This window comes from Papaver somniferum, chromosome 7, assembly GCF_003573695.1.
Source record: "Papaver somniferum cultivar HN1 chromosome 7, ASM357369v1, whole genome shotgun sequence".
NCBI classification, from domain to species: Eukaryota; Viridiplantae; Streptophyta; class Magnoliopsida; order Ranunculales; family Papaveraceae; genus Papaver; species Papaver somniferum.
In genome coordinates this window covers 259,888,201-259,960,289 of record NC_039364.1, presented here as the reverse complement: position 1 = coordinate 259,960,289, position 72,089 = coordinate 259,888,201, and the positions used below count along the sequence as shown (strand labels likewise).

At 36.9% G+C, this 72,089-nt stretch overlaps 3 protein-coding genes, 1 long non-coding RNA gene, 3 other non-coding genes and 1 pseudogene across 7 annotated transcripts; 7 read left to right on the top strand and 1 right to left on the bottom strand.

Annotated features, from left to right (window-relative positions):
- The first annotated feature begins 20,612 nt into the window (after positions 1-20,612).
- LOC113300861 lies at positions 20,613-20,724 on the top strand. Its single transcript, XR_003335969.1, has one exon. It is a non-coding gene; the product is annotated as a small nucleolar RNA Z152/R70/R12 (small nucleolar RNA).
- Positions 20,725-21,628: 904 nt separating this feature from the next.
- LOC113300908 lies at positions 21,629-21,764 on the top strand. The gene has a single exon (XR_003336010.1). It is a non-coding gene; the product is annotated as a small nucleolar RNA snoR134 (small nucleolar RNA).
- A 198-nt stretch (positions 21,765-21,962) lies between these two features.
- LOC113300825 lies at positions 21,963-22,073 on the top strand. The gene has a single exon (XR_003335937.1). It is a non-coding gene; the product is annotated as a small nucleolar RNA Z103 (small nucleolar RNA).
- A 208-nt stretch (positions 22,074-22,281) lies between these two features.
- LOC113300911 lies at positions 22,282-22,392 on the top strand (annotated as a pseudogene).
- LOC113300243 lies at positions 22,284-24,335 on the top strand. Its single transcript, XR_003335637.1, has 2 exons — positions 22,284-23,987; positions 24,127-24,335. It is a non-coding gene; the product is annotated as an uncharacterized LOC113300243 (long non-coding RNA).
- A 13,255-nt stretch (positions 24,336-37,590) lies between these two features.
- LOC113296459 lies at positions 37,591-38,427 on the top strand. Its single transcript, XM_026544768.1, has one exon. It carries the CDS (start codon positions 37,591-37,593, stop codon positions 38,425-38,427), a length of 837 nt encoding a protein of 278 aa, XP_026400553.1.
- A 3,601-nt stretch (positions 38,428-42,028) lies between these two features.
- On the bottom strand, positions 42,029-49,075 carry LOC113296458 (WEB family protein At1g12150-like). Its single transcript, XM_026544767.1, has 3 exons — positions 48,974-49,075; positions 48,681-48,820; positions 42,029-43,433 (listed from the first exon to the last, which is right to left on the bottom strand). The coding sequence occupies exons 1-3, from the start codon at positions 49,073-49,075 to the stop codon at positions 42,029-42,031; spliced, it is 1,647 nt and encodes a 548-aa protein (XP_026400552.1).
- A 14,358-nt stretch (positions 49,076-63,433) lies between these two features.
- On the top strand, positions 63,434-65,473 carry LOC113300242 (pentatricopeptide repeat-containing protein At3g29230-like). The gene has a single exon (XM_026549450.1). It carries the CDS (start codon positions 63,530-63,532, stop codon positions 65,333-65,335), a length of 1,806 nt encoding a protein of 601 aa, XP_026405235.1. The 5' UTR covers positions 63,434-63,529; the 3' UTR covers positions 65,336-65,473.
- Positions 65,474-72,089: the final 6,616 nt, after the last annotated feature.

Genomic DNA, 72,089 nt, shown 5'->3' with positions numbered 1-72,089 from the left:
AAACCGCCCGTGTAGTCAAGAAGGATTGTAGAGAGGTGATTGATTAATCTAGGCTGTTCTTCGGGAATATAAGACCGAATTATCAATTGGTTCCTGTTCACCTTGATTTCATATCTTAAGAGGAACAAAACCTAGGGTTTATCTGTGGGAGACAAATTTATCCTTTGATAGACTTTTCTGTGTGAGACAGATTTGTTTATTATCAAGTCTGCGACTTTGGGTTGCAGCAACTCTTGGTTGTGGGTGAGATCAGCTAAGGGAATCAAGTGCGAAGTATCCTGCTGGGATCAGAGGCGTAGGAGTACAACTATACCTTGGATCGGTGGGAGACTGATTGGGGTTCAACTATAGTCCAGTCCGAAGTTAGCTTGGAGTAGGCTAGTATCTATAGCGGCTTAATACAATGTGTATTCAATCTGGACTAGGTCCCGGGGTTTTTATGCATTTGCAGTTTCCTCGTTAACAAAATTTCTGGTGTCTGTGTTATTTCATTTTCCGCATTATATTGTTTATCTTTATGATTGAAATAATACAGGTTGTGCGTTAAAGTTTAATCGGTTGGAGATCCGACCTTGTGGTTGTCGTCATTGATTAACACTTGGACATTGGTCTTTGGTACCGGCCAAGTATTCCTTGTATTTGATAAAGACTCGCTATTGTTTTTAGCTTGAGTAAAAATCAAATCAAGAGAGATAAATTAACTCCTTGAAATACTTACAGGTTCTGCAGCTTATCTTCTTTCAGACAGTCTAATACTAGACATTTACTATCTATTTGGAGTAAGAAAACTTTTGGTCACATCAATTTAAGAATTAGTGATCTTCAACAAGAGTTAAATCAATTGCAAACAACAAATCTCCAACAAATCAATTGTAACAAGAGTTAAATCAATTGCAAACTTTTGGTCACATCAACTTTTGGTAAAGACGAAGACAAGATCTGATGCTCCCAATTGGAGAAAGACTAACTTGCAAAACAATATTCAATCCAATTCGCTTCCGGAAAATATTGAAGAGAGTAATGGGAAGAAGGTTTCCGTCGTTCCTAAATGCACTCAAAAGTGGATACCAAAGAAAATCAATGATGTTTTGAGTGTGAAAAGGAATGATCTCCCAGAAAGTTCCATGACTATGGAGAAAGCAGTATCCATGATGCTGGAACTTAAAGAGTTCTTTGGGAAGATGGATTTGGATGTGAAAGGTTCTAAAAGCGATTTCCTTCATGATAATCCAAAAGTCACGGTGAACAATACATTGTTCACCTCAACACAACTTGAGTGTGTTGTAAGTGTATCCTCATCAAGGAATTCCCTATTATGTATACGGTGAGGGAAGCACGAAAATTGGGGCGCACAGATTATGTTTGGTAAGGATGTAGAATTCAACTGGATTCATCTAAAAAGGTACGTCTATAAACTTGAGAAAGATTTGTACTTTTATTTGCTTAGAATACTTATAATAATCTTGCTTATCGTTCATTTCTACCTAACTTGATTTGTGTTTAAGGTTCTTAAATATTTAGATTTGAAAATAATTGTTCGGGATGTTTGGAGTACATGGTACACATACCAAGTATGCATAACAGCATTCAAAATCAAAATCCAGGGGTTTAAGTTCGCAAACTCGTATGCATGCTTGACTTCGATATTCGATAAACTTGTTTTGGACGTAACTTCTTCGTTCGAACTCGTATTTACCTCATTCTTTTTTCATTCTCTTCCTTATTGAATTCCCTTCAAAATGGAAATGAGAATTGTTGAATTTGGATGAGTTAATATTGGTCTTTGTCCCGTCTCTTGTTTTTTAGTGTTTGCTCTGTTTCGTTGCACTTTTTCTATTCTCTTGGACTTGGGCATTGGTATTCTTAGAGAAATCCTATTCTAAGCTATTTTGTGGCTGTTACAAGAGTGATGTTGGTGAATCACAAAGAAGGAAGTTCGAGAATGGGTAGTAGTTCACATTTCTATATATTCTTGAGTATTCACAATCATCTCATGTGAACTATGGTGCATGGTCGTCAATGACTTTGTATGTTCTTCTTTGTTAAGGAAATCTTTTTATACGCTTTTGGTAACCACTCTTGGTATAAATCCGTGCGAAAAATATTGATTCTACCTTCTAAGGGCAAAGATTGTTATTGCAGTATTAATCTTTATGATTTTGTGATATTGCAATTGTTTATGAGATATGTATTGTTTGCATCCGTGAACTTGAAGGTCCCATATGTTGTCAAAAGTAAAGTCGTTCATGAATTGAGATTCGTATTGATGAAAGGAAGAATGGACTTTTGACAAATACAAAAGTTATGCCTATGCAGTCATTTACTTGATGGAAAATAGGATAAAATCTTTTGTGTGACAAGGATAAAGTCTATTATGTCATTATGCATATATTGATGGAAAGATAGAATAGATCCTTGTATGTATTCCACGGTATTGATCTTCATTGATCCATTCTTTTTGTATTACCGTGAAGGCTCCATTGTGTGTCTTATGTTGAGCACGATACAACTAAGTCAATTTTTCTTATTGGCTTTGTTGGTTGTTCCATAAGATGCTATGTGTTGAGCATTATGAACTAAATTAATCATCTTGGTTGGTTATTTAGTTATTTGATCCGAAAGTCTTGTTTTGTCGAGCAAAACATTTGACAATTAAATTGATTACTTTCGTGATTAGTTTGGTTGTTTGTATTCCAATTAAATTAATTATGGGTTCTCTTGTAATTAGTCTAGTTAAGCTTTTATATATTCCACAAGTTCTTGTGTTGAGTATAAGAACGGCTATACTAACCATATTCTATTGGTTAATGTAGTCATATATTCCGTAAGGTTTTCCTTATGTTGAGTATGTGAACGATTAAGTTAGTCATCTTTGTATGATTACCTTAGTCGTAGCTCCGTAAGCTTACTTATGTTGAGCACTTTCAATTAAATTGATCACTTTTGTGGTTTAATTTAGTTGTGTATTCCAATTAAATTAATCATGGGTTTTCTTGTGATTAATTTGGTTGAGTTTTGGATATAGAAAATCATTTCTATAGTTTTTGGTGTCCAATTTAAAAATCCTTCTTTTCTTTCGAAATTAAGGTCGCTCTTGTTGTTCTTTCGGGAATGACATCAAATGGGGGAGAGTTCTTTTGAACTTGTGCTTAATGGTAATATCTTGCAGGGTGTGCGGCTGTGGAATTTTATAGGGGTTATCTTGTATCTTAAAACTCCTCGATGAATGCATTTAGCTTCTGTTAAAGCATAGCTCGGTCAACCTCGCATGCATTTCTATATCAAGCATTTTTGTCAATGTTAGTGATCAAAACTATAAAGTCTTGATTTCTAGCCTATTAGCTAAGTCTTGGACTAGGATAGGAAAAGTGTAGTTGAGCTCAAGGTCTTCATGGTGATTCAACGACAATTACGAAGATCTACACCAAGGAACCGTGGAACTTCATCAACAAAAAGGTATGTGAAGACTTGAACCTATATGTCACTCGAAAGTCTATCTATTCTTCTCCTACTTCTTATGAGACAAAAGTCGTATGCTATATAGACTAGATCATATACACTTGATATTTCGAGCTGAGTATTCATTGCTTATCTTTTACTCGAAATCATGTGTTGGTAAAGCGTTTCGCTTTGATCAGGTTTATCTTCACCTAGTGACGAAAGTCATGAAAGTTTCAATCACTTTGGAAATTGCTCTGACGAGAAAGGTCTGTTGTTCTTCACAACTGAATATCGCCTTTTGAGAATTTTTCAATGATTGAAATGAGAGTTTAGATTATATAACCATGTATTCCTTAAACCGAAGTTTTCGAACTTTGTTGATCAAGAGAAATCGATAGGATTGTGGAATTGGCTTTCCAAGTCCGCGAACCCAGTCCGCGAACTGAGGGAAGTTCTCGACCGAGAATTTCTGCTGGGATTTCCAAAACTCGCTTGTGTGCTAAGTCCGCGAACTGGCAGAAGTTCTCGACCCGAAAATTTCTGCTGAGTTTGGAAAACTCAACCGATTAACTTAAGTCCGCGAACTTGTTTGTGAACTTAAGAGGTTATGATCTAAAGATGTGCTCTGAACATGAAATATTAATTATTAAGGAATGTTTTATGCAAACCGTGGCTATAATGTTCATGAGCCGATTCTAATCGAATCGAATCATCTTTGCTTCAATTGTATCTTATGTAGTTACATGAGATCTCATAGCAATTGAACAATCCTTAACTAGTTCATTTGAGTCAATTGAACTAGTTATGGTAAAGAAGAACATGATTAATATGAGATGCTCATATGGTTGACCTTTTGGGTTATCATGTTGAACCAACATATGTGAACTCGTTTGGGAATGGTTTTCTCAAACCCAGTAAACGTGTACTCAAGTGTGTGTGACAAGCTATGTATTTCGATCTAACGGTTGAGAGATATTGGCTCAAATCTAAATCGGATTTTCATCTAACGGTGGATAGAGTTTGCTTTGTACCTAAGGAAAAACCCTGATTTGAAAGGCTATATATTGAAGACATCTAGCTAGAGAAAAACTTAATCCCCACACGTCTGTGTGCTACTAGTGCGCTCGCTAGAGTCTATCTCCATTAACCCTTGAGTTTCTTCTCTAAACTCAAGTTAACGACTTAAAGACTTCATTAGGATTGTGAAGCCAGACCGATACTACTTTTATCGTAGTTGTGTGATCTTATCTTGCATCTTCTATCATACGAGTACAATCGATTGACTTGAGATCGTGAGAGTTCTCCGATAGGCAAGATAAAGAAGTCACAAACATCTTCGTCTTACTGTTTGTGATTCCTCGAAAATCCGCTTGTGTAGTCAGGAAGGATTATAAAGAGGTGATTGATTAATCTAGGTCGTTCTTCGGGAATATAAGTCCGGATTATCAATTGGTTCCTGTTACCTTGATTTTATATCTAAAGACGGAACAAAACCTAGGGTTTATCTGTGGGAGACAGATTTATCCTTTCAATAGACTTTTCTGTGTGAGACAGATTCGTTTATTATCAAGTCTGTGATTTTGGGTTGCAACAACTCTTAGTTGTAGGTGAGATCAGCTAAGGGAATCAAGTACGCAGTGTCCTGCTGGGATCAGAGGCGTAAGAGTACAACTGTACCTTGTATCAGTGGGAGATTGGTAGGGGTTCAACTATAGATCAGTCCGAAATTAGTTTGCAGTAGGCTAGTGTCTGTAGTGGCTTAATACAGTGTGTATTCAATCTGGACTAGGTCCCGGGGTTTTCTGCATTTTCGGTTTCCTCGTTAACAAAACTTCTGGTGTCTGTGTTATTTCTTTTCCGCATTATATTTTATATAATAGAAATAATACAGGTTGTGCGTTCGTGCTCATCAATTGGAAATCCAACCTTTGGTTGTTGATTGATATTGATTGATCCTAGGAAATTGGTCTTTGGTACCGTCCAAGTTATTCCTTGTATTTGATAAAGACTCTCTACTGATTTTAGCTTGAGTAGAAATCAATTCAAGAGAGAGATATTAACTCCTTGAGATACTTTTATCTAGATTGAGTCTGACTGTCTAGTTGATTCTCTAGAAAAGTATTTCGGAGTTAGTACATACATATTGCTAAGAGAAATATTGGGTGGTGATGTTAGACCCCCGCTTTTTCAATTGGTATCAGAGCAGGCAAACATGTTAAAGACCTTATCAGTATGTGTTTGTAGCGATCTGACTCTATGGACAGAGGTGTTATCTCTATTAACGTACCACCAGTCTTCGATGGCTCAAATTACTTATGGTGAAAAATTGTTATGCGAGATTTTCTTCAATCGCGTGATTTTCAATCGTGGGTATATGTAGTAAATGGATATGATGCTCCCGTTGTTGCAGCCGGAAACAGAACTGTTCCCAAGAATATTGGTGAATATAATGTTGCCGAGATTCTTGCTGCAAAGCAGAATTCTGAAGGGCTGAATGCTATCATACATGCCATTGCCCAAAGTCTTCAACACCATGTGTATAATTGCATTAGGTCTAAAGATGCTTGAGATATCTTAGAAACCGTATTTGAAGGAAACTCCAGTGAAAAGGAAGTTAGGCTTCAAAACCTTAATTCCGATTGGGAGAACCTTCGTATGGTAGATGAAGAAACATTTGATGTGTTTAATCACAAAGTGTCTGAAATTGTTAATGCATATTTTGCATTGGGTAAGACTATTCCTGAAAAGGACATTGTGATGAAAATTCTCAGATCGCTGCCATCTAGATACGAGTCTAAGAAGCATGTCATCGTTGAGGGAATAACCTTAATAATCTCTCCAGAAAAACCTTGGTTGGGAAGCTAAAGATCTTTGATCATGAGCATACATCCAAAGTCGGTAAGGATGTTGCCTTTAAAGCACAAAAGAGCACTAAATTACTTGCCAAAGGTAAAAGTGTTCATGTCTCGGAGGATGATCAGTCTGAGAATGATTTTTCAGATGGATACCTTGACAAGTCGGTCTCCTTGATCAGAAGACAGTTTAGAGATCTTCCGTTGAAGAGAAGTAAACGGTTTTCAAGAGACAAACCTAGGTCATCAGACAAACCTCACGGTCGCGTACCTCCTAAAAACAGGGATGCTGACGAGGCTGATGATGAGGACATGCCTCAGTTCTTTAAGTGTAATGGGTGTGGCCATTTTGCAAACGAATGCCCTAATCGCAGAAAATACACTGGGAACAAAGGTCTAGCTGTAACACTTGATGAAATGTCTGAAACCTATGATTCCGATGAAGATAGGAAATCAAGTGTAGGGATTCTTGGTGAAAACATCAATTTTGATACTTGTAGCAATACATATATCAACCTCAATGGGTTCAGGGAAGAAGGAAACCCAATTAAGCTGGAAGATTCGATTGATTTATCCTTTGGAAACTCTGATCGTGATGTTTCGAGATCTACTATGTGTTTAGCTGTTGTCACACCACAGATACCTGAATATTATCCAAGATTGACGTACTCGTTTTGTTCGATGAAGGGTCACGAACTATCAAGATGTTACAAGTACAATGAGGCACGCTAACAAACTTCAACGAAGAGCAGATCGATTAGCAAGAAAGTTGGAACTTGCTCAGAAGACTGCCAAGGTATGTGGGATCTTATCTTCATCAAAGAAGTTGGTTTCCAGGGATAGAATTAGACCATTTGAAAATAAAGTATGGTCAAATCGTTTTGATAGACAGAAGCCTGAAGATTCCTCTGTTGAGGAAAGTGGTGGACAAATTGTTGTTCAAAAGAGCACAAATTAATTGTGTTGTGCAAATCTTGTCTCATGTGCCTGATCGAAATAGACAAGATCGCAAAAGTGCAGGCTTGTAGAAACATTTTTCTTTAAGGTTGTTGTTTTTGTCTATCAAATAAAAGAAAGGGTTATTATTGACAATTCTACTCTTTATAGGGTTTAGAGTTGGACGGCCACGAACCTGTTTATAGGTTTCGAACCCTACATTCCTTTTTCCTTCTTGATATCCTTTTTATCTCTAGACCTGATGAGATTGTGAATTCCATCCACAAAAATCAGTTGGTTATAACTGTTCTCAAAGCATGTCTATGGAGATAAGTGATGTCAACATGATTTTTAAGCCATCAATCAAGGAAAAAGAAAAAACTCCTGTAACTACGTCCCCAAAAAAGAAAAAGGAGGAATACAAGAAAGCCAAAGGCAGTGTCTTCTAACTCTCAGAAGTTTTCTGATGTTCTTGATGAGTAGAAGGAAGTAACAAAGGAGATTCGTGAAATAAAGGCTTTTGTGTCAAAGTCCTTAGAAATTCAGAGAGCCCTGGTACGACATAGTCAGCCAAGACAGTTCGTTGACATAAACTCCTATCTTCGTAAACCGTATGTTCCAATGGTTGTTGACAACAAGGAGTTTGGGAATGATGCTGAATTTCTCAAAGGCATTTTCGCCTAGGATGTCTTCTTTTTGGATTAGTTGGAAGAATAACTAGTGCCTTGAATAGCGATGATTGTGACTACACATAGATATTTTTGTTTCATCTTCTTATGTTTATTTTCTTAGGTTTATTGTATTAAATTCTAAAAATATTTGGAGAATGATGATTATTGCAGTATTTTCTTGGCTTATTATATTGCAATATTTTTATGGGATATGTATTGTTTGCGTCCGTAAACTTGAAGGTCCCATATTGAGGTCAAAAGTAATGTCGTCCATGAATTGGTATTCGTATTGATGAAAGAACGAATGGACTTTTGACAAATACAAAAGTTATGCCTATGCAATCATGTAATTGATGGAAAATAGGAATCTTTTGTGTGACAAGGATAAAGTCTATCATGTTGTTATGCATATAATGATGCAAAAATAGAATAGATCCTTGTATGTTAACCACGATATTGATCTTCATTAATCCATCTTGCTATGTTTTACCGTGAAGGCTCCATTGTGTGTCTTATGTTGAGCACCTTACAACTAAGTCGATTAACATTGGCTTTGTTGGTTGTTCCATAAGATGTTATATGTTGAACATTATGAACTAAATTAATCAACCTTGGTTATTTAGTTTTGTACTCCATAAGTTTTCTTTATTATGTCGAGTACATGTACGGTTAAGGTTGTCATATTCCATGATAATCTTAGTCGGGATTTCATAATCTCTTATGTTGAGCCCAAAATAATTAAATTGATTACTTCGGTGATTAGTTTGGTTGTTTGCTTTTCGATTAGATTAATTATAAGCTCTCTTGTAATTAATCAATTTGTGTTTTCATATATTCCACAAGCTCTTGTGTTGAGTAAATGAACGGCTACACTATCATGTTCCATTGGTTAATGTAACGTATTCCGTAAGGTTTTCCTTATGTTGAGTACTTGAACGGTTAAGTTAGTCACCTCCATATGATTAACTTAGTCGTAACCTGTTGCTCCGTGAGTTTTCTTATGTTGAGCACTTTCAATTAAATTGATCACTTTTGTGGTTTTGATTTAATTGCGTATTCCAATTGAAATATTCATGGGTTTACTTGTGAGTATTTTGGTTGAGTTTTGGATATAAAAAATCATTCACATGGTTTTTAGTGTCCAAATAAAAATCCTTCTTTTCTTTCGAAATTAAGGTCGCTCTTGTTGTTCATTTGGGAATGACATCAAATGGGGGAGAGTTCTTTTGAACTTGTTCTTAATGGTAATATCTTGCGGGGAGTGCGGCTGTGGAATTTTATAGGGGTTATCTTGCGTCTTAAAACTCCTTGATGAATGCTGTTAGCTTCGGCTATAAGATTGCATCTAAATTAAGATGATATGTTGTCTTTCTTTTGGTCATGAAATGTATCTTGTGGAATTTCATTATAAACCCGTTCTTGTATCATTTCCAATTTTATTGACAAAAAGGGGGAGAAATATTGTAGGTCACACTACAAATACATATGGTTTTCGGATCATTGTGTAAGGGGAAGTGGTTTCCATGATCGAAATGGAGTATTGACTAAGGGGGAGTGATACATATCACCATAGTATTATTGTTAAAGTCGTGATGCAATTGGACTTTGATGTTCATAATAATACTGTGACACTGTATAATAATGATCGAGAATCTCGATTTCTCTCATTGTTATAGCTACGAATCTTCAACAACTGTGATACTAAACTTATAACCTTTGGGAACATTGGAGTACTTGGAAGGACGAAGATTTCAAGGAACGTTGAAGATTGGACTATCGAATAGGAGCCACTAAAGTTTATCTTTTTTGTATTCCATATGTATTAATAGTTTTATCACTAAAATTGACAAAGGGGAGATTGTTAGAGCATAGCTCGGTCAACCTCGCATGCATTGCTATATCAAGCATGTTTGTAAATGTTAGTGATAAAAACTATAAAGTCTTGATTTATAGCCTATTAGCTAAGTCTCGTACTAGGATAGGAAAAGTGTAGTTTAGGTCAAGGACTTCATGGTGATTCAACGACAATTACGAAGATCTACACCAAGGAACCGTGGAACTTCATCAACAAAAAGGTATGTGAAGATTTGAACTTATCTATCACTCGAAAGTCTATCTATTCTTCTCATACTTCTTATGAGACATAAGTCGTATGCTATATAGACTAGATCATATACACTTGAATATTTCGAGCTGAGTATTCATTGCTTATCTTTTACTCGAAATCATGTGTTGGTAAAGCGTTTCGCTTTGATCAGGTTTATCTTCACCTAGTGACGAAAGTCATGAAAGTTTCAATCACTTTCGAAATTGCTCTGACGAGAAAGGTCTGTCGTTCTTCACGACTGAATATCGCCCTCTAAGAATGTTTCAATGATTGAAATGAGAGTTTAGATTATATAACCATGTATTCCTTGAACCGAAGTTTTCGAACTTTGTTGATCAAGAGAAATCGGTAGGATTGTGGAATTGGCTTTCCAAGTCCGCGAACCCAGTCCGGGAACTGACTGAATTTCTCGACCGAGAATTTCTGCTGGGATTTCCCAAACTCGTTTGTGTGCTAAGTCCGCGACCTCAGTCCGCGAACTGGCGAAAGTTCTCGACCCGAGAATTTCTGCTGAGTTTGGAAAACTCAATCGATTAACTTAAGTCCGCGAACTTGTTTTTGAACTTAAGAGGTTATGATCTAAAGATGTGCTCTGAACATGAAACATTAATTATTAAGGAATGCTTTATGCAAACCGTGGCTATAATGTTCATGAGTCTATTCTAATCGAATTGAATCATCTTTATTTCAATTGTGTCTTGTGTAGTTACATAAGATCTCATAACAATTGAACAACTCTTAACTAGTTCATTTGAGTCAATTGAACTAGTTATGGTAAAAAAGAACATGATTAATATGAGATGCTCATATGGTTGACCTTTCGGGTTATCATGTTGAACCAACAGACGTGAACTCGTTTGGGAATGGTTTTCTCAAACCCAGTAAACGTTTACTCAAGTGTGTGTGACAAGCTATGTCTTTCGATCTAACGGTTGAGAGATATTGGCTTGAATCTAAATCAGGTTTTCATCTAACGGTGGATAGAGTTTTCTTTGTACCTAAGGCAAAACCCTGATTTGAAAGGCTAGACATCTAGCTAGAGCAAAACTTAATCCCCACACGTCTGTGTGCTACTAGTGCGCTCGCTAGAGGCGATCTCCATTAACTCTTGAGTTTCTTCTCTAAACTCGAGTTAACGACTTAAAGACTTCATTGGGATTGTGAAGCCAGACCGATACTACTTTTATCGTAGTTGTGAGATCTGATCTTGCATCTTCTATCGTACGAGTACAATCGGTGGATTGACTTGAGATCGTGAGAGTTCTCCGATAGGAAAGATAAAGAAGTCACAAACATCTTCGTCTCACTGTTTGTGATTCCTCGACAATCCGCTTGTGTAGTCAGGAAGGATTGTAGAGAGGTGATTGATTAATCTAGGCTGTTCTTCGGGAATATAAGTCCGGATTATCAATTGGTTCCTGTTACTTGATTTTATATCTAAAGACGGAATAAAACCTAGGGTTTATCTGTGGGAGAAAGATTTATCCTTTCAAAAAACTTTTCTGTGTGAGACAGATTCGTTTATTATCAAGTCTGTGAATTTGGGTTGCAGCAACTCTTAGTTGTGGGTGAGATCAGCTAAGGGAATCAAGTACGCAGTGTCCTGCTGGTATCAAAGGCGTAGGAGTACAACTGTACCTTGTATCAGTGGGAGATTGGTAGGGGTTCAACTATAGATCAGTCCGAAGTTAGTTTGGAGTAGTCTAGTGTCTGTAGCGGCTCAATATAGTATGTATTCAATCTGGACTAGGTCCCGGGGTTTTTCTGCATTTGCGGTTTCCTCGTTAACAAAACTTCTGGTGTCTGTGTTATTTCTTTTCCGCATTATATTTTATATGATAGACATAATACAGGTTGTGCGTTCGTGATCATCAATAGGAAATCCAACATTTGGTTGTTCATTGATATTGATTGATCCTTGGACATTGGTCTTTGGTACCGTCCAAGTTATTCCTTGTATTTGATAAAGACTCGCTATTGATTTTAGCTTGAGTAGAAATCAAATCAAGAGAGAGATATTAACTCCTTGAGATACTTTTATCTAGATTGAGTCTGAATGTCTAGTTGATTCTCTAGCAAAGTATTTCGGAGTTAGTCTATACAGATTGCTAAGCGAAATATTGGGTGGTGTTGTTAGACCCCCGCTTTTTCAGCTTCGGCTTTATGATTGCATATAAATTAAGTTGGTATGTATTTTTCTTTTAGTCTATGAAATGTCTCTTGTGGAGATTTCATTATGATCACGTCTTGTACCTTTGCCAATTTTATTGAAAAAAGGGGGAGAAATAATGTAGTTCAAACTATAAATACATATGGTTTTCGGATCACTGTGTAAGGGGGAGTGGTTTCCGTAATCGAAATGGAGTATTGACTAAGGGGGAGTGATACATATCACCGTAGTATTATTGTTAAAGTCGTGATGCAATTGGACTTTGATGTTACATAATAATACTATGTCACTGTATAATGATGATCGAGAATCTTGATTTCTCTCATTGTTATAGCTACGGATCTTCAACAACGGTGATGCTAAACTTACAACCTTTGGGATCATTGGAGTACTTGGAAGGACGAAGATTTCAGGGAACGTTGAAGATTAAACTATGGAATAGGAGACACTAAAGTTTATCTTTTTTGTATTCCATATGTATTAATATTTTTGTCACTAAAATTGACAAAGGGGGATATTTTTAGAGCATTGCTCGGTCGACCTCGCATGCGTTGCTATCTCAAGCATGTTTGTCAATGTTAGTGATCAAAACTATGAGTCTTGATTTCTATCCTACATAGCTAAGTCTCGGACTAGGATAGAAAAGTGTAGTTGAGCTCAAGGACTTCATGGATATTCATCATACAACGACGAAGATCTACTCAACGAACCGTGGAACTTCATCAACAAAAAGGTATGTGGAGACTTGAACTTATCTATCACTCAAAAGTCTATCTCTTCTATCTCCTACTTCTTATGAGACAAAAGTCGTATGCTATATAGATTGGATCATACACATTTGATATTTCGAGCCGAGTATATCTCGCCTATCTATATCTAGAAATCATGTGTTGGTAAAGCGTTTCGCTTTGATCAAGTTTATCTTCACCTAGTGACGAAAGTCATGAAAAGTTTCAATTACTTTGAGAATTGCTCTGACGCGAAACGGTCTGTGAATAACAGCTATATAACGTCCTCTGAGAATGTCTCAATGATTGGAATGAGAGTTTAGATTACATAACCATGTATTCCTTAATCCGAAGTTTTCGAACTTTGTTGATTGAGAGAAACCGGAGGAATTGGCTTTGCCAAGTCCGCGAACTCAGTCCGCGAACTGACGGAAGTTCTCGTACCGAGAATTTCTGCTGGGATTTTCCAAAAACTCGTTTGCGTGTAAGTCCGCGAACTCAGTCCGCGAACTGGCGAAAGTCTCTTTGCCGAGATTTACTGCTGAGTTTGGAAAACTCCACCGGTTGTCTTAAGTCCGCGAACTTGTTTGTGAGCTTAACTGGTTATGATCTAAAGATGTGCTCTGAACATGAAACTTAAATTACTAAGGAATGATTTATGCAAACCGTGGATATAAAGTTAATGAGCCGATTCAATCGAATCGAATCATCTTTGTTTCAATTGTGTCTTGTGTAGTTACATAAGATCTCATAGCAATTGAACAACTCTTTATCTTGAACTAGTTATGGTGAAGAAGAACAAGGTTAATATGAAATGCTCATATGGTTAACCTTTTGGGTTACTATGTTGAACCAACATACACGTACACGTTTGGGCATGGTTTTCGCAAACCTAGTAAACGTCTACCCGAGTGTGTGTGACAAGCTAAGTTTTCGATCTAACGGTTGAGAAATATTAGCTTGAATCTAAATTAGGTTTTCATCTAACGGTGAATATGGATTGCTTTGTAACTAAGGCAAAACCATAATTTGAAGGATATATAAAGGAGACATATAGCATTGTGCAAAACTAATCCCCACACGTCTGTGTGATACTAGTGCGCTCGCTAGAGTCGATTCTCCTTTAATCTTTGGTTTTCTTCTCTAAAACCAGGTTAACGACTTAAAGACTTCATTGGGATTGTGAAGCCAGACCGATATTACTTTTATCGTAGTTGTGTGATTTGATCTTGCATCTTCTATCGTATGAGTACAATCGATTGATTGGCTTGAGATCGTGAGAGTTCTCCGATAGGCAAGATAAAGAAGTCACAAACATCTTCGTTTCACTGTTTGTGATTCCTCGACAAACCGCCTGTGTAGTCAGGAAGGATTGTAGAGAGGTGATTGATTAATCTAGGTTGTTCTTCGGGAATATAAGACCGGATTATCAATTGGTTCATGTTCACCTTGATTTCATATCTTAAGACGGAACAAAACCTAGGGTTTATCTGTGGGAGACAGATTTATCCTTTGATAGACTTTTCTGTGTGAGACAGATTTGTTTATCATCAAGTCTGCGATTTTGGGTTGCAGCAACTCTTGGTTGTGGGTGAGATCCGCTAAGGGAATCAAGTGCGAAGTATCCTGCTGGGATCAGAGGCGTAGGAGTACAACTGTACCTTGGATCGGTGGGAGACTGATTGGGGTTCAACTATAGTCCAGTCCGAAGTTAGCTTGGAGTAGGCTAGTATCTATAGCGGCTTAATACAATGTGTATTCAATCTGGACTAGGTCCCGGGGTTTTTATGCATTTGCAGTTTCCTCGTTAACAAAATTTCTGGTGTCTGTGTTATTTCATTTTCCGCATTATATTGTTTATCTTTATGATTGAAATAATACAGGTTGTGCGTTAAAGTTTAATCGGTTGGAGATCCGACCTTGTGGTTGTCGTCATTGATTAACACTTGGACATTGGTCTTTGGTACCGGCCAAGTATTCCTTGTATTTGATAAAGACTCGCTATTGTTTTTAGCTTGAGTAAAAATCAAATCAAGAGAGATAAATTAACTCCTTGAAATACTTACAGGTTCTGCAGCTTATCTTCTTTCAGACAGTCTAATACTAGACATTTACTATCTATTTGGAGTAAGAAAACTTTTGGTCACATCAATTTAAGAATTAGTGATCTTCAACAAGAGTTAAATCAATTACAAACAACAAATCTCCAACGCAAGTTCTCAAGATTGAAAAAGAGATTGAAGGGATACATCAAATTCAAGCCTATTCCAATAGACAAAAATCTAGGGATTATTTCTACAATGACATGGATAGTAACTCAAAATATTTTCATATACGAGCAAATTAGAGGAGAGTTAGAAACAAAATAGACTCCTTGTTGGCACCTGATGGTTCTTGGTGCCAAGATAGAGACTCCATAGAAGATCTTCTTGTAACTCATTTCAAGAATATTAGCTCAACTCCAAGTCCAGCTGATATCTACCACTTTCTTCACCACAGTCCAACAAGCATCTCTAATAAAGAAAATGAAGAACTGAATGCTTCCCCATCTGATGAAAAAATCTATGCTACTTTAATAACCATGGATCCTTGGACTTCTCCAGGGCCAGATGGTGTCCCACCTGGCTTCTATCAATCTCAATGGCATGTTGTTAAAGAGGATGTTTGCAAAATGATAAAGGCTTTCTTTAATTCTGGTTATCTTCTGAAAAAAATCAACAACACAAGAATTACTTTAATTCCTAAATACACAAGAGCTCATAAACCAGAAGATTATAGGCCCATTGCTTTGTGTAACACAGTTTACAAGATCATATTCAATATAATTGCTCTTAGATTAAAACAACATATGTCTAACATAATTTTTCCTTTGCAGTCAACTTATGTCTCTGGCAGGTTAATTTCTGATAATATCTGCTTAGTTCAAGATCTAGTTAAGGCTATGAAGAAGAAAAAAGGAAGAACATGACATCTTGCTTTAAAGATGGACACGTCAAAAGCATTTGACAGATTAGAGTGGGACTTTCTAATTGAAGTTTTGAAGAAATTTGGCTTATGTGATAAGTCATGTCACCTCATCCATCAATGTATCAATAGTACTCAAGTAGAAATTATGGTTAATGGATCTCTTTCTAAATCGTTCAAGCCTACAAGGGTATTACCCAAGGGGATCCTCTATCCCCTTACCTATATATTCATTCTAGCTATAGAAGCTTTTTCAAGACAACTAAATCATCATGAAGTTACCAATCAACTTATATGCATGAAAATCTCAAGATCAACTCCAAAAATAAACCACTTACTATTTGCAGATGATTGCCTGCTCTTCTGTAAGGCAAACCTTGTTCAAGTAAACAAGCTTCTCCAAGTGATTGAAGAATTTCGTGCATGTTCTGGTCAGCTTATAAATTTCCATAAATCTACTGTTTTCTTCAGTAAAAACATGGCTCCTTCTTACTGTCAAATTATCAGCGGCATTCTTCATGTCAGAGAATTAGATATCAAAGATGAAAAATATTTGGGTTTATACCCTTCTTTGTGGGAAGGAACAAAAATATCCGATTTCAACCACTCATAAAAAAATGGAAACTAGGTTATCAAGATGGAGAAGCATAAATATGTCTGAAGCTGCAAGATTTGTCATGATAAGAAATGTGACAAATGATATCCCAGTGCATCATATGAGTAGTTTTAAGCTTCCTGATTCTACCATCACAAAGTTAAATACTACTCAACAGAAATTTTAGAGAAACAAAAACAGTAACAAGGGAAAGCATTTCATAACATATGGAGGGCTGTAAATAAACCCAAATAAGAAGGTGGACTGGTTTTAAAGATCTTCACTTAATCAACAGAGCGCTTCTAGCTAAATCTGCATGGAAGATGTGTAATGACAACACTTTAATATGTGCTAAATCACTACAAGCTAAGTATTATCTTGATGGGGAAGCCTTTAATTCTCAATATAACAATAACTCAACTTGGTATTGGAGAAGCATAAACATTGAAATACCCTTCATAAAAAGGTACAGTTGTTGGAGTGTTGTCAATGGACAAAAGATCATGATCCGGAAGAACAGATGGATTGAGGATCTAGATGGTCCACCAATTCCTAAAAACTGGTGTTTCAAATCATCTAAACTATACTCATCTTCATCAACTTTTTTCACAAGGTTCAACTAGTTGGAATTATCATCTTATGTTCTCCCTGTTTGAGGCTTCTACTGCAAGATTAATTCTTAATATCACAATTCATCCACATCACGAAGATAGATTGACCTGGACTCTGGAAAGAAGTGGCACTTTCTCAATTAAATCAGCTTACAAGAAAATGTTTGAGGAAAAGAACTCAACTCATCCAGTGGGCCAAAAAATGCAGAAAATATTCAAGAAGTTATGGAAATTACCGGTTCTTCCAAGAATAAATCAGTTCTTATGGAAATGTGTTAAAGACATCCTCCTAACAAGAGACAAACTTACTTACGTTATATAAGATGGAGATGTGAACTGTCCTTTCTGTCTGCAAGTTACTGAAACTGCTTCACATAGCATTTTGGAGTGTACCCTAGCTAAATATGCCTGGTTTGGATATTGGAACTTTTAAATAACAGGATCAAAAAAGAGGAAGTCTGCAAGATAGTGATTTTAGCATGGTGCATTTGGACAGAAAGATGTGACAAGGTCTTTAAAGGAAGCAATTCAACACCTGAGAAAATCATACTGAGGTGTAGAAAAGAGATAGCTGAATTTGGAAACAAGACTCTTCCAAGTCGTAGACAACCTACACCACAGAACAGTGACAGTCTGCATTGGTGTCCTCCTCCAATAGGCACTCAAAAAATAAATTATGATGGCTCTTATCTAAATTCTAATAAAACTGGTGGCATTGGACTAACCATCAGTGATTTTGCAGGTACTCACCGGGTTCAAAATGCGTCTACCTAGCAAATGCAATGGGTCCAGAGCATGCTGAATGTGGGGGGACTATGAGAGGCAACTCATTGGCAAAGGACCAAAATCTGAATAAGTTGGAATTTGAAATGGACTCAAAACTGGTAATGGATGCTGTGAGCGAAGTTTCTTTTAACACATATCGGAGAATCATAAACTTAATTTTAGATATCAAAATATTATTTAATAGTTTTAACTCTTGGCAAAGTTCCTACGTGCCAAAAGAAAAGAATAAAATAACAAATATTCTATCAAAGTCTGCAAGAATAGATATAATGAGTGGAGTCTGGTTATAAGTACCTCCTAGCTGTATCATCGATCAACTTCAAGAGGACAAAAATTATGTAACTCTTCTTCTTAATCAATTAAATCTTCAATTTCAAAAAAAGAAAAGAAAAAAAAAAGACTTTAGTTGAACTAGTCGTTCTCAGCTCTGGATAGGCCGTTCGTCTCAACCTGAGCCGAATCTCAGTTCAGGATCGGCCAGTTAAAGTTCAACCGATCGACTCAACTTTAGACGAGATCGACAAATACTCAAATTCGAGCCGTTGCTTATATAGTTTGAGCATTTGCCGTGTCCACTGTAACGTGGGAATTGACAAATTCACTCGTTTACCCATCCCACTGGATTTGCTCAAACCGGACAAATTTAGGTAAAATCGCATATATCAAATCATCGCCAATTATATTTTTAAACCACCTGGGGTGTTTTGATTAAAAAGAATGATTTAAAACGGGGATTTTATATTACATGGGATGCCCTAGGTTTTGGATCAAAATTTAGGTCATATGATGTACATTTTGGCCGTGTAGCGTATTTTGGATCAAAGGGGCATGAGCAGCAGCACCACACAAATTACCCCGATGAGTCACGAGAGCTCCTACTTTCCTGTTCTTGGGATATGTGCAAGGGTTTAACGGGAATTAGGTTCTTTTCCGACTGCAATTTGCTTATAATGGAGAAAGAATAAGATGTTGGGGACTCGCCATAACCCTAACACCGCCTCCATCACCACCATCGCCACCAAGAGAGGCAAAAGAAAAAAACCGAAGAGATGAAGAATCAGTCCTCAAATCTAAAATGAATAACCCAAATAAAGATGACGATGATGATCTAAATAAGGGGAAACAATCAAGAAGAAGAGGTAATCTTTCAGCGAAAACACCTCACAACACATGGAACATTACGGATATCCTTAGAGAGTCGTGATCATTTGCATGCTTCTCAGTTCCTACATCATAAGTAATTCTTCGAGGAGCATGCAAATTATCACAACTCTCCTAGGATCTTTGATAATTACTACAGGCAACAGGTTTGTTCTTCTTATTCTTACTGTTTCTGTATTTATCCAATTTTTATTGAATCGCAGGACAATGAATCTAGCTTATAATATGAATATATATATATATATATATATATATATATATATATATTGAATTCATGCTATATTGTGGAATGTGTGCTTCTGTTACTTGTTAGATTGTTTTTACTTTGAACATTAGGTAGGAACATGATTTTACAAGCCAAGAAATTGATATGATTTGTTTTTGATGTATGCAATGGGTTAGGATTAGTACAAAATGTTGCAGAAGAATTGTGTTTTTGTGTTTTGCATTAGAAGGACAAATTTAGTGTCTGAACCTGACTTTAGAAGTTTTTAGTTTAATGAATTGATTTGTCTGGAAACCAAATTTCAGTAAAGAGTTATGTTGTTAATGAATTAGCCGTTGATGGAATTCAATCCAATTAGAAATCAATTAACAATTGCAGGCTTCGTAATCTGGTCAGCAGGATTATTTATGGTTCCTTGTTGACTCGTTCCATGAAGCAATATGCCTGTATCAATTTTTCTCTGAAATAAGCTGTACTGGAATAAGAACAATATCCATTCCAGTTTGAAAGAGTTGATTACATTCATCTTCTACTTTTAATTCATCTCCATCCAAACATTTCTACCTAGGATAGGGAAGAGAATAAGGAGGTGTTTAGGAAGTTCTTTTTTTTCCATTGTAGTGCCGTTCCCCTCCCTAAACATCTCTCTCCTTCCATCCCCAAAGCTGTTTAGTTTGTTTTTATAACCATTTGGCTTTAGCTGACCATTGTTTTTCTGTTGCTCTATTTATTCGTTAAACTTTTCTCATGTGGGAAAATTTGGGGCATAAACTTTTAAAATTTGAATTTTTTCTTTGTTATTGTTCCAGAAGACCAAAGAAGATTATCATTATCCTGGACTTTTTGTTTTGTGAGGAATGTCGTGATGGAGGTTATGATCCTTTCCCATCTTTCCATTTTTCTCGTCAAAAGTATTTTTTTTAATCTTGAAAATTTGTTTTTGGCCTCATAAGAAATAGTTGCTAACTTGCTGTTTTTCGTACATTTTAGCACATTGCTTATGATGATAAATCTAAGGAATTTTCTCAAGAACATCCGAAGTTGCTGACGAAGTGCTTTCGCCCTTCGCTGGGCTTGAGAGCTGATGCTGCTATATTCCTTCCTTGGATGTCTGAAACATCTTACGCTTTCCTTTGCAATTTATTTCCTTTTATATTCTTTGCAATTAGTTTTCTTTTTATCCCAATTTGATCTGCAAATGATCTTCAAATCAAGACTTATATTTCTTATGCAAACACACCAGACCAGTACCAATAATCCTGTTTAATAGGGATTGCTGTTCTTGTCTGAATCATGATCTTAGTTCAAGATTATTTTCCCAGGAGTTTTTAGTTGATTGTGAAAAAGGAATCAATCTATATTTTGATGCTATGATGAGTTGAAGCACACAGGAGTGTGTATAGGGCAGTGGGAAAGACCTAAAAATTCTTTGCCGTGAGCCTTTAACAAAAACGACTTCTCCTTCCACTGAGCTTCTAGTATCGTTATGGATTCCTTTCTCTGTTTAACTTATATTTTTTTATCTTTATTGCACAATTATTTAGTTTTAGAATGAACTGAACATCTGAAAGATATTGTTTTAAACACTATAAAGATCTGCAGTGCTTTAGTTTGTCCAGGAAATATAAACTCAATTTATCTAAGATGAGAACAATCCATCTTCACTTAAGGTGAAGATCTTTCTTTAACTTACCACTTTTAAACTTCTTGATCAGCTATTATGAGAGAATAAATACCAAGGAAAGAGAGAAGAAATTAATTTACACTGGAACTATCTGATCAATCTAGTCAATTCCAGTGTTGCAAGGAACTGACACCTTTTACAAAAACACTACATTATTTGGATTTATGTTAAGGTTTGCTTGCTTCCTTATTGATCCTGTTTTGAGTTTTGCCCTTCGCTAGTTTTAATTCAATCCTCGATTGATGTTTAGTATCAGCCCTGTAATTTGACAGTTGTTTTTGTCTAGCTAGTCGTCTTTTGAGTTGTAGTTTTGTCATCTAGGATGGAAAGTAGATTCAAAAGGCTCTGTATCTGAGTCAACAGTCTATATCCGAGTCAACAGCTGGCGGTGTCTTTTAATGCCATTTCTGACTGCCACTAAGAGTCAATACCGGTGTCTTTCAATGTCATTCCTGACTGCTGCTTAGAGTCAATGTTAATTTTACTGTTTGTAATTCACTTATGTTGCGAGCCACATATCTGATATTATCTTTAGATCTCAACTGTGTTTCATTAACCGTGTCGACTTAGTTATGCAATTAGCTGTTGGGTGACCGAGCTGAAGAATGTCTTTAGATCTGGTAGCACATTTGTCCTTTAAAGTGCATAATCCTTTTACACTGTCTTTCTACTTTTGTTTCGTTTTTCCGATGTTAGCTGCATGTTGCACCGTGGGCCTCTCTGAAGTATGCGACGATGGAAAAAAAACCCAATGCTTGTGCTAAGTTTGAGTAGTTTAGTGTTGCTTAGTTTTCTCAACAGCTTATTTATGTCAAAAATAACAGCCACATTTCTCCGGTTTTACTAAATTTTCCGTTTTTGTTTTGACTGAATTTCACCAGAATCATATGATTCATATCCTTGTGTTCTTATATGGCGTAATTTTTTTTTGTTAATTTTAAATTTGTTGAGTTAAATTGCCCTTGGTGATTACATTGGTTTCCCTAGTTGTCCTGTTTTTCTTGCTTTTTTGAGGAGATCTATAGGATGGATGGAGGCGATGATCCTTTCCCCAGCTGATCAACTAAGATTATAAATGCGCGTTTTGTTTAGATCTCCTTTTTCAACATAGGAGGTTTTCTAAGCCAGTACTCTGATCCATCTTTCCTCTCCTCTCTTTATGAAAACCCTTGTTATTTTGTTACATTTGGTTTGTGATTTGATGAAATATTGAATTTGTTTTTCAATATTTATGATGATAAATCCGAGGCTTGTTTATCAAGAACATTTGCAGTTGCCAACTAAGAGCTTTTGCCTTCCACTGAGCCTGAGAACTAATGCTGCTGCCTTTTTTTTTGGAGGTATAGGAAGAAGCCGAGATATGTGTGTATCAGAATTGTGCTTTAAAAAATGCACTTTAATCTGAGAGATTTCTCTGCAAAATTGAGTTTTGTTGTAGGAAGGTTTTCTTTCTTTTCTCTTGATTATATACGGAAGAGATAACTCCAATATTCGCGAATTGGATACCTTCCGCTGATTTGATACCATTTCTCTATCATATTGTTTTGGGGGGATCTTATTCGCGAAGTGTGGGGTTGTTTCGCCCTATATATTCACGTGTCTGCTACCCCTGGTTACATTTCGTTTCTCTATTCACTCTACAGTTTTAACTGCTTTATACTAGGGTCTCTATTCTCTAGATGACTAGACGAAATCCTTATTATATTTTGTTTCGTTTAAAGGATAGGCGGATAAGGCGTCTGCTTTTTTTTCTAGCTCTATCTCATGCTTACTGTTTATCCATTAGAAAAGTCGTTTGTTGTCTCTTCATTTTTACCATCTAGCCTCAATCATATGTTATAAAAACGTTTCTGCTGTTGGAGTAGATTTCAGACAAAAGTAGGCAGAAGTTGCTAATAAGATGCCTTCTGAAATCTACTCTAGAAATGAGAGCACTTATATAAAATATGATCGGGACTAGATTGTAAAAAGGAAAAGAAAAAGCAAACGTCTTTTCGGATAAATTACTAGTAGGTTTGGGGTAGAGAGGGAAAAACATACGTCTTATTTGCCTCTGAAAATCGCATTGGACCTGTACATATTTTTAAATGAAACAAAATCTAATAAATATCTGCTTGGGAGGGTCTCGTTTCGTCTTTGTAGAGAGTATAGACTAGCTAAACTCTAGAGTCTAGAGTGAGTAGAGTAATGAGTTGTATTTCATCTCTTGCATGCGTATCAGTACAATTTAGCGCATTTTTCTTGGCATAAGTAACAGTCTGTGAGTTGGTCAGGAACAATTTTTAATGCTTTGTATGGAGTTCTAAAATCTAAGATAAGATCATGTGGGATCTATCCAGAATGAACTGTTCCATTCCATTCTTGGTACATATGAGGTCCTGAAATGAGCCTCATCTAGTAATTTGTCTTCTGTGATCAAACATTTGCATGTAAAAGATTAGTTTGTTAAAGGGGTACTCAGGTTTTCAAAGTTTTCACTCACTCTTAAGTTCTTAAGTAAATTAATGCTGAGTACCAGTATTGCAAATTTAAATTTGATGAGGTACAGTACTTTGACAGAACGAAGATATCAATTACACTCTCTGCAACTGTAATAGCATAGCAATTACACTCTCTCCAGCTGTAGTATTCCACCTGAGCATCTGAGCTTGGTATACAATGGTAACGGCTTTGTCCTAGAGTAAAACTGAAGATGAACATTAACAAGAGAAAGAAAGGTAGTATTGCAGTAGACAACAAAGGAAGGAAATCTATTTATGTCGTTTGAGAAGGATTGGTAGAATATTTCTCCAAATTCTGTTGTGAAATAGTCTTTCTCATATTATTAATTATTAAGCATATCCTTAAATGGGTTCTGCACATTATACTCGTGCTCGAGTATTGACATGTAACAAAAAGATCAGTATCAGTATTTGAAATTTATTATTTAACTGCTGTAGCAGGTGTGGTGTGTAAGAGGACGAGGAAGCAAGGATGAAAATCTACTCAGTGTCAGTGAGATGCTACTTTGCTTTTGGAGGCCCTGTTTCAGAGGACCCGTCACAGAAGATAACAGGTACTGCCATCGGTGCTTGTTCTTTTATTTGTTCTAAAATTTAGAACTATTTGTTTATGATTGTTTATGTGTTGAAATCTTTTCCAAATCCTATCTTTTGCATGCATTCTGTTTCATATTCTGTTGACAACCTGTGCAGAACTTCCTGGAGTGCGTTGGGTCCTCCCTGATTCTTACATGGATATTAGAAGTAGAAGTCATGGTCATGGAGTCTACATCTATATGTTTCGTCTGCTGCATTTCGTTGTTTGTGTTTCAAATTCTTTGTGAACAAGGATTTCAATTGTTACCTGTGTGCATACAGGTTTGTACTTTGAATTGAATTCTTCAGCAGTCTTGTTTGGTTTATTGCGGTACTCAATAATTTGTGCCACTCATATATTTTTTTACTTTCGTTACTCTCGTACTCTGCATAGTGGTAAACCAATCTCAACAAACATCAAACTTAGTTCTAGGTTAGTTGTCATGGTTTTGTATTTTTGTGGTATAGGTTTTTCGATTGTTCCGTGTTACTCGAAACAAGTAGCGAATAGAGTTGAGAATCAAAGATTTAAAAACTATCAAGTGATCTCCTTAGGGTGTCAGATATATAGAGCTATTGGAACTAGTGTTGCGATATTAAAATGACATATGCTACTTATTCAGCTGTTCAGATTTTGGTTTCTGAAGCCGGTAATGATAGATCACCCAATCCAAGAATTCATACACCTTGTTGAAGAGCTTGGATTTGTTCTGGTGCTAGACTTTCATGTTCATAACCTTACCTAATGGCATTGCCTCATACATAGACTACATCTTGTCTAATTTAGCTGGATTACTTCTTTCTGCACCGATTCATTGCGAAATGAAGCCGATACAACCCTTCTTCTCTGCGTTTGCTCTCTCCATCTTAGCCCTATGTGTAGCCTTTTCTGAGAATTGTTTCAGTTTTTCAACTTCTGCCATTGAGGCTTCCATAACAAAATCACTATGCAAATTCAATGCAACTTGGGTTGGGAAAAGTGCAAGTTGGGAAAATTGTAATTTGATCTCGCTTTCTGAGCCCTTCGGATTAAGGACTCTAGCAATGAAATCATGACGTCGGATCAAACCCGTCTCTTCCCTCTTCTGTGAAGTTAATGAATCGAATGTTCAGGAGTTCCCAGTTTCTTGCCATCAGCTTCTATTGCAAGTTGTTGCCCAGCACGATATAACCCTGCTGGCTCGAATGATAGGTTTAGTGTCCTACCACCGATATAACCCTGTTCATAAAGCCAAATATCCAACAGTAATTTCAACATCAAATTGTTTCCCAGGAGATTTCATTTTCGTGTCAGATGACTAGATGCTGACGTGGAAATTTGCTGACTAGATGCTGACTAGCAATTTCTCTTTGAGTCCAAATCTGTTCACTCTCTCTCTCTCAGGTAGCGCACAACGTTTGCCAGTCCACCTTGCCAGGTAGATTGTTAAAATTTTATCTGTAAATTAACCGAAAGAAGATGGGCAAAAGTGGAAGTATGAGAAAATAGTTGGAACCCCATAAATAAAAGAGTCCTCCTGGTCTTATGTTTTACAAACCCTAATTATCATCCCATCCTTCATTAGTTTAAGTATGAAGCTCCACTGTGCAGATCACCAAAAAGAAGGAGAGATGTGGGAGTTTTTCTTCGAGGGTTTGTTTGTTGCCCCTCTCCTTCAGATCTGCATGATTTTTTCTTCAAAAATCAGAGCTGATGATTCTGAACTCTATGTAAATCAAACAACCCTCCTCTCTCTCTCTTCTATCTATCTATGCTTCAAAAAAAAAAAAAAAAATCGAGGCAGTGATGAATAAAAAAGAAACAACCCTATCCCTATGGGGGTTGTCAGATGAAGAGTTTGAATCAATCTAACTCTCCATGGCGAGGCAACTAGGAAGGTCATTTTTGAATTAGATCTGATCTTTTTCAATTTTGGCAACCAGTCTGCAGCCAAGAGGAGATTGATACATCCTTGCATGTCTGATTGAAGGCGAATCTGAGCCTCTTCCTTATCTCAATTTTTTTTAAACATTTATTTGAGTTTTCAATGCCTTTTTCAGTCTGTTTTTTTTTCCAATTCAGTTTTTAATTTGAAAATGAATGAATCTGAGCCTCCTTTTCTCAATTTATTTGGGTTTTCAATTTTTTTTTTCTAACCTATTTTTCTCAGTTCAGTTATGGTTCCTAAAACAAAATTTGTTTTATTGAAAATGAATGAATAGATATATCTTTACACACCATATGAAATCTGCCATCTTCAGGAATCCATTTTGCTGGTGGCAGCCATCAATTTGGGTTTAGAATGTGCAATGGTTGGATCCATTTGGGCACTCAGACTCCAAAATCTTCCGAAGTTAATTTTGGGTAGATGGTTTTTATCTTTTCTGGTGAAGGCGCAATGGGTTTAGAGTACTTTTTAAATAAAGAAAACCATCCCATCTAACATTTTAGCTTCAGAAGATCCAGATATTGAATCACCCCATTAACATTATTACCAGTATTATGAGAAGAGGGATTGTAAAGATGAGTTGTAACACAAGTAGAAAACAGTAATCAAGAGTGCAACAACCATGTGGTTAAAAAAAAGATGAGGTTTCCATTTGTTATGTAGTGTTTTTCTTTCAAAAAGTGAGGCATACTAAACAAACAAAAAACACCTGATAACACAAGGAAACCTCCTCCTGTTTCAATACACAAATATTATTCAACAGGAACATTACAAAGATCCTTGAGAGTCGTCATACATGCGTAACAGGTTTTTATCTCTTATCATGGTTGTTTCTATTTTTTACAATTATATTGAATCATAGCTTTTAATGTAATTTTAATGTAACATTGTATCAAATTCATGCAATATTATTGAATGTATTAGAATCCAAGGGAAATCAGGTATTAGATTAGTAGGGAAGAGGGATTTGATGCAGCTATAGTAGGCTTACTGTTCATCATTTGTGCTAGTTACTCTGTACTATTATCAGTAGTTGCTGAAGCAAGGATATTATAGTTCCAACAATTTGTTTGTTTCTGTTTCAGTATCAAGGGATTAGTTCCGATGAATTCCATGTCTTTTAATTTCGTTGGTGTTCTAGCCAACAACAGATTCATAGTAATAATTTTTTCCGCTATTAGTTTTAAGGTTTCGGAGATAGTTCTATTGTTCTAGTTGTAACTTGTAAAATATCTCGTAAATCAAAAAGTTCTAATTTTTACTTCTTGTGGTAATGGTAATAAATAATAATGGCCATACCTATGATGTCAAGTTACCTGGGAACATCGTTGGCAACTTTGGTCACACCAGGTGTTTACGCGACTTGACATTGCATGTATTTATGGTTTATGGGATGCGATCTTAAGCAGGACTTGACATTGTCAGTTAATGTGTATTTACATCTGGAGTTTTTACACCCACTTTTGACAGTGAAGTACCGAAATTCGAATTGTCTCTCATGAACACTTTTTGAATACTGAAATTCTAACTACAAAAACACATATAAGCAGGACCAAATATGTTAAATGTTAAAGAGGCATCTTTGCTGAATATATTGACTGAAACGAGATTGCACATGAGGTTATTTGAGGAAGGTATATTGATATTGCTAGTTATATAAATACTCTTGCTAAAATCGTATGCATGTTTTGTTTCTCTGCTGTTGTGATTTAATTGTAGTATCTGCTTATCAAAGTATTTTTAATTTACTGATATGTGTTTATGCGATGTGATTTTAAACATGTGGATGTGTACACCGAAAGATAACTCCAAATATTCACGAATACGATACCTCCTTGTGCCTGATTTGATAGTGTTTTAGGAGGCATCTTATTTGTTAAGTGCGGGGTTGAGTCGCCCTATATATTCACGTGTTTAGGATTTCATCTCTTGAATGCGTTATTAATTCATTTTTCTTGGCCTGAGTAATAGTATATTTGTTGGTCGGTGACAAATTTTAAGTGTTTTTCTGGCGTTTCAAAATCTGAGAAGAGATCATATGGGATCTATGATAGATCATTTATCTAGAATGAACTGTTCCATTCTTGGTGTACCTGAAATGAGTATCATCTAGTTAGTTGTCTTCATTCTTCAGTGATCAAACATGAGCATGTAAAAGATTAATTAATAATTTGTAAAAAGGGTACTCAAGTTTTCCAAGTTTTTCACTCACTTGCAAATTTCATGAAGTACGATAATTTGGCATAATGAAGATAGCAATTTACACTCCCCAACTGTATTGTCCACCGACCAGATAAGCCTTAGCATCCGGGCTTGGTATACAATGAAAACTTACTGCCTGGTCCTCGTCTTAAAACTGAAAATGAACATTAACAAGAGAAAGAAAGATAGTATTGCAGTAGACAGCAAAGGCAGGAAATCTCTCTATGGCGCTTGAGAAGGATTGGTAGAATATTTTCTCCAATTTCTGTTGTGAAATAGGCTTTCTATTTAGCATGCTTACATTTGATATCCTTCAATGGGTTCTGCACATTCTGTTTGTGTCCCGACTTGTAACAAAAGATCAGTTTCAGGATCTGAAAGTTAATTATTTTATTGCTGTAGTAGGTGTACAAGTATTTGTTTAATGGCTATCTTTTCATTGTATAGCGTAAGGAAGCAAGGATGAAAATCTAGTCGGTATCAACTAGATGCTACTTCGCTTTTGGAGCCCTTTTTTCAGACAGAAGACCACAGGTACTGTCACTGGTGTTTGTTATTTTGTTTGTTTCAAAAATTTATAATTATTTGCATCTGTGTTTACATCTTTTCCGAATCCTTCTTTTATATACAATCTGTTTCATTATTTATTGACAACCTGAGCAAAACTGCCTGGAATGTGTTGGGTCCTCCCTGGTTCTTTCTTGGATGTTAGAAATAAAAGTTATGGAGCTGCATGTTTCTTCATCTGTGCATGTTTTCTCTGCTTCATTACGTAGGTTGTGTTTCAAATTCTTTTCGAACAAGGATTTCACAAATGCACGTTTGTATAATATGGTTCTTGAATATTAAATTATCTTTGTTATAACCGACTTGACAGTAAATGAACCATTTCTGGTCAAGGTCCATACCAGTCTGTCGTCCCCTGCTTGAGGTAGTCCCATATGCAAATTTCTATCTGTATCCTCTTGGCAGAAGATGTGCGGGATAACGTTAACTTTCCATGATCTAGTATTGCCATCAACAAGAGTAGAGACAGTATTAAATGCACTTGCTTCTCCATACTGACTGCTGGTGTAGGTGGAGTTGGTTTGCCTCCGATCCAGTTGTCTTGCCACGTGAGAACATGATTTCCATTCCCAACAACCCAGAAAGAATATACCTTGAGAAAATTTAAGCATCCATAGAGACTTAGCCATGCCCATGTTTCTTCTTTGTTTAAAGCTAAGGCCCATGGCTGATCTGCTGCCTGACATAGTCTCCAAGCGCCTGGTTGAAACAGCTGAGATTCCGAAAACCCATACCTCCCGATTCTTTGTTTTTACCAACTCTCGGCTATCAAATATAGTACAGACTCTTTCCATTCTGCTTGTTCCACCAAAAGGTACGCTGAACCTTGTCCATATCTTTAATCGTAGCATCTGGTATCAAAACTCATATTATGAGATTGCATGGGCAGCGTGGTGTTAATTACATGCTTTACCATTATCGTTCTTCCAGCTTGATTTATAAACTTCCCATTCCACTTTGTAAGTCTTGTTTTCATGTTATCAACAAGACTAGAGAAAGAACAGGTCTTTTTTCTATTTAGACATGAGGGTATGCCTAAATAGTCTTGTTCTCTGCCATACTCATCTTTTTCATCTTTCAGAACTTTAAAAACATTCTACAATGCCGAGAGTGAATATGTTTTGAAAAATAGACAGCTGATTTTTGGAAGTTAATCTGTTGGCCTGAGATATTGCTAAAGGAGTTGATCACCTAGAGAAGATTGTTAGCGTTATGGATATCTGCCCTGACGAAAAGAAGACAGTCGTCCGCGAATAACAAGCAAATTACCTGTGGTTTTAATACTTGAATTTTCACATGTGAAAATAGACGGAAGCATTTCCGTAGAGCATTTTAAGTACTCACGACTACTGGGTAGCACTGAAAAAGAAGGAATTTTCAGAGAATTTTTGGATTTAGTGAGCATTTTAGAGAATTTTCAGTTTCTCACATAAGTCCCAAATGCTCTACGGGATTGGCATCTTAGACAAGAAAAATGTGAAAATAATAATTTCTTTTAGGTTTTTAAGCATCACAGGAAGCATGATTTACAGAATACAAAGTGATATATGTTGGCTGCTTTCCTGTGGACAACATCGAAAGAGCGAAATGACCATGTCTTCTGCGGTAAATTCACTATTGGCGTACTATCTCAAAGAGTCAAGTCCTTAATGTTGTCTTGGATTCATGTATTCCGTCCTGATTTGTTTTGCAACTTTAACTATTGGCTGTGTAATTGGGATTCCATCTGTGTTTAGAATCCACCTTGATTTCTCTTGTTTCAGGCTTTAGTTCTTAGAGCTAGTATGAATGATGGTGCTCTATAAAGGTAAGATACCTCGCGAAGGCCACCACCCGACAACCCTGGGTGGTTTTCCACTTTCATCTGACAGTCCCTAATATTCGCATCCCTCAGTTGCCTGCACGAAGCAAATAAGTACTGTAAGTATGATTTTGCACTTATTCACAAAATTGACTAGTGGAGTAGAAAACACTGAAACCATACTCTGGCAAACTGAACTACTTGAAGAATAAAAAGGTCATAGTTGCAAAATGACATGAAGAATAAAGCACAAGCTGCACAATTAAGTTAGCAAGAGGGAAAGACAGCTTTCAGAATAAAATTTATGTATTATGAAAAATCTCACAGAACGTACCAGCATTTATCCATTCGATAAATCTCTGCATATGAGCATCTTGATTGGGATCCATTTTCCCGTATGTATACATAACTGAGAATTTTGAACCCAATTGCAGTCATTTGAGCTTTATGCAATTGGTCCAAATTTCTTTAACTCTTACCTATGACTTCAATAGTTTATCATCTTCTCCCGATGTTAAATTTGGAAAATGTTGGAGAAAATTAAACCCAACCGCTAGTATCATATCAGGGTGCGATTAGTTCAATTTTCTTCAACTCATTTACAGATTCAACATGCTCATATTTTCTCATTTACAGACTGGCATCATCTTCTCTCCGATGTGAAAGTTGGAAATGAGATGTTGGAGGAAATTGAACCCAACTGTATGCACTAGTATTGTGCAATTGGTTCAATTTTCTTCAGCTGTCATTTACGACTCCCGCATTTTTTTTCCCGCCTTCACACTATTCACATTTGTTGTTTTAGTAAATGTTGGATGTGAGATATCGGAGAAAACTAAATTGAAATGCCGAATATTTATTAATTTAGTTGTCTCCATTTCTTACTTCAGACACTAACATGGATCCTTCTTTAGCTTCATACATGTAAATTGTAGATGAGATGTTGGAGGAAACTAAACCCTACTGCCCACATTATCGCAGTGTGCAACTGGTTCAGCTTCCTTCAACTCTCACTTACAATTTCATGAACACTCTTGTTTTCGCTTACCAACATCAATGATATCCTTCTCTCTTCTTCTCATTCATGAAAGTCGGAGGTGAGATGTTGGAGGAAACTGAACCATATTTGAGGCGATTGCCCCTTAATATTGGTTCAGTTCCCTGCAACTCTCATTTACAACTTTGAAAGTATTTGTTTTTGTTGTCTGCATTGAGTGAAACTCATAATGCTAACTATTTATAAGCCCTAAAAAGAAAAACAATCACACATTCTAGAAGGCAAAACTACAAGTTTCTGGAGAGAAGAGAAGACACAGGAAAAGCATGTTAGTATTCTTTTTCGGGAAAATGCTCAAAAAGGACCATTTCTGTTTTACTTTTGGGGCAGTTTGTTTGGAAAAGTAACTTCGAAGCTGTTATGCTCACCTTAGGCTACTAATGTTTTCAACATGGCTGCATTAGTTTTTCAAGTCCGCTGTATGTGTTACTAGTTTTTCTGCTGTATGGATTAATTACCCAATTCCGTGGAAGTCACCAAATTTGCATTGGCTTATCACGTGGAGGCATATGATCCCTGGGCCAGCTGAGGAAGTATGCACATTTCTTGGTCCAATGACTGCTTTTGTATGAAAATGGCTGCCTTTTTTTTTTCGTTGTCAGATATATAGAGGCATTGTAACTGGTGTTGCGGTATTAAAATGACATACACTACTCACTAGAATTTATCACATAGAGAATTTTGATTGGTTTTTAAATCATGAACATATACTAGATTTCATCATGTTGAAGTCTTCACAGACAATACTCACTAGTTAAAAATAAGTAAATCAAGCCTGGATTTGTTCAGCTGGTGCTAGACTTTCATGTTCAGAACCTTACCTAATGGCAGTGCCTCATACATAGATGCAGTCTTGTCTAATCTAGCCGGATTACGTTCTTTCTGCACCGGTTCATTGCGAAACGAAGCCAATGCGACCCTTCTTCTCTGCTTTTGCTCTCTCCATATCCTCAGCTGATCCTCAACCGCCTCCTTTGCTCTCTCGGCCATCTCGGCCCTGTGCACAGCCTTCTCTGAAAATTGTTTCAGTTTTTCTATTTCTGCCATTGAAGCTTCCAACTCTTTCTTTAACATGGCAAAGTCACTATTGCTATCATTCAATGCGACTTGGGTTGGGAAAATTGCAGCTTGATCTGCTTTCTCATCCGGATCAAGGACTCGTGCTTTAGCATAACTATGAATTGAAAAATGCAAGGCACTGCATTAACTAAGAGACGAAATCTATCCAAACTAGGATAACCCAATCGGCCGTGCCAAACGTCTGTTTGCAACTAACAACAGAAAGAGAAGTGGAAATTCCACCAAAAATATAGAGGTTATATCCATTGCTGCCCTGAATGCCAAACAAATCTGCAACTATAGCAACGATTGCTGTTTTGGATTATTTTGCTGTCCATTGGTTGTCCCGCATTGTTTACCATGTCATGAAGCTGGAGAACCTTGTGGATACTTTGACGAACGTTGCCATGGGTCACAGTACATGAATCCGGGTGATTTCTAACGGCGAGATCTCTCCTTTTAACTATAGGCATCAGAGTAAAAATTGGGAAACCTGTTTTTGTTTATTTTATGCGCCTTGTGCATCGTTTTACTTCACTAACAAAATTATGGCTCAGAGGTTATATGTATTGATTAGCCACAACTGTGGTCAAGTGAGACCATATTTGTCTGGTTTAGTGGATCAATTATATGCCTTGGTGTTTGATTATTTTATCATGCACACCTCTCATGCTTACACATTATATTTAGTTGTAATCAAAAGAAGTAAACGCTGGATGGAGGGAATATAATTTTAAAAGGGCATGCTCATTTAAATCCATGTAAACACCGCGTGTAATAAGGCTCTGAAGCAAAAAAATCTTTGATCCCCAAGCTCTATATATAGATACACTTGTATCTTAGGAAACACCACAAAAACTTTAGACAACATCATCATTTTAGTATCAACAAGATGGTGAGTAAGAATGCAAAGAGTTTTCTGTTGGTGGTGGTTATGATTTTCTCGGTTTTGTTTTATTCTGTTCATTCACAAAATCTACCAATATGTAAGGCAGAGAATGACTCGTGCATTTTTGGGAAACTCCAGTGCTGTGGTGAACTTGATTGCAATATGAATGCTGGAGGTTTTTACAGATGTATGCCACCACGAAAATGCAAGCAAGCGGGTGAGTTGTGTAGCCTCCTGGGACCACCACCCTTCTGCTGTGGGACTTGCGATATAGTAGTACTAGGTGTTGACGCAGGTTTGTTCAAGTGTTCGGCCGTTTAAAGTTACAGGGGTAAGGATGATGATGTGAGTTGCCTGTTGAAGTTCAAAGTTATTGATGATTATATGGACTTTGGTTGTGTTTGTTTTACGTACTTTTTTAATTCTTTTCGTTTACTACTTGGTGGTTGGATCAATATGCAGCTCGATCGCGATTATCATCATTTCATTTTCTTTCACGTCTCTGTGCGCTTTGCTTTGTAATTTGTATGCTTTTCAGTTATTAATGATAAAAATCATTGTTATATGGAGATTGTATTCGCTTAATTACTTTTAATTCTTTGTTTTTAAAAGCCTGTATCCAGTTCTACCGTTTCTTCTTCTATTACTTGCTGCTCGCTCATTCTTTCAAAAACCTACTGTGGAAAGCCAAAAATAATAAATGAGATTGCACACGCATTTTTCTCTACCTTGAATGCCTTTCCGAAACCTGGAAGATCAAATTTGTGGAACATGTCTATCTACAGGTTGTCGAATCTTTTTCGTCAACGATACCTGATTTTAATGCATATGTGCTTTCTCCTTTGTTTGATTATTTTATCATGCACATCTCTAACACTTACAATATTGTATTTCCTCCGTCCCTAATTAGATGACCTACTTGGTTTTAAGTTTTGTCCCACAGATAGATGACCTATTTTTGTTACCATAAGAAATATGTATAATTTGATAGTTATGTTTATATTCGTTACGTAGGTGTTTTAAAATGCTTTTCAATAGTATAAAGTTTACGAAAAACCGTGATATAGTTTAAAAGGTAAATTATTTCTAAGTTTTACTAACATCATTGTCTTAGAAATTGTACAAACTACAACTAGGTCATCTAATTAGGGACGTAGGGAGTATTATTTAATTTTGCTTATCATAAGCACTTTTAATCAAAGTAAACGCGCGGTACGTAGAGAGTATTATTTAGTTTTGCTTATCATAACCACTTTTAATCAAAGTAAACGCTGTAACATGGAGGGAATATAACGGGCATTTCCATTCCACAACCGTGTTTGAAATCGGGAGAAGTTTGTGGATCGGGCGAGTGTTGTAAGGGATTTAAGTGCGGTTGTCTAAATGGTCGTACTGATTGTAAAGAGATTACCTGTGTTGATGCGTAAGGATGGTGTTGAGGGTTTATTTATAATTTTATTTACTTGTTGTGTATTATTTCTTTACCAGTAACATCATTTAGAGGTGTTATCCATATTGATTAGCCAAATACATGTCGTCAAGTGAGATCATATATGAGTACTTGGAAGATCATCGATATATATGCAGCTCGATCATGATCATCATTTTCTTTCAAGTCTATCTTGACTTATTATCTATATATTCAAGTCCATACGGTAATCTCCTTGGTTATACTATTAATTTCTTTTCATCAGCTTCGTAGCGTATATTAGCACTAATAATGTCATCGTGCATGATATAACTGAAGTGGTGCAGGATAAGCCTTGTAGCAGTGTAGGATAACACTCTAACGTTCTCACATGTTACTCACATGATCAGCCAGAGATTTTCTCTATTCAGTCTACACGTGTAACTTAGGAATAAGTCAATTGTGGAATTCAATCTAAGTTTATTTATTGGCTGTAATGAACTCTCTTTTTGTAATGAAGCTCAAGCTTATCTGAGACAATTTGATAATGGAGATTACCATTGATGCTATGTTAATATGGTATAAGATAGGTTAGAGTTGGTTTCAACTCTATACCGATCCAAGCTTCCGATCTGTTTGTCACTCGACTCTCCTTTATACATCCTTTCATTTCAGAGAAGCAACTTTGATCAGTTGATTCATTCGATCAATCTGGGCCTTCTTTTCTGCTAAATTCTTCTCAATCTATTACCCTTACTGTCTTCTTCATTGAAATCTGTTTTCAACTTCTTCAACACCCTGTTCATCTATCCGCAATTTCAGATCTGAAATTTTTCTTTCTCATCAACAATGGAGAATCCTACCTCCAATTCCTTTTCCAACATTCCCCTCAATCAGTTAAACAACTTTGTCCATCTTAAACTCAAGGAGGACAACTTCATCACCTGGAGGCATTGATGTATTTTCAAATGTTGTTGTAGATAGTGGTAAAAACTGGGTTCTTTTCGAACTTGTGAAGGTAACTCTTTTTTTTTTTTTTTAGATTTAAACAAATAAATAAATGAAGGAAATTAATAGCAATGTCAAGATTTAGAAGGATTAAGGCTCAGGATTCACTACCACTCCAAGTTGATTGGTTATAAATAATATTTCATAAATTATTATTAAGCTCTTTTTCTTATTAAATCACTTTTTAATTTAAAAGGTGTCCAAATATTAAGTTGTAATCCTTAAGCATGATTTATCAAAGAATTATTCTAAGCATAAAACATCAAACTGATTCACAACTAATTAAGAAAACCATTTTATCCTCTTTTTTATATTTATCCAAGTGAATTAAATAAAGTAAATAATTAAAGAAATTATAAATAAAAATATTACCAATCAAACATGAGTGAATAGATCCTCCATTGCCTCAATCACCAAGAATTTAGCCGCTCATCATGTTGGAAAAACTCTCAAAATATTTCATTGATGCTCAAAAGTGTTTTACAATGAGAGAAAGACAAGAAAATGATGTAAAACAGGATTCTGCGACCCAAAAGAAAGCGTCCAGAATCAACGACAGAGCTAAAGTGTTGTTGTCGCTGAAGAACTACGACCCACAGATGACAGTCGATGTTACTGTTGATAAACGACTGTCCTTTAGACTCTGTTCTTCACGTTCTTCGTCCTCGCAGCAGCAGCAGCAGCAGCAGAACCAGACTCTCTGTAACTTGGATTTTCTTGCTCTGTAGTGCTCTAAACCTCTCCCAATTCTTCCTAAACTTGACTAGCCCCTTCTTCTCGACACTAGGGACCTATTTATACACAACAGGTCACTCCAATCCTTGTAATAACTCCAAGAATATCCGGCCATAAAAGAATATTTTCCGATATTTTTTTTTCTTTATTTCTCTGATTCGTTACGGATTGTTTCCTGGTTTATCTCTTTCACGCATCATCTCTGAGTTTTAGGAGAAGTTTCCAGCCAATAGAGTTAACCCATGCACGTCTCTTCCATCCAACAATTCCAAAAATAGGATATCTTCCCTATTTGAAAATATCTTCCCTGTTTTGATTCCCACCGATTATCTAACCAAATTGGACCGAATCCAACACCCATACCAGCTTTGTCTAGGCCCTAGTAACAAACCCATTTAATTTGGGCCATTGAATCTCACTGGAACACCTTCGAATCATCAACCCTAGTCACGGCAGTTCAAGACAATTTTTTCCCGCCAAAACGGTTCTTGATGTTTTCATCACCTGGTGATTATCCAGCCAAATCCGATCGAATTCGATGCCCAAAATGTGTTTCTTAAGCTATATCACATCTTCCTACCAAGTTTGATCCATTGAATCGCACCACAACACCTTCATTTCTTCGATCGAAAATTCTCCTGTGTGTGAACATTTTTCCCGCCAATTTTGAGAATTTGAATTGTTGAAGAAGGTGCCCCTTATCCTGGACTGGGGTGCGAATAGCATATGCCTTGGGGGTGACCTGGGGGTGCCAAAATCAACTTTTCGAGCCGAATTTTCCAAAAATGTTTATTTCCTAAAAATACATAAAAACACAATATTAGTACAAAAATAGAGTTCCAACAATACTGACATTGAGGACAAATTAGACACAAAAATGTGTCTATCAGGCATCTTATGCACCCTGTGATTCATAAATACAAACTTATGAAATACCTTGATGGTTCCTACCCTTGTCTTCCAAAATACACAAATGCAAGGAGTCAGCTGAATGGGATTGAAAATTCACTATACACAGACTGGATTGATGAAGATTCTTCCATTATGATGTGGCTTCACTCCACCATCTCGGACTCTGTCATTCCCTACTTTTCAAGAGCAACAACTTCTCATGAGCTTTGGGTCAGCATTGAAGAGCGATTTGCAAGAGCTTCTTCCACTCACAACATTCAATTGCGTACAAAACTGCTCTCTATCACTCAAGGTAACAAACCTATATCTACCTTAATCAATGAAATCAAATCACTCTCTGATCAATTAGCTGCTGCTGGTGAGGTCATTTCTGACAAGGAATTAGTAGTGATTACACTAATAGCTTTGAATGCTGATTACATACCCTTTGATACTTCTATGAGACATCTAAATCCTCCTATTACTAGTATTGAATTGCACAACAATCTGCTCAGTGAAGAAGCTGTTGTCAATGAAAGAGAAGCTACACTTAAACTTGAGACTGATACAAAAGCTTTCATGGCAAATAGTGGCAGACCTGCATATAGAGGTTCTTATAATAACTCTAGAGGTAACTTTAGAGGCAGAGGTTATAGTGGTGGTCGTTATCCAAATCCTGCAATCTTTCACAGGCCAAATCCTGGTAGAGGATACACTCCACCTGTAAAACAAGCTTGTCAACTCTGTCTTGGAGAAAATCATCTGGCACCAAATTGCACACAACGACTCAATTTCTCCTGCAAGGGAAGACCACCCCCATCCAACTTAAGTGCAATGTTAGATGCTGCTGACATCTTTGACACAGAAGAATGAATTGCAGATAGTGGAGCAAACAACCACATTACTTCAAATGCTTCTAACTTGCAAGAGACCACTTCCTATGATGGCAGTGAAAAAATTCAAATTGCTAATGGTGAAGGTATGCCTATAACTCATAAGGGACACACTAGTAAGCACATTCATGATCATTCATTTCATCTCCATAATGTCCTTGTTGTCCGCAATGCCTCTCAAAACTTACTGTTCATTCATAAAATTTACTTCTGACAATAACTGCTCCCTAACTCTTGATTCTCATGGCTTCTCTATGAAGGATCTGAGCTCTGGGAAGACTATTTTCCAAGGACCACATAGAAATGGCCTCTACCTCATATCCTTCAGCAAGTCCAATTTTTCTCTCTCCTCCACCACCAGTGAAAGTGTTCTCCTCCATAGAAGATTTGGTCATCCCAGTTTTCAAACTCTTCAGAAACTTTGTAATTTTCTGCATTTATCAAATGTTTCTAATAAGTCTTTTTCTTTCTTAGATTGCAAACTCTTCAGAAGTCAAAAACTTCCTTTTCAAATTTCAACTACTACTGCAACTAAACCACTTGAGTTATTACACATGGATCTTTGGGGTCCTTGTCAAGTAGCTTCAACTTTTGGCAATTTATATTATGCTAATATTGTTGATGAATTTACTAAGTATTGCTGGGTTATTCCCTTACATGCCAAATCTGATTTTAAACAACTTTTCTCTTCATTTGTGCATAGAATGGAAAATCTTATTTCTCACTCAATAAAAACTATAATAACTTACAATAGAGGAGAATTCCTCATTAAGTTCTTAGCTATCTTTTGTGATCATAAGGGTATCACCCATGAACTTTCTTGTCCACATACACCTGAGCAGAATAGTGTGGCAGAAATTAAACACAAACATCTGCTAGGTATCACTAGGACTTTGTTGTCTCAATCTGGTCTTCCTCATGAGTTTTGGGTTGATGCATTATATACTGCAAACTACTTAATCAATAGACTTCCCACTAGGTCTATTCAATACTCATTTCCCTTTCAACTCCTCTTTGACAAAAATCCAGACTATAATTTCTTAAAAGTGTTTGGATGTGCTTGCTACCCTTGGCTTAAACCCTATACTACAAATAAACTGGAACCTAGAAGCAAAGAATGCATCTTCCTGGGCTACAGTCTCCAACAGAAAGGCTACAGATGCCTAGACCCTATCTCAGGAACTGTTTATGTCTCTAGGCATGTGTCATTTAATGAGGATTCATTCCCTTACAAGGTCTTTCACTCTACCACTGCTCCCTCTTCATCTCCTACTCTTGACATTCATACAGATGTGCATGCTCCCTCTTTATCTCCTACTACTGCACCTCCAACCTCATCCACACATATCACTGTCAATGATCATGCAATGACTACTAGAGGCAAACATGGCATTCGAGTAAGAAAATCTTATTTTGCCACATTGTATCCTATGGATGTTGCTCTACTTAGCAAGGCTCAGTCTATTCCAACTTGCATAAGCATTGCTCACAAGGAGGAAGTTTGGAGAGGAGCATCAACAAGAGAGTACAAGGCCTTAAATGATGCTGGTACATGGTCCCTGGTGGATCCAACTGGAATTGAAAATGTAGTGGGTTGCAAGTGGGTTTTCAGGATCAAATACAAGGAAGATGGCACCATTGACACACACACAGCTAGACTAGTTGCAAAAGGGTATCACCAGAAACCAGGCATTGAATTTGAGGAAACATTTAGTCCAGTGGCTAAACCAACCACCATAAGGGTTATTCTGTCCATGGCAGTGCAGTACAATTGGAAAATACACCAGCTAGATGTCAGCAATGCTTTCTTACATGGAGATCTAAAGGAAGTGGTGTACATGACTCAACCCCCAGGTTTTGTTGATGAAACTAAGCCTCATCATGTCCGTCTCCTTCACAAGGCTATTTATGGACTCAAACAGGCACCTAGAGCCTAGTATGCCAAATTGAGTGCTGCACTTCTATCTCTCTAATTTGTCAATTCTGTCTCTGATTCAAGTCTCTTTGTTCACCAAGATGGTCCTCACATCTCAGTAGCATTGGTTTATGTAGACGAAATCATTCTCACAGGAAGTTCTCCTGCATTTTTACAAAAAGTGATTACTCAACTACAACTTCAATTTCCCATAAAAGACTTAGGGGACTTGAAGTGAAGAGAAATGCCACCTCATTATTTCTTTCTCAGACTAAGTATGCAGTGGACCTTCTAACCAAGCATCACATGGAAGGCTGCAAACCCTATCAAACTCCATTTGCAACTTCAGAGAAACTCAGCAAGGATGATGGTGATCTACTTTCAAATCCAACAGAGTATAGATCCTTGGTGGGAGCTCTTCATTACCTGACTTGGACACGGCCTGAGATCTCGTATGCAGTCAATGTAGTATGCCAACACATGCAAACCCCAGACAACCTCATCTACTGGATGCAAAGAGAATTCTACGCTACATAAAAGGCACCATAAGTCATGGTCTTCACTTCACTCAAGGTGCAAACTTCTTATTAGGGTTCTCAGATGCAGACTGGGCAGGCTGCAAGGATGACAGACGCTCAACCGGTGGGTACTGTATATTTCTAGGACCTAATATCATCTCCTGGTCTTCCAAAAAGCAAGCAACTGTGGCACGGTCCAGCACTGAAGCTGAATACAGAACTCTGGCCAACAGTGCTGCTGAGGTGGTTTGGTTATGTTTTCTTCTCCAAGACTTGCACTATCCAATTTCAGGTATCCCTAAACTAGGATGTGACAACATCAACTCCTTCAGTATTGCCTCTAATCCTGTCATGCACTCTCGCATGAAACATGTTCACTTAGACTTCCACTTTGTCAGAGAGCTAGTACAGTCCAAGGCGTTGGACATATTTTATGTTCATACCCTTGATCAGTTAGCAGACATCTTCACAAAAGCTTTGCATGGACCCAGATTTCAGATGCTCTGTAACAAGCTCAGTGTGATAGCTCCACCCATGAGCTTGAGGGGGGTATTAGCACTAATAATGTCATCGTGCAGGATATAACTGAAGTGGTGCACGATAAGCCTTGTAGCAGTGTAGGATAACACTCTAAAGTTCTCACATGTTACTCACATGATCAACCAGAGATTTTCTCTATTCAGTCTACACGTGTAACTTAGGAATAAGTCAATTGTGGAATTCAATCTAAATTTATTTATTGGCTGTAATGAACTCTCTCTTTGTAATGAAGCTCAAGCTTCTACGAGACAATTTGATAATGGAGATTACCATTGATGCTATGTTAATAGCGTACTAAATTGCAATTAGTTGCACACATAAAAATACATTTTTCTATACCTTGAATGCCTTTTCGAGACCTGGAAGATCACATTTGTGGAACACCAAGTCTATTTACAGGTTCTTGAATCTTTTTTGTCAACGATACCTGATTTTAATGAATATGTGCTTTCCTTTTGTACATCTTTTTTTCACTTTTTTGATAAAGTTTTAACCTTATTAGTAAAAAATAAATAAAAATAGGAACAGCCGGATGTATCAGTCTTTTTTGTCATCTTTTTTTAAGTCTTCACAACAGAATTTATCACTTGAAACTCGAGCGGGTGGTGCTAGATTTTCATGTTCAGAACTTTACCTAATGGCATTGCCTCATACATAGATGTAATCTTGTCTAATCTAGCTGGATTACTTTCTTTCTGCATCCGTTCATTGCGGAATGAAGCCAATGCAACTCTTCTTCTCTGCTTTTGCTCTCTCCATTTCCTCAGCTGGTCCTCAACCCCCTCCTTTGCTCTCTCGGCCATCTCAGCCCTCTGTACAGCTTTTTCTGAAAACTGTTTCAGTTTATCTATTTCTGCCATTGAAGCTTCTAACACTTTCTTTAACATGACATAATCACTATCGCTATCATATGCAATCAAATTCAATGCGACTTGGGTTGGGAAAATTGCAGTTTGATCTGCTTTCTCAGCCTTCCGGATCAACGACTCGTACTCTAGCATTGAAATCATAATCTGGGGATCAAACCCATCTCTCCCTTCTTCCGTGAAACTCACTAACTTCGTAAGTCGGGGGGTTGTTACTTGTAGATCTTGAGAGGAGTCATCAAACTGGGAATGGAAAGCAAAAGAGTTCCCTTGTTGTAGTCTCCGAGTTTCCTTCTTGGCTGCATCAGCTTCTATTGCAAGTTGTAGGGCAGCACGATATATCCCTGCTTGAACGCTGTTTGCTTTTGCTTCACCTGCTACAGCCTCTAAAATTTTTGATCTCCCACTATGAGTCTCTGATTTCAGCATTGCAATTTCAACCTGTGTTGCTGATTCTTTTTCTCGAATGTCATGCATTTCTCTTTTTAGATGATTCATCTCATCTGTAAGCATTTCAACTACACCGCTCAAACGGATAACCTCTTCATTTGCATTTTCTAGTTCTGACTTGAACTGGTTCAGTTCTGTTTCCATTTCTTTGTCAATGTTGACTCCCTTTGAGAGTTCCATTTCCAATCTCAGTTTGTGTATTTCATTAACAGCATCAGATGCAGCTTGCAAAGATGCACTGTGAGACTCTTTCACTTCGTCAAGTTCCGAATTTAATGAAGCAATCAACAAGGCCTTGGCCGCAATCTGATTCTCCAATTCATATATAATTCCCACTTGTTTTCTCATGTCTTCCAGATCATCCAAATCTGTCAACATCATAAATTTCTCTCTTTCTGCTTCCCCTGCAGCCTCATTCAGAAGAACAACAGCTTCATTGAGTTCCTTGATACGTTCTGCAAGCTCCTTGTTCTTTTCTTTCTCCGCGCTAGCTGCAAATTCCATTTGTTCAGCATGTATTGTCACAGCTAGTTTCAATTCTTTAATGGCCTTAAGTTCTTGTTGTGCAGCTGCAAGCTCCTCTTCAGTGGCTTTCGATTTTTCAAGTGCATATAGAAGTTGTTCTTTGGCCTTTTCGGATTCCTCCAACTGCTCGGTTAGATCCTTGATCTTGGACTCGAGGTTATTAGCATAGCTTCTAGTTGTTGGAAAATTATTAATAAAAAAATATTTTTTTAAAGTTTTAATAAAAAATTATAATTTATTGTTTTATTTTGTGAATGAAACTTTTTAGTCCCACATCGTGGAGTTTCCAATTTTTAGTAGTTTTAAGAAACTATATAAACCTTTTAGTCCCACATCCGGGAGTTTTTCTTCTTAAGTTGTATTTGTCAATTATATAAAGAAATTCACTACTTTTGTAAAATCTATGGGGAAAGGGTTGTTCTATATTTTAGAGGGACCTTTAAGGGAATATATTTTATTGCGTTTCTTAAGAGTTCGCGATTTTCCTTAACGGTTTTTTCGGAGTTGCCAAGCTCAAGTTGAGCATCTACTACATATGCTAGTAGTAGGTGTAGTAGGGTGTTTTATCCTGGAGATATCCGTCCTGTGAGGGCTATCGCATCACTCTTGAGTATAGCCGGGCAACGTGTTGAACACGTGACTCACTCTGTTTTTTCAAAGTTTTGCCTTGGTGCTGTTGTGGAGATATGAGAAGTTCGTTCGTTTCGTCAATCGATCAATTCCATTATAAAGGAGATAAGTATCAATAACTTTTGCTTATTTGATTTTTTTTTTATTTTAATTATTGCACCCAACAATCTTAAGACATTAATATGTGTAATAATAAAAAAATGGTTGGTTGGTTTGTGAATCATGGATGTTAGTTGTGGAGTGAAAAACAAAAACAAATTTTTTGGTCAGCTGTAGAGTTTCGAGATTATATCTTAACCTAGAAGGAATTTCGATGAACCCTTTCTACACAACGTAGTAGACATCCTGCTAATTACCCACGTAAAATTTCAGAATTTTTGGAGTTGTAAAAGTATTTTTTTGATATTTTACAAAACATACAAATGTTCCTGAAAAATTCTGACGGGCAAACTTTTGTTGTTAACTAAAGTATTTTTTATGGGGTAATCATGAGTTTTTTGATATGGTGGTTCAAACGAAGTTTGTAAATCCAGATATTATCTTCAAAACTCATATTTTATCTTCCGTTTCGGAACTAAGATTTGTGAGATGTGGTGTATTAGGTGATTGGGAAATTACCGTGTCCGTGGTCAGAGTATAAACAAAGATTGTGACATGAAATTGAAAAGGAACATGGCTACCAGGCGCATGCGGATGAACATAAGTCTTCCAAAGTTGACAAAGGTGGGAATATCAAACACAACTCTAACCGTAGTCTTCATAAGAAAGGTATGTTTCGTAAAACTGAATCCGACGTTACTTTAATTAAGGGTGATTGTTCTGTTTGTAAAATTCCGGGCCATACGGTAGTAAAGTGTAGACAACATAAAACCTTAATAAGTAGAAATTTAATGCTAATTTAGTTGAAACAAATTAGAAGGAGTTTATTGACATGATGTCAGAAGTTATTTTAACAACCAATGTGAGAGACCAGAAGGTGGACTCTGGAGCCACCAAGAATGTTTGTTGAAACAGAGACCTGTTCACCTCCTATCAGAGGATAGGGGATGTCGAGAAACTCTTTTTGAGTAACTCATCTGCAATAGAGGTTGCATAAAAGGAAAAGGTCGAGCAGAAGCTCATATCTGTAATACTCTCACATTGAATGAAGTTTTCATGTTCCAAGCATATGCAAGAATCTTGTATCTTGTTCTATTGTAGATGGAAAAAGATTTAAGATCTTAATTTTTTCTGGAAAACTTGTTGTAACAAGGCAGTTATTTTTTAAGCAAGAGTTATAGAACTTTGGGTCTATATAAGCTTAACGGAAAAAACTGATGATGTGAACATAGTTGATTCTTGTGCTTTCTTTATGTGATTGATTGTTTTATGTGGTAAGCTTGTAACCGTAAACTTATAAGTCAATGCTTAACTGGATAGCATAGGCTGCGTACCCAAATTTAGTTTGGACTTTGAACACAAAAATGGTGATTGTGTCCTCATATAAGGTATGCTGAGTATACTTCTACATATAGATTTTTGGTTATGTGATCTGATTTTTCATACTTTTGGTGTGATTTTTCTGACTTTGTTGTGAATACTATTACATAATCTAGGGATGCTGAGTTCTTTGAACATGTTTATTCTTAAACCTGTACCTCATTAGAGATGTGTTGTTGATCTCCTAGATTTATTTTCAAATAGTCAGAACTTATCTTAAAGGAAGATGAAGTTACGGTTGAGCCTAACAGAAGTAAAAAAAAAAAAAATTAGACTTGAGACTTCTTATGAAGCCGACTTCATAACATGCCTAGCTTAGTCTAAGCCCCGTACTTGTAAAGAATCCTTGATATCTACTGAAACCCCATTCTGGTAAGAAGATTCATTTAGTGAAATGGACTCAGTCCGTCGGAACCTGACTTGGGAGGTTTATAGTTTACCTCCAGAGAGTAAGACCATGAGATGTAAATGAGTCTTTAAGAGGAAACATTAGGTATATGGAAATGTAGAAAAATATTAGGCTAAGTTGGTAGCTAAAGGCTATAAACTAAAAGAGGGTGTATATTTACTTGATTCTTATTCACATGTGACGAGATTTACTTACGTTGAGATGCTAATTGTTATTGCTGTCATAAACAAATTAGAGATACATCAGATGGATGTTAAGACAACTTTTCTAAAATCGTGAATTAGATAAAGAAATTTACATAGACCAACCTGAGGACTTTGTAGTGAAAGGTTATGATTACAAAGTTTGTAAGTTGAACAAAATTTTGTATGGTTTATAAAATAAGCACGTAAACAGTGACATGAAAAATTTTATCATGTGATAATGTGTAGTGGATTTAAGTTAATGAATCTGACAAGTATATTTACAAGTAACTTGTTAAGGATGCCTGTGTGATTGTATGCTTGTATGTTGATGATATGCTTATACTTGATACAAACATAGATGTGATTAATTCCACTAAAAACATGCGCTAAATGAGAACGTTGACTTGAAAGACTTAGACCCTGTTGATGTAATCTTAGGGATGCGGATTAGAAAATAATCTAACATATGTAGTTTTAGTCATTCTCATTATTTTGAATTTGTGCTTAAGAGATACAATCAGTGTGATTGTAAGCCTTCTTGTACTCCGTACGATTATTCTTGTAGACTCAAGAAAAAAGGATAATGGAGTATCTTAACTTGAATACTCAAGAGTTATAGGATGTCTGATGAATTTAATGAACTGTAAGAGTCCAGACATTGCCTATATTGTGAGTAAGTTAAGTAGATATAATTATAGTCCAGAGCAATAGCATTCAGATGCACTGAGTAGAGTTTTATGGTACCTAAAATACTCTATTACCTTTTATTTGATTTATCAAAGGTATCTTGCTGTCCTTGTGGGACTTTGTGATGTAAACTGGATAGTTGACTCAGAGGAGTCTAAGTCTACGAGTGGATATGTTTCACTCTAGCATCAGGGTTTGTTTTTGGAAGATTTACAAACAAACATATATTGCTCAATTCATTATGGAATCTGAGAGTATTGAGTTAGATAAAGCACGAGAGGGGGCCGAGTGCCTAAGATGTTTTTAGAAGACATTCCTCTCTGGCATAGGCCTGTGCCAGCTATATCTATATACTGTGTTAGCCAAGCTATGATAGCTAAAACTAAAAATAACTAATCTCAATTGGCGTTATTTCCATTGATTGGATAAAGTCCAAGGAGAATATCACACAACCTTTGACGAAAGGTTCATCCAAAGAGATTGTTAGAAACACATCGAAGGGGATGGGGCTTAAGCTCATAAATTAAACTTGCCATGAAGGATACTCAACCTTGCTGACTGGAGATCCCAAGATCAAGGTTTCGAATGAGAAAACTAATTTGTGGTGGGTAAAGGTATATACTATCAGAGAATTTTATTCTCTGTCCCTTCCCTATGGTGTAGACGTGATAGTGTGACTGCATGTGAAGGATGACTTTTAAGAAGTCTTAATGAGTTCTATAGTTTCAATTTAAGATTGAAGTGGTGTGTAACAGTAACACTCTTTATGGAGACTTACCTATCTGAATGAGGAAGTGGGACGCTTCCTATGAGAATATGATCTTTGATTCTCTAGAGCATTCTGAGAAACAGGATATGTCCAGGGCCAAATTGGACAAAACGACACGAGCTTGGCAGCAATCTTGGAGATATCACCCGTGGTTGTTATCACGAATTACATCAAATGCTAGCAGTTCAAGACATAGTTCACTGTCTCTAGAAAGTAATTCCGGTAATATCTCACTAAGCAAAGGTTCAAGACCTCATGGACACCTCTGCCTAAAATGATATTTCCTGCGTTTTTTATGTGATTTTCGTTTTGATGGTTTTGGTATTACTGGAACTTAGGACCTAAAGGTCACTAAGGGTTCACTAGTTCATGCTTTTTCACTTTAGTGAAAGATACCTATAGTCTCACCATGTGAGAATTAAAGATGAAAGCTCTTAATACTATTATGATTTATGCAATCCATAGTATGACCCTGGGGTCAACACACTTTTGTGTGAGGGAGAGGACGTAGAAATGACTAGTATGATTTCAACACTTGCACGATCAGTCTGTTTGGATCGTGAGGTTGGGATGTTGATTTACCAAGATCTATCTGTGTTTTCATGTTTTATTGAGTTTTCATTCATGTGGGGGATTGTTGGAAAACGATTAATAAAAAATAATTTTTTAAAGTTTTAATAAAAAATTATAATTTATTGTTTTATTTTGTGAATGAAACTTTTTAGTCCCATATCGTGGAGTTTCCAATTTTTAGTAGTTTTAAGAAACTATATAAACCTTTTAGTCCCACATCGGGGAGTTTTTCTTCTTAAGTTGTATTTGTCAATTATATAAAGAAATTCACTACTTTTGTAAAATCTATTGGGAAAGGGGTTGTTCTATATTTTAGAGGGACCCCTAAGGGAAAATATTTTCGTTTCTTAAGAGTTCGCGATTTTCCTTAACGGTTTTTTTGGAGTTGCCAAGTTCAAGTTGAGCATCTACTACATATGCTAGTAGTAGGTGTAGTAGGGTGTTTTATCCTGGAGATATCCGTCCTGTGAGGGTTATAGCATCATTTTTGAGTGTAGCCGGGCGCTAATGTCTTAAGGGCAACGTATTGAACACGTGACTCACTCTGTTTTTCCAAAGTTTTGCCTTGGTGCTGTTGTGGAGATATGAGAAGCTCGTTCGTTTCGTCAATCGATCAATTCCATTATAAAGGAGATAAGTATCAACAACTTTTGCTTATTTGATTTTTTTTTATTTTAATTATTGCACCCAACACTAGTTTCTGCACATTCTTCATAGGATTTCTCTCTTGTAGCCTCGGAATTCTTGAGCTTGGTAGAGATTTCGTCGACGACTTGTTGGTATATATCTAGCTTGAGAAGAGCTTGCTTGTAAGCTGAGTCTTTCACCTGTACTTAGAAGTTTGTAGTTGGCCAAATCCTTGAGCAAGAGGTCAAGATCTTTCTCCTCTGAATCCATTTTTCCCTGAAATAGCAGAAGACAAACTCAAAATACATATTTCAGCATCCTTAAACTCAATAGTCGTTGCAGATCCTACGTACCTCGGTGCTGGTCGATCGATGTTTTCTTTGATCGGATTTCTCCTCAAACAAGGAAAGAGCAGCCTGGACTGATTCGAATGGTTTTGTATCAACTTCGCCCATACCTTGCTCTCACGAGGCCGGCACTGGTGATGTTCCTCACTGCACCCTACAAATTAAAGCACTTTACCATACGAACACACAGAATCATTAATCGCAAAAATGAAATGAAAATCACAGATAGAAAATTTTGCAAACCTTAGTACACGAAAAACGAGCAATGTTGAGAAATGTAGGGGTGTAAATTCGGGCAGGCCGGGCCGCCCGACCCAAAAACTAAGACAGGCCGGGCAGGCCAGGCTTAATATTTGTGAGCCCGTAAACAAATTCAGGCCGGACAGGCCGGGCACAAGTAGATAATTTGCTACCCAAAGACCGCCCAAAGCCCGCTTTTTATACGGGCAGGCCAGATCGGGCCGGACAGGCCACTATTTTGATTTTTTTTTTTTAAGTTTAAATTTTCAAATGAACGGTATTAAATACAATATCCTTTCCTTTCCAACATCGCATATCGTAAGTGATAGTATTATTTTATATTTAACTTACACTGACAAATTTTAAATTTTAGCCTATAATAAATAATTAATTAGAGTACAATAAACTTTCTAATAAGAAAATACATTACCATTAATGTTTTGAAAAGGTTAATTATAAGTAAAAAAACAATTATATATTTTATTTTTCTTGACACAAAATTGACAATTATAAAATTGTAACTTTTAAGTCTTTTTAAGAGGATATTAAATGATTAATGGCACATAGAAGGCTTTCAGGCCGGACACCAGGCCGGGTATCAGGTCGGGCATCATAATTAATCGCAAAGCCCGAGATCGCCCAATAAATTAATCCAGGCCAGGCCGGATGGTCCATGACGGGCCATAACAGGCTTTGGGCTACTTCGGGTACAGGCGGGCTCGGACGGATACAGGCAGACCGAGTATTTTCGGGTATTATTTACACCCATAGAGAAATGTAACTTGCTTATTTTCCTTCTCTTCTTCTTGTTGAGTGACTTAGATGGAACGAGGTTCATAGAAGTAATCATCACGGTTAAGAAATGTTTTGCAAGAATTTCGTCGCAATTGAAGACGTTAACGCAATAGAATCATCGATGGCAGGCAGAGCTTTGAATTCACGGATAGTACTGCTGTCCTCCTTTGTTTTTGTCGAAGTGGTTTGATTTTTCTTTTTTGTTGCGATTATCAAGTGTCCATTTGGCTGCATGATAAAATGTCAATGTGGGCTTATCTAGCAACTGGCCCAAACTGCTGAATTTGAAACAAGACAGGTCTCCATGTCTATTTGGATCTGACTCAGTTTCTGACTTGACCCGAGTCAGATTATTTGCTTTCCATTTTTCAATAAATGACTCGTTTTATACTTGTGGGTATTTGAGGCACATTAATTTTTACATGTCTCGTTGAGTACATATTCAACTGGATTCAAAAGTCTTGTATAACCATATCATTTACTCGTTGGCCATGTAGTCGACTTGTTGGAATAATAACTTCGAGTCAGATGCAGTAAGTGTATAATTAGACATATTCAAATTAGTCAGTTGAGTTGAAAAAGAAAAAAAACATCTTGATTTTTAGATTCCGAAACAGAATAATCAAGCTACCTGGGATAATAACATGTGATTTGTATTTTACAGACTCGGCGTCTGGATCAGACTTAGCCCCTAACTCACACGAATCGAATGTCAGATCGTTTATTTTTTAATAATTGAGTCAGCTCTGACTCCCGACCTGACTCATATAATCATACTTAATCTTTGACTCTGATTCGTTTGAGTCGGTGGGAACAAAATGCGCATGACACATGTAACTAAGCCACTGACTCACATATTTATGAGTCGGTTGAGTTAGATTTGACTCAAAAAAACAAATGCATTGAGTCAGATCCAGATAATTGAGATGACTTCAATCAAATCCACACGAATCAGATTCAAATGAGTCAGATAGAAAAAAAATGAAAAACATCATATAATCTGAGTGTCCTCCACAAGATCAAACACAGTGGATTAAACGCTCTGTGGACCATGTCCCTATAATTCTTAATACTCATAATACGTGGAATGATGGGGCTTCCCCATTTAAGTATTTTGGAGACTGGATGAGACGTGATGAATGTAAGCCTTTAATACAGGCTTGTTTGGAAAATGAAATTAGAGGTTCGCATGCTCATACGATGAATAAGAAACTTACTTCAGTTAAACATATCCTTAGGGATTGGAACAAATACTATTTTGGCAACATAAGAACAAACATAGAAAAAACTAAGGCTGACCTTAAGAAAATCAATAGTAGAAACAGTTATCCTAATAAAAACAGGGACATTGCAATACTTAGAAGAAATCTTTCTGAATGGTACGATATACAAGAAAAATTCTAGAAGGATAAAAGTAGGGATCAAAATATTCTATTAGGAGATAGAAACACTAAATATTTCTATATTAGAGCTAAACAAAGGTTTAGAAGAAACATGATAGAAACTTTAAAAGACAAAAATGATGTATGGATTAACAGTAGACCTGAAATTGTCTCTTGTATTACTAACCATTTTCATGAAATAGCAACTACTGTAAACCCTTGTTTGGACCAAAATATGATTGATATGATCCCTGTTACCATTACTTCTGTTGATAATGATATGCTTTGTGCTATCCTTTTTTTGGGTGAAATAAAACAAACTCTTTTCTCCATGGAGCCTGACAAAAGTCCGGGGCCTGATGGATTTCCACCAATGTTATTTCAACAGAATTGGGAAATTATAAGTTCTGATTTAACAAAAATAATCCAAGTTTTTTTGAAACAAGTTTTATATCTAAGAAGATGAATGTCTCATTCATTTCTCTTATCCTTAAAACTTTAAACCCAATCACTCCAGCTGAATTTAGACCAATAACTTTAGCTAACACAACTTACAAAATTATTTCTAAACTAATGGCAAATAGAATGAAAGGTCTGCTTAGCAAAATTATACCCTCATTTTAGTCTGCCTTCATTCCTGGAAGGCAATTATCTGAAAATATCACTTTAGCCCATGAATTAATTCATAAAATGAGAAACAACAAAAGTAAGAAAGGATCTATGGGTCTTAAAATAGACATTGTTAGAGCATAGCTCGGTCAACCTCGCATGCGTTTTTATCTCAAGCATGTTTGTCAATGTTAGTGATCAAAACTATAAGTCTTGATTTCTAGCCTACATAGCTAAGTCTCGGACTAGGATAGAAAAGTGTAGTTGAGCTCAAGGACTTCATGGTGATTCATCATACAACGACGAATATCTATACAAGGAACCGTGGAACTTCATCAACAAAAAGGTATGTGGAGACTTGAACTTATCTATCACTCAAAAGTCTATCTCTTCTATCTCCTACTTCTTATGAGACAAAAGTCGTATGCTATGTAGACTACATCATACACATTTGATATTTCGAGCTTCATTGCTTATCTTTTATCTCGAAATCGTGTGTTGGTAAAGCGTTTCGCTTTGATCAAGTTTATCTTCACCTAATGACGAAAGTCATGAAAAGTTACAATCACTTTGAGAATTTCTCTGCATGAATCAGTTTGTGAATAACGGCTTCATAACGTCCTCTGAGAATGTCTCAATGATTAAAATGAGAATTTAGATTACATAACCATGTATTCCTTGAACCGAAATTTTCGAACTTTGTTGATCAAGAAAAATCGGGAGGATTGTGGAATTGGCTTGCCAAGTCCGCGAACTGTCGAAAGTTCTCGACCGAGAATTTCTGCTGGGATTTTCCGAAACTCGTTTGTGTGCTTAGTCCGCGAACTGGAAGAAGTTCTCTTTCCCAGAATTTCTGCTGAGTTTGGAAAACTCAACCGATTAACTGTCCGCGAACTTGTTTGTGAACTTAAGAGGTTATGATCTAAAGATGTGCTCTGAACATAAAACATTAAATTACTAAAGAATGCTTTATGCAAACCGTGGCTATAATGTTCATGAGCCAATTCAATCGAATCGAATCATCTTTGTTTCAATTGTGTTTTGTGTAGTTACATAAGATCTCATAGCAATTGAACAACTCTTTAACTAGTTCATTTGAGTCAATTGAACTAGTTATGGTGAATAAGAACAAGGTTAATATGAAATGCTCATATGGTTAACCTTTTGGGTTACTATGTTGAACCAACATACACGTACATGTTTGGGCATGATTTTCACGAACCAAGTATACGTCTACCCAAGTGTGTGAGACAAGATAAGTTTTCGATCTAACGGTTGAGAAATATTAGCTTGAATCTAAATCAGGTTTTCATCTAACGGTGAATAAGGATTGCTTTATACCTAAGGCAAAACCCTGATTTGAAGGCTATGTAAAGGAGACATCTAGCATTTTGTGAAAAACTAATCCCCACACGTCTGTGTGCTACTAGTGCGCCCGCTAGAGTCGATCTCCATTAACCTTTGATTTTCTTCTCTAAAATCAGGTTAACGACTTAAAGACTTCATTGGGATTGTGAAGCCAAACCGATACTACTTTATCGTAGTTGTGTGATCTGATCTTGCATCTTCTATCGTACGAGTACAATCGATTGATTGACTTGAGATCGTGAGAGTTCTCCGATAGGCAAGATAAAGAAGTCACAAACATCTTCGTCTCACTGTTTGTGATTCCTCGACAATCCGCTTGTGCAGTCAGGAAGGATTGTAGAGAGGTGATTGATTAATCTAGGCCATTCTTCGGGAATATAAGACCGGATTATCAATTGGTTCCTGTTCACCTTGATTTTATATCTTAAGACGGAACAAAACCTAGGGTTTATCTTTAGGAGACAAATTTATCCTTTTATAGAGTTTTCCGTGTGAGACAGATCTGTTTATTATCAAGTCTGTGGTTTTGGGTTACAACAACTCTTGGTTGTGGGTTAGATGATCTAAGGGTATCAAGTGCGCAGTATCCTGCTGGGATCAGCGGCGTAGGATTACAACTGTACCTTGGATCGGTGGAAGACTGATTGCGGTTCAACGATAGACCAGTCCGAAGTTAGTTTGCAGTAGGCTAGTATCTGTAGCGGCTTAATACAGTATGTATTCAATCTGGACTAGGTCCCGGGGATTTCTGCATTTGCGGTTTCCTCGTTAACAAAATTTCTGGTGTCTGTGTTATTTCTTTTTCACATTATATTTTATATAATTGAAATAATACAGGTTTTGCGTTAAGATCATCAACCTCTCTAATCCAACCTTTGGTTGTTGATTGTAGTTGATTGATCCTTGGACATCGGTCTTTGGTACCATCCAAGTTATCTCTCTTTGATAAAGACTCGCAGATTTCTGTTTGCTTGAGTAAAGATCAAATCGAGAGATTGAGATAATTACTCCTTGAGATATTTTTTTTTATCTAGATTGAGTTTGACTGTCTAGTTGATTCTCTAGCAAAGTATTTTGGAGTTAGTCCATACAGATTGCTAATCGAAATATTGGGTGGTGTTGTTAGACCCCCGCTTTTTCAATTGGTATCAGAGCAGGCAAACACGTTTAAGACCTCATCAGTCCGTGTTTGTAGCAATCTGAGTCTGTGGACAGGATCTCATACGCATACCAAAATACCTCCTAAAGTTGTCAACTTTGTCAAGCGTCTCGGAAATACCTCAAAGGGTCACTCCTTAGATGATTCTTCGTAATCCCGAGGTAGGAAGACTGTTCCATAATGTGTTGGTCATTCTTTCTCCAATGAGACTTTAGATAAAATGACAATAGCTGAAATGGAGCTCACCAGAATTTCAAAAAATTCTACAGAGCTTGTTGACCTCAAGGATCAGTAGACAGCTCATGGATGAATTCGAAAAGTCTATTGATAGTGAGCAAGTACTCTACAACATTATAGGGTCATTCTCTAAGGAAATTGAGAAACTTCTTCATGAAAACAACATACAGCGTGAAAAGATTTGTGATCTTGAAAAGCTGGTCAAAGAAGGTTCAATTAGAGAGATTGTTTGATCAAGACGCATTCATCTGATCTAGACAGACTTCGTGTTGAGAAGGAGAAACTTGAAGCATCTTTTGTCTTACCCCATGGACAGTACGAATCCTTGGAAAAGGAAAACTCTGTCTTAAAGAAAAATTCTTCTGCACAAACTAATTCTCATGAGTTACTGTACAGAATGAAATTTTCTCCAGAAGAAGATTGTGTCAAGAAAAGTTTTCATAACTTACAATCTTCTCCGGTGGATATGAAGTTTAAACAAGTACCAGTTGTTGCTTCTCCTCCAAGAATTTGTACCTTCTGTGGAAAAGGAAATCACTATGCTATCCATTGTTTTGCTAGAAAGAAACGTGTTTCTGAACTTCACAAGTTGCTTCTTTCTACTGTCAATGGAGTCAATAGTCGGACGACTACTACAGTGAAGGTCTCGTTCACAGGAAACCAAACATCTTATAAAAATGATATCTCTCCTTTAAATCATTACAGGACATTTGTAAATCCACGTGTTACCAATGAAAGTATGTCATGTACTTATAAGAACACATATGATAAATCTAAGTCTAGTGTGTGGAGACGAATTTCAGAAAATCCCCTAAAACCTATTTCTAGAGGTCCTAGACTTTGTCATCAGAAGGGTTTCTCTCCTGTGATTCCCATAAGAACTTCTAGACGCACTCTTTTTCCTGGAAGCTGCAGTGAAAGAACTAGAAATGCTGTAATAACACATCCTGAAAGAAATTACAGTTACTCTCTCAGAACCTATGGTGAGACTATGTCTCCCTCTGCTACTTAGCAGCAGAATGGTCCATTCTTGTGTTTAACTTGAGAGATACAAGGATGAGGATTTGAGAGATGCTCAAGTATTGTGATATATTTTTCTTGTCTTTGCTGTTTTACCCTTTTCGCTTTGTCTTCTTGTCTCTATAATTTTGGGATGGAAGTTTTTTTTTTTGAAAGATACATAGTGTGCAATATCAATTTTAGGGCAAATGGTTTTTGGTCGGCCCACGAAAGCCCGTATCTCCTCAAAGAACTCTAGGGTTTCTATCCAGGGCGTTCACGAACATATATAAATCTTATATGTTTTTCATTTTTCTTCAGAAAGGAGGACTATGAAATCTGTTCCCAAAGAAGAAGTTAACCCCTTGGTTGAGGATGATCTCAAAGGATGTGATTATGGTCAAGAGTTTATACGGAAGAAGATGCTTGAAAGAAAAGAGTATAACACTTGGATTGGTGAATCTGTCAAGGATTTGATTAGTGTTCAGAATGAAGTTAAGAACGAACTGGATAACCTCCAATTGCAGACAATCCAGCTGATTGATGGACATGCGAAAATCCTTGGTATTCAGATTATCTTGATCAGAAATCAGAAGAAAGTTATCCTTGACTATGCAAAGGCTCGTCATTATGCTCACACTATGAAAAGTCAACGTTCTAACTTTTGAACATGGTGTCTCTACGGTCAACATGGTCAAGGATATCAGTGACTCTTACTTTGATGGACCATTTCAGAGGCATGAAATCATCAAGGAAAACTGAGTCTTATATGCATAGTAAGTCTTCTTTTTGGATTAGTTGGAAGAATAGCTAGTGCTTTAAATAGCGATGATTGTGACTACACATACCTATTTTTGTTTTCATCTTCTTATGTTATTTTTTAGGTTTATTGGTTATTAAATTCTAAAAATATTTGGAGGATGATGTTTATTGAAGTATTTTAATGGTTTGTGATATTGCAATATTTTTATGGGATATGTATTTTTTACGTCCGTGAACATGAAGGCACCGTATTGCTGTCAAAAGTAAAGTCGTTCATGAATCGGTATTCGTATTGATGAAAAGACGAATGTACTTTTGACATATACAAAAGTTATGCCTATGCAATCATGTATTTGATGGAAAATAGGATAAAAATTTTTGTTCAACAAGGATAAAGTCTATTATGTCATTATGATGGAAAATAGAATAGATCCTTGTATGTTATCCACGATATTGATCTTCATTGATCCATTTTATTATGTTTTACCGTGAAGGCTCCATTGTGTGTCTTATGTTGAGCACCTTACGACTAAGTCGATTTACCTTGGCTTTGTTGGTTGTTCCATAAGATGCTATATGTCGAGAATTAGGAACTAAATTAATCAACTAGTTTGGTTGTTTAGTTAGTACTCCATAAGTCTACTTTCTTATGTTGAGTACATGTACGGTTAAAGGTTGTCATATTCTATGATGAACTGGGTTCCACAAGTTTTCTTATGTTGAGCCCAAAATAATTAAATTAATTACTTCGGTAATTAGTTTGGTTGTTTGTATTCCAATTAGATTAATTATAGGTTCTCTTGTAATTAATCTAGTTGAGTTTTCATATATTCCACAAGTTCTTTTGTTGAGTATATGAAAGGATACACTATCATGTTCTTTGGTTAATGTAGTCATATATTCCGTAAGGTTTTCCTTATGTTGAGTATTTGAACGGTTAAGTTAGTCATCTCCATGTGATTGACTTAGTCGTAGCTCCGTGAGTTTACTTATGTTGAGCACTTTCAATTAAATTGATCACTTTTGTGGTTTGATTTAGTTGCGTATTCCAATTGAATTAATCATGGGTTTACTTGTGGTTAATTTGGCTGACCTTTGAATATAGAAAATCATTTCTATGGTTTTTGGTGTCCAATAAAAAATCCTTCTTTTCTTTCGAAATTAAGGTCGCTCTTGTTGTTCTCTCGGGAATGACATCAAATGGGGGAGAGTTCTTTTGAACTTGTGCTTAATGGTAATATCTTGCGGGAAGTGCAGCTGTGGAATTTTATAGGGGTTATCTTGTATCTTAAAACTCCTTGATGAATGTTGTTAGCTTCGGCTATTAGATTGCATCTAAATTAAGTTGGTATGTATTTTTCTTTTGGTCATCAAATGTCTCTTATGGAAATTTCAGTAAGGTCTCATTCTTGTACCTTTGCCAATTTTATTGAGAAAAACGGGGAGAAATATTGTAGTTCACACTACAAATACATATGGTTTTCGGATCATTGTGTAAGGGGGAGTGGTTTCCATGATCGAGATGGAATATTGACTAAGGGGGAGTTATACATATCACCGTAGTATTATTGTTAAAGTCGTGATACAATTGGACTTTGATGTTATGTAATAATACTATGACATTGTATAATAATGATCGAGAATCTCAATTTCTCTCATTGTTATAGCTACGGATCTTCAACAACGATGGTGCTAAGCTTACAACCTTTGGGATCATTTGAGTACTTGGAAGGACGAAGATTTCAAGTAACGTTGAAGATTAGACTATGGAATAGGAGCCACTAAAGTTTATCTTTTTTGTATTACATATGTATTAATAGTTTTGTCATTAAAATTAACAAATGGGGAGATTGTTAGAGCATAGCTCGGTCAACCTCGCATGCATTGCTATCTCAAGCATGTTTGTCAATGTTAGTGATCAAAACTATAAGTCTTGATTTCTAGCCTACATCGCTAAGTCTCGGACTAGGATAGAAAAGTGTAGTTAAGCTCAAGGACTTCATGGAGATTCATCATACAACGACGAAGATCTATCCAAGGAACCGTGAAACTTCATCAACAAAAAGGTATGTGGAGACTTGAACTTATTTATCACTCAAAAGTCTATCTCTTCTATCTCCTACTTCTTATGAGACAAAAGTCTTATGCTATATAGTCTAGATCATACACATTTTATGTTTCGAGCTGAGCATTCATTTATTATCTTTTATCTCGAAATCGTGTGTTGGTAAAGCGTTTCTCTTTGATCAAGTTTATCTTCACCTAGTGACGAAAGTCATGAAAAGTTTCAATCACTTTGAGAATTGCTCTGACGTGAATCGGTCTGTGAATAACGGCTACATAGCATCCTCTGAGAATGTCTCAATGATTGAAATGAGACTTTAGATTACATAACCATGTATTCATTGAACCAAAGTTTTCGAAATTTGATGATCAAGAGAAATCGGGAGGATTGTGGAATTGGCTTGCCAAGTCCGCGAACTGTAGGAAGTTCTCGACCGAGAATTTCTGCTGGGATTTTCCGAAACTCGTTTGTGTGCTTAGTCCTCAAACCCAGTCCGCGAACTGGCGGAAGTTCTCATTCCGAGAATTTGTGCTGAGTTTGGAAAACTCAACCGATTAACTTAAGTCCGCGAACTTGTTTGTGAACTTAAGAGGTTATGATCTAAAGATGTGCTCTGAACATGAAACATTAAATTACTAAGGAATGCTTTATGCAAACCGTGGCTATAATATTCATGAGACGATTCAATCGAATCGAATCATCTTTATTTCAATTGTGTCTTGTGTAGTTACATAAGATCTCATAGCAATTGAACAACTCTTTAACTAGTTCATTTGAGTCAATTGAACTAGTTATGGTGAAGAAGAACAAGGTTAATATGAAATGCTCATATGGTTAACCTTTTGGGTTAATATGTTGAACCAACATACACACACACGTTTGGACATGGTTTTCTCAAACCCAGTAAACGTCTACTCAAGTGTGTGTGACAAGCTAAGTTTTCGATCTAACGATTTAGAAATATTAGCTTGAATCTAAATCAGGTTTTCATCTAACGGTGAATAAGGATTGCTTTGTACCTAAGGAAAAACCTTGATTTGAAGGCTATATAAAGGAGACATATAGCATTGTGCAAAACTAATCCCCAGACGTCTGTGTGCTACTAGTGCGCCCGCTAGAGTCGTTCTCCATTAACCTTTGATTTTCTTCTCTAAAATCAGGTTAACGACTTAAAGACTTCATTGGGATTGTGAATCCAAACCGATACTACTTTATCGTAGTTGTGTGATCTGATCTTGCATCTTCTATCGTACGAGTACAATCGATTGATTGACTTGAGATCGTGAGAGTTCTCCGATAGGCAAGATACAGAAGTCACAAACATCTTCGTCTCACTGTTTGTGATTCCTCGACAATCCGCTTGTGTAGTCAGGAAGGATTGTAGAGAGGTGATTGATTCATCTAGGATGTTCTTCGGGAATATAAGACCGGATTATCAATTGGTTCCTGTTCACCTTGATTTTATATCTTAAGACGGAACAAAACCTAGGGTTTATCTGTGGGAGACAAATTTATCCTTTTATAGACTTTTTTGTGCGAGACAAATCTGTTTATTATCAAGTCTGTGATTTTGGATTAAAACAACTCTTGGTTGTGGGTGAGATCAGCTAAGGGAATCAAGTGCGCAGTATCCTGCTGGGATCAGAGGCGTCGGAGTACAATTGTACCTTGGATCGGTGGGAGACTGATTGGGGTTCAACTATATTCCAGTCCGAAGTTAGTTTGCAGTAGTCTAGTGTTTGTAGCGGCTTAATACAATGTGTATTCAATCTGGACTAGGTCCCTGGGTTTTCCTGCATTTGCGGTTTCCTCGTTAACAAAATTTCTGGTGTCTGTGTTATTTCTTTTCCGCATTATATTTTGTATAAGTGAAATAATACAGGTTGTGCGTTAAGATCATCAACTTCTCTAATCCAACCTTTGGTTGTTGATTGTAGTTGATTGATCCTTGGACATTGGCCTTTGGTACCCTCCAAGTTATCTTTCTTTGATAAAGACTCGCAGATTTCTATTTGCTTTAGTAAAGATCAAATCGAGAGATTGAGATAATTACTCATTGAGATACTTTTTTATCTAGATTGAGTTTGACTGTCTAGTTGATTCTCTAGCAAAGTATTTTGGAGTTAGTCCATATAGATTACTAATCGAAATATTGGGTGGTGTTGTTAGACCCCCGCTTTTTCAGACATGTCGAAAGCTTTCGACAGAGTGGAATGGGATTTCCTAATCCGAATCATGCAGAGAAAGGGATATAATGAAAAATGGCGTAATCTAGTGTATCAATGTATTTATACTACTACTCTAGCTATTCTTATAAATGGATCCCGAACACATTTTTTTAAACCAACTAGGGGATTAATACAAGGAGATCTTATATCTCCACACCTTTTTCTGTTTTGCATTGAGGCACTTTCTAGAACCCTTATACATGTTGAAGACCAAGGCTCAATAAAAGGACTAAAAATAACCAACAATGCTCCTTCAATTAGTCACTTAATGTTTGCTGATGATTGTATTATATTCTGTGAAGCTGATAATCTGTCAAGTAATAATCTTGTTAAACTGTTCAAGGATTTTGGGGAGGCCTCTGGTCAGTTAATCAATCTGGCTAAATCAGGGGTCTTCTTTAGCTCTAAAGCTGATCCTACTCTCAGGAATAGTGTGAAGCAGATACTAGGAGTAAATGAGATACCTATAAATGATAAATACCTAGGATCACCTTTATTTACTTACACTTCAAAAATAAAATGTTTTGAACCCCTAGTGGAAAAAATGAAAAACAGATTGATAGGATGGGAAGGTACACTTCTAAATCCTGCTGGTAGAGGTGTAATGATAAGAAATGTTTCTTCTTCTATTTGTGTTTACCAAATGAATTGTTTTAGAATACCTGTTAAGATTTGTAATGACATAACTAAGTTGCAAAGAAACTATTGGTGGGGTAGAGATGAAAATGGATTGAATGATAAAGGTAAAAAAGGTATTTGTCTTATAGGTTGGGATAATATGTGCAAATTTTTGGAGGAAGGAGGTTTAGGCTTCCCAAACATGAAATTTTTTAATATAGCTATGCTGGCTAAGATATGATGGAGACTGCATGAAAATTCTGATTCTTTAATGGCTAAAAGTCTTAAAGCTAAGTACTATCCTTTGTGTGATATTCTTCATATAAACACTGTTCCAAACCAAAGTGATAGTTGGATGTGGAAAGGTATATTGTTACGAGTAGCTTACTTAAATAAACATTGTTTCTGGGAGTTGGGAAATGGAGAAAATATAGATATATGGGACGACTACTGGATCCTAGATGTTAAACCAACCGCTAACAGTGCTAGGACATGAAATGTAGGTATCACTAAAGTATGCCATTTGATTACAACAAATAGAACTTGGGATATGACAAAACTAGCAGGTTGCTTCGACAGAATTACTGTAGACAAGATAAGCAAGATACAAATTCCTAACAATGGTTTACCAGACATTCCTCACTGGACGCTAAGCAACACATGTATCTTTACTGTTAAGTCTTTATATAACAACATTAATTGTACAGGAGAATCTAACATTCAGTGGAACAATATTTGGGAAATGAAATAACTCATTCAATCAAAACCTTTATCTGGAAGGCAACACACTCTATACTTTCAAATAGTGTGAGAGTTGTTGCTATAATACCAGAAATAGATGTTTATTGTAAACTTTGTAATGTAGAGGATGAATCTCTTACTCATTTATTCATGAAATGCAACTTCACAAAACATGTATGGATGCATCTTAATTTTGATATTGACAATGTAATGCAAAATGCTAACACTTTTCATGATTATTTAAATGGTTGGTTTACTCAACTAGATAGAGAAAACAATGTAATTGAATGAAATGTTTTTTGTAGTATTGTAACATGGCATGTTTGGAAAGCAAGATGCAATCGTGTATTCAAAAAAGAAATTCAAAATAGTATTGTAACAACAAGGAAGATAGTTAAATTCATTAATAGTTATATGTGTGTTAGTAGAAAAGAATACGATGTCATGCAAACCTTGTATTACAATCCGCTAAACGATGACTCATTGATTGTTACTAGCTGCCAACCCCAGGGAAATTTAGGATACATGGCAATGGCGATAAACATAGCTTTATCCATGCATGAATTTATGACTAGTTCAGGAGTTGGACTAACACTGATTGATTTTGCAGGAAGAACTATCGAAGCTAGGGGTAGTTGGAGAAATTGTACCACTAGAGAACAGTTAGAAATAATAGGGGCGGAGGCGGCTTTTCATTGGCAGTTGAAATGAGTGGTTACCATATCATTTTTCAAAGTGATTTGCAACCCACTCTCAAGTTGCTGATAGGAATGTATGCTGAAGCTAGAAAAAGAAGATTCAAACAAAACTCGGATTTTAGAAACAAGTCAAACTTTGATATAAATTTTAAAGCTATGATTTTTGTATTAACAAGTAGATTCAATATCATTTGGACATCAAACTTGTCAGTTTTTTTGTAATAGATTCACTATCCAAAATAGTTGGAAAGGTGAAAGTCTCTTAGCCATTATGAACTATTTAGACATCCAAAATTGGAATGTACAAGTCATGAACACAAACGACTTCATCAGAAGACGTATGTTAACTATGTAAGTTCGAGAAATTATCCTCTTTTATGAAAAAAAAACGCTCAGTGGTTGTACCGAGATAGTAACTTTTTTCTTTTTTTCACCGTCTAGCTACCTAGACTAGTAGATTCCGAGCCGGCTCACTCCGGTTTGTTTAAGAACTGGAACCTATAGCCACAATATTGGTTCTACATATATAAAAGTAACCTTATCATCTTCTTCAGTCTCTCCAGTTTCAAATACTCTCATAACAGTAAAATGCAAAGATTATCATCCTCCTCTTTAATCTCAATTCATATTTTGAGAAGATTTCAATGAAACAGTGAAATAAATGTGTACAACAAGTTGTAGAGCTCCCACATGGGTGTCATCAAGAAGATTATTCGAGCAGACATTAATGGATCTTCAGAAATGTTCAAACCTTAAGCATTTAAAAGAAATGCAAGCACAAATCATGAAAGCAAATCTTCATCAAGACCCATTTGTAGCACCTAAACTTATCTCAGCCTTTTCAATTTGTCATCAAATGCCATTAGCAGTTAAGATTTTCAATCAAATCCAAGAACCAAATGTTCATCTCTATAACACACTTATGAGAGCTTTTGCTCATAACTCTCAGTATTCAGCAGCTTTCTCTACTTTCTTTGATTTGCAAGAGAATGTGTTGTTTCCTGATAATTATACATACCCAATTCTGTTGAAAGCTTGTTGTTCTGGGGGTCCTAGTCATCTTCTTCTTCGTCAAGTTCAAATGATTCATACCCATATTGAGAAATTTGGTTTTTATTCTGATATTTTTGTGCCAAACTCTTTGATTGATACTTATTCCAAGTGTGGGAAGCTTGGGATTGTTTCTGCTATGAAAGTGTTTGATTCAATGCCTGAGAGAGATACTGTGTCCTGGAATTCTATGATTACTGGGTTTATAAAAATGGGGAAGTTAGAGGATGCTCATAAACTGTTTGATAAAATGCCATATAGAGATATGGTTAGTTGGAATTCAATGCTGGATGGGTTTGTGAAAGCAGGAGATATGAATTCGGCTTTTCAGTTGTTTCAAACTATGCCTGACAGGAATATTGTTTCGTGGTCGACGATGGTTTGGGGGTACTGTAAGATTGGTGATATGGATATGGCGAAATTCTTGTTTGAGAAAATGCCTGTCAAGAATTTGGTTCCGTGGACTATAATTATATCTGGGTATGCAGAGAAAGGATGCGCGAAAGAGGCTTTTAGTTTGTATGATCGTATGGAGAGAGCTGGGTTGCGGCCTGATGATGCTACTTTGATTAGTATTTTAGCTGCTTGTGCTGAATCTGGGTTGTTTAGTTTAGGTAAGAAAATTCATTTGAAGATCAAGAGGAGTAAATTCCGACATAGTATTCAAGTTTGTAATGCTTTGATTGATATGTATGCAAAATGTGGGGATTTGTCTGATGCATCCTCAGTTTTCGAGGAGATGACAGAGAGAAATGTAGTAACTTGGAATACGCTGCTTCAAGGGTTGGCAATGCATGGGAATTGCGAAAAAGCGCTCAGTTTCTTCTCTAGGATGACTCGAGAAGGGATTGAACCTGATGGAGTCACATTTGTTAGTGTATTGTCTTCTTGTAGCCATGCTGGTCTTGTGGATGAAGGTCGCCACTACTTCAGTTTATTGAAAAGAGATTATGGAAGTGCTCTTCAAGTTGAGCATTACGGGTGTATGGTTGATCTTCTTGGGCGAGGCGGGCATTTGAAAGAAGCATTTGAGCTAATCAAAACTATGCCTATGGAGCCAAATGCGATAATCTGGGGTACCCTTTTGGGTGCTTGCCGGATGCACAGCAATGTAGAGTTAGCAGAGGAAGTGGTTGATCGGTTGGTACAATTGGAACCGAAAGATGCAGGAAGTTTAGCGATATTTTCTAACATATATGCTGCAGCAGGTGACTGGGATGGCGTGGCTAAGGTGAGATCGAAAATGAGAGATGTTTATAAGCAACCTGGTGCAAGTTCAATTGAGATAGATGATGAAGTGCATGAATTCAGAGTTTCAGATACAGCTCATCCTGAATCCTCGAGGATATACCACATGGTAGACAGATTAAAGCAGCATCTCGAGCAAGTTGGGTACGTCCCCAGAGCGCATTGTTAGAGCTCAAAAGAGTTTCGTATGTTGATGTTTTTTTTGACAGATCCATTGATATAAATGAGTGAGAAACCATTACAGCGTATAAATGAAAATTTGATTGTACAAAACAGCATTGTTGCAATGTATATACTTGTTCTCCAATTTCCCAGGTGAAAACTGCGTTTTTCACTCTCTCAAGTAAGTTATGGAATCAGGAGGCTTGAACTTGGAAATTCTAATTGGAAAGACTAGAAGAAGAAAAAAAACCTGCAATATGGATTGTCGGGGGATTAACCCCGTCAGACTGTCTATCTGACAGTGTAATAAACCATGTAAAACAGTGTAGATCTTTACTTCCCTGCAATTACAATTTGGATGATGTACATTCAAAAAATAGCACCATCGCCACTGCAATAAGCATAAGCGGAATAAAAATTTTCAAGATGAGAAGTTCTTCAGGCGTCATCTCCCTTCGCCTCCGGCAAGAGCAATAGTGTAAATAAGCTTTGCTTCCACACTCATAGCAAAATTTTGTGCTGCATCTGCAATGGAATAATAGTATAATACTGATAAATTATTCAAAGAAATAAAAACTTACATTACGATGAAGAATTGAAGGGAGAATGCAGGACCTGCAACGAATTACATAACAACCTGTGCTACGCTGCACGTAACACTTGCAGGTTGGACATCTAGCCCACCCTTTACGTGCAACAGTTTCTTTGAACAAAAGGTCTTTTTTGTCTCTTATAATCACTTCGTCTGGACTTCTGGTGCAATAATGAGAATTCTGCCATGGAACCATGCAATGGAAACAAAATAACCTCTTGCAACCTGGACACCTTGTTTCTCTAGTTACGCCACCACACTCATCCAAAACCAACTCAAAGCAGTTCGGGCAGTAAGCTTGTTTATCAACAAACTTTGCTAGAATTTCTGATTGGCAGAGCAAGTCGCACCATCTGACGAACAATTTTGGAGGCAGGATAGAGCGACATGAAAGCAAGTCGAGATTGATGGAACAGTCGATATTGGGACACTTAATTGTTGATGCACTGTCGTCATAAACATTCACCTCTATGTACTTTGTTATACAATCAGTACAAAAGTTATGTATGTATGAGCAATCCCCGGTCTTAAATTTCTTACTACGAGGAAGAGTTTCGGTGCAGATATCGCAAGTGAATAACGATACGCCCGTTCGGTAACCCAATGTGTGGCTGGATTATGGATTTTCTGTGACACGGTTTACCATGGCTATAACAAATAAACAGATAAAGATTAGTATTAATGATTTGAGTTCGAAACTCGTCAGCACAGTAGATAGAGAAGGTATCATGTTCCAAGAAAAAGTGCACCTTTCAATAGCTACTGTTGAGAATCTTGAGAGGTCATGTTCCAAGCTTTAAGCTCCGACTGTTCTCTGAACCTTGAATATTCAATGGGAAAAAAGACTAAAGACTGAGAATAAAAAAGGATATTTAGGGTTTTTTATTTTTGGTACATCTAAGTGTAGGTACCAAATCATGCATCGTACACGTGGACGGTGATTAGAAGTCGCAGCTGGATATAAGCATACAACGGCGCACACCGAATCAGTTCTAAGTTAGCTTAGAATCTAAGCGGATGTCATTTTTGTAAATAACTAACATCCCTTTTTCTTATAAATAGGGGAAGATAAGGAAGAGGGGGAGGATTTTTGGAGGGTGGAAGAAAGAGGGAGGAGTAAGAAACCCAATACCTTTGAAGAGAGGAATAATAGCTGGGTAGTATTACTACCTTCGTTCTATCTTCTATCTTCGTTTTACCTTCGGAACCTTCGTTTTACCTTCGCTTTACCTTCGGAACCCTCGTTATACCTTCGTTTTACCTTCGCTTTACCTTCGGAACCTTTGTTATACCTTCGTTACATCTTCGTTATACCTTCGTTATTGAAACTTTCACTGAACTTCATCATCATTAATGGGGTTCATCACCCTTGTAACAGATAAAAATCATAATAAAACTCTTTTACCCTCCCGTGGATGTAGACACTCCGATGTCGAACCACGTAAATTATTGTTGTGTGAAACTATTGTTATTTATTTGTTTAAATTCATCTTCTACTTGCTGTTTTATGGTTTAAAACAAAATCCAATGATCTTGTTCGTTTGGTTGTTGCTACTAGAAAAATGGTAGTAACAATTTGGCGTTAGAAACAGGGAATGGGTAAAGAATTTATTCTACCTATTCTATATCTATTAGCTTTTTATTCTCTGGAATTAGTTTTTCACTTTCTTGTTTCCTTCAATGGAGATTTGTTCTGATCTGGTGTTCCACATAGAAAGTTTAGTTGAGTATCATTCAACTAAAAAATACCACCTGACAACACCCATGTGTCAACTTCTAAGCTTTTCCACTATCTGATCTCTCTTTGCTTTTACTCTTAATATTTCTAGTTATTAAATTTTGCTACTATAAAGTGGTATTATCGTACCATCTCTTCTTTTGATTTAACTTTTAGTAACACAACATTCTAGCTACCTAAAAGCTTTGTTTTCGCCGTTTGAGCCATGATCCGTGATTGTCAACTATTTGTGATAATGATTCAACGAATCATTATTTGGGAATTGATTTTTTACGTCTGTGTCCTTTTGAATAATGAAAATATTTGTGACCTGTTTATAAAAATGTTTCCATAAATCATTCTTTTTTATTCCTTCTGGTTATCCTTCGTTTAGATCTAAAAATTAAAGGATAAATATCGATTTTTTTTTTTAAAAAAAAAAAAAAAAGAAATTCATTTCAACTTAGTAGTGTTTAAATCCAAATAATTTTCAAAAAGAAAAAGTGATTTTCAAATCACATATTACTAGAAATTTTGATTAAAAACTCTTTATTATTTCCTTTTTCAAAACTTGTCGGGAGATGTCAGATTATTGGTCAAACTACCTTATCTTATCTACTTTATGACTTTATCTTTTTTATGTCTTTACCTGCTCTACTTTATGTCTTTGTCCTGTCCTTTTTCAAAAGGACCAGCATCACAGGAGGAAAGTTAAGAAAATAAAGTTTGGATTCAAGGTCGGATGCCAAGGGCGTAAAGCCAAACTATGATAAAGATCTGGTGCTAATGAGCCGGCTGACACGAAGTACTCAAAGCTTAATTCCGAAGATAGCTTCGGACCAATCCAAAGTCGTAATGCAACCGCTATATAACGGCAGCATACCTTGGCTCAAGGACGATGGTGGTGCAAAGGGCGATGACGATGGTGGTGCAAAGTGCGACGAAGCTTAATCCGACGATGAGAAAAAAAAAAAAAACGGAAGATAGTCCCTCCACTGCAGTGCAGCACTTAAATTTAAAATTAGCAGGACCAACATCACAACGAAGGATCTATGAAGATAGAGCTACAATCCAAAATCCGATGATAAAGCTTCGATCCGAAATATGATGCTCAAGTAGGACGATCAACAAATGCTTAGGAAGCCGATAATAGCTCCTTTCCGACGAACAAAGTGATGCCGATGATCCAAGTGAACCCGAAGTCCAATAACTTGTATAAGTTGAATACACAGGCTACCTGAAATACAAAGTCACCAAAATATGCAGTTGACATGCAAATAAAACGAAGTATACAAGTGATATCGTGATACATTTACTTTAATGGATTCAGTCAGTCCAAGTTTCCGTGTTCATTCTCTATGCAGGTTTGTGACTCACAACAGATACCCGTCGCTGTGGAAAGATATAGCTAAGCCACCATGAAGCCAAGACATCGTCACTGCTGCTGCAAATTTGGAGCTGTAAAAGCCGACGTGCAGAAATGTTGTAATATGAACCAAGTATGACTCGACGTACGAGCAACTTGCAATTATCCGAAGCCTGCGGCGCCGATGATATAGATGCTTCGTACATGCTAACCGCCGATGATGCTTCTACAAACAAGACGAGACTGCAAAGCTAGATGAAGAAGCCAAGGCCAACCAGGATGACAAAAAATGCAAGAAGACCGATGATATAAATCCTCATGCAGACAAATCAAAGTCAGCCGATGAGACAAGGTTATGCGCAGATGAACCAAAGTTGGAGGCCAACGATGACGATGGTTCAGAGTCTTGCGAAAACGAATCCCAGTTTTGGTCCGTAGATGTAGTCCTAGTCTGACAACGCAGGCTTGGTCTGAATATGCAATCCCGATCATCCACTGGATACAAAGTCAGACGATGAAGGTGGTACAAGGTCTTGCAGCGATGGTCCAAAGTCGGTTGTGGATGATGAAGAAATCCAAAGCTTGGTCCGTGCACATATAAGTCCCTCTACGTAACCCGAGCCTAGCACAGCTAAAGTCCGACGGCGATGTTGGCGCAAACTATAATGATGAAACAAAGACTGATGCCGAAGATGCGAGTCTTGCAGTGATGTCTCAATTCCAATGACGAAGAGACAAAGCCTCGCCACGATGATCCAAGGCCGAAAATGAAGAGCCAAAATACGAAGATGATGGACCAAAGCTGGATGACGTCACTAATGACAAAGGTGTGAGCAAACCGACGATGCTGATGACGATGATGCAAATACCGAAGACAAAGAGGCAAGGGATGGTGCCGATGAAGCAAAGTCCTGGGAAGATCAAGCCAAGCAAAAAGACCCTTTGTTTCAATTCTGATTTTATGTAGGTACATAATCTCTGAGGAGGAGTATCATTACATCCAAAAGGTAGTACAATGAAGACGTACAAGTCACCTGACATACAAGCTGCTCACATCAACCAACATCCCGCTGGCGATCCAAGTGCAGGGTCCTGACACAAAGAGGATTAGTTGCCAACCAAAGTCCACCCGATGGTGCAAGCAAGTTCAAAGACAAAAGTATCTATAGAACAAATCTGATGACGTTGATAACCCCGATGACGCAGCTTCGGTCCCTTACTCGGACAATAGCTACGATCCCCTAATCCGGTGCTGTAGCTTCCAAGCAAGATAGATCGCCAAGCTAAAAGAACGGTGGAGTACGACTAAAAGAAGTTGCAGTTCAAGTAATCTTCGAAAGTTACTGTCATGCCATGCTGTTCAAACCCTATATTGGAATGCACAAGATGTCCTAGAATCTAAAGTTCAGTGTGTGGAGTCATTTGAAGTATTCATATGGCGATTACAAAGCGCATGCAGCTTAGCTCAGCTCTGATTTCCCAGCTAGCTTCTGTCCGACCCAATATTGCAGTACAGCCGCTATGAAAATTCTGGGAACGATGATACAAAATCCGAAGAACAAATCCAATGATGGTGGTGTGAAATTTTGTTACTAACGATCAAAACCGGTGCAACACCAAACGAAGATCCATGGTCCGACGACAATGATCTGTGAAAACGAAGAGCTAGAGTCTTGTTACAATATCCAAAGTTCATCGACGCAAAGCTGAAGATCACCAAGCTATGATAGTGAAGAACCACTCAAGAGAAGTCACAATTCTAACTCAAAATCAACTTATTTTTTCTCCATTCTTAGGCAAGTAGATGATACGGCTGGATTGAGTACCTTCCAGAGCAACAAGACACCAAGCTACATGTTGCAATTCAAGATAAAAACGACCTGAAGCCGCTGCCTAGTGTTGTTGCTGAGATGTAAGAATAATCAAATGCGGACACAGTCTTCACAAAGGATGAAAATAAGCAATGTTGTGTATATACAGTAAAGCTACGGAGGAAGTCAGTTCATGAAGATGAACTGATGACCAGGAAAGCACCACGCCCACAAAAACAACCCGAAGCACAGTCCGCCTCGTGTAGTTCGAATCCGATAATGACGATGATGGATCAAATCCAATGGCTCCAATCCTCCATTCCGATAATGCAAGGTTGCTGTAGAGCCAGCTGCTCAATAATGACACAATCTTCACAAAGTTCAGAAGGACGTGCAGATTACAAAAAGTTCTGAATAACCAGACACATCTCTTCCGGCGGCCATAGATACTCACCTAGACGAAGGGAGCATCTGTCTGCGAGTAAATCAACACCAACAGCACCCTAAAGGACGAAGCTTCAAAACACGAAGCTAAGGAACACGAAGCTTCAAAACGCGTCATCATAATTAACGAAGCTTCAAAACACGAAGCTAAGGACGAAGCTAAGCTTCTAAGGACGAAGCTAAGTTTCAAAACACGAAGCTAAGGACGAAGCTTCAAAACACGAATTTAAGGACGAAGCTTCAAAACACGAAGCTAAGGACGAAGCTTCAAAACACGAAGCTTCAAAATGCGTCCTCATAATTAACGAAGCTTCAAAACACGAAGATAAGGACGAAGCTTCAAAATACGAAGCTGATGAAAAAACCTTCAAAATTACGAAGCTAATGACGAAAGCTTTGTATCAGTACGATGGACTTGCCTTACATTAAGCATCAATGCTTAGTATGATATGAGAGCTGATGCTTCATTCTTTATAAGAATGATTCTTATACTTCCATTCATACGCAAAGTACGACATTCATGACAGTATATATATACTTTGTAGTACTATATATACTTCATCAGACTGTCGTAGTTTACATGATTTGAGAATTTTGTGGGAGAACCTTAGCAAGATAAAGCTCCAGCCTTCAGCTCGTAGCACAGATTTTGACGAAACGCCAAAGCTTAGTTTGTGGTAGCAACTCAAACCATCAGAACAACTCTTCATGAAGGCGTACCAAGGACCTAATAAGTACTAAAAAGTACTTCTCCAAGGACCGATATCCCTTATTTCTTCTTACGGGAAAGTGTCCCCCTACTTCCAGTTACCTCTTATACAGATGGACTTG

Bases quoted from the DNA above. Each gene is read 5' to 3' on its own strand.
- LOC113300242 (XM_026549450.1), top strand. From the start codon at position 63,530: ATGTGTACAACAAGTTGTAGAGCTCCCACATGGGTGTCATCAAGAAGA.
- LOC113296458 (XM_026544767.1), bottom strand. From the start codon at position 49,075: ATGGGCGAAGTTGATACAAAACCATTCGAATCAGTCCAGGCTGCTCTT. The intron at 48,821-48,973 runs GTACGTAGGATC...TTCTAAGTACAG, and splicing joins ATCGATCGACCAGCACCGAG to GTGAAAGACTCAGCTTACAA. The intron at 43,434-48,680 runs GTGCAATAATTA...TCCAACAACTAG, and splicing joins TGTGCAGAAACTAGTGTTGG to AAGCTATGCTAATAACCTCG.
- LOC113296459 (XM_026544768.1), top strand. From the start codon at position 37,591: ATGAAATACCTTGATGGTTCCTACCCTTGTCTTCCAAAATACACAAAT.